This window comes from Mytilus californianus, unplaced genomic scaffold (genome assembly GCF_021869535.1).
Source record: "Mytilus californianus isolate M0D057914Y unplaced genomic scaffold, xbMytCali1.0.p SCAF_5, whole genome shotgun sequence".
Classification (NCBI taxonomy): domain Eukaryota; kingdom Metazoa; phylum Mollusca; class Bivalvia; order Mytilida; family Mytilidae; genus Mytilus; species Mytilus californianus.
In genome coordinates, this window is record NW_026262701.1 from 113,655,486 (window position 1) to 113,727,574 (window position 72,089).

A 72,089-nucleotide genomic window follows, 5' to 3' on the forward strand; every position below is an offset into this window, starting at 1 on the left:
TAGAGTGCATAAACCAATGTGTCTTCGGACGACGACGACGCCAACATCATACCAATATACGACCGCAAAATTTGTTTGCGGTTGTATAAAAATTACTTGATATTTAGTAGAAAAAAAAATTTTGCAATTTTTCCATTTCTAAAGGGGCATAACTCTAGAATGGTTAAAGTGATGCCACCAAAATTCAAACCTGATCTGTGTTTTGTGGTAATAAGCATTGTGTATAAGTTTCATAACATTTGGTTGAGGCAAACTAAAGTAAGAGAACGGAAACGAAAAATTCAGCAATTTTTCCATTTGTAAAGGGTCATAACGCTAGAACGGTAAAAGTGACACCACCAAAATTCAAAATTGATCTGATTTTGTGGTAATAAGCATTGTGTATAAGTTTCATAACATTTGATTGAGGCAAACTCAAGTTAGAGAACGGAAACGATAAATTCAGCAATTTTCCATTTGTAATGGGCATAACTCTAGAACGGTAAAAGTGATGCCACCAAAATTCAAACTTGATCTGTGTTTCGTGGTAATAAGCATTGTGTATAAGTTTCATAACATTTGGTCGAGGCAAACTAAAGTTAGAGAACGGAAACCAATTTTGGGACGTACGTACGTACAGACGGACAAGGGTAAAACTTAATGCCCCCTCCGCTACGGCGGGGGCATAAAAAAAAACACACCTAGATAGATTTATCAATTAACGGTATAAAACAGTACTGTATTGTTAGTTGAATCATTTGTTACCAATATTTCCCATGATATAATATGTATTCTGTCAAATGGAAAATTTTTTGTTACAGTTTTTTCCCTCATTAATTTCCATTTAAGATAAAACCAATAAAATATACCTTTGTGTAAATGTGATCTTTACAAAAGATCAGGATCAGGAAAAAGAAAAAATGAAAATTAGTCCTTGCAAACCGGTGTTACAGTATTAGAGCAAAATGTATATATGGATTACTCTTTCCTCTGTAAAAGTAGCTTGTAATTTTTTATTAGATCCTATCCTATAATCTATTCAATAATTTTCATTCAATCATACAGATCAAGAATATACTAAACAATTCCTTTAAAATATGAATCATATTTTATGAAAAATATAAAAAGCAAACTAAAAAGTGGTAACCATGGTAACAGATTAACTGACACTAATACAATGTAAATGTTTTATTGTTTTATGTCTGATAACCATAATAAGTTGACAATTTACATGTAATGTGCATGATGTGTCATGTGTTAACAATTGGCTTTTAGGGCAGATCCAGAAAAATATTATAAAGGAGTCTTCAAAGGCCTTTTTTTCCAGAAGCCCCACCATCCATAAAAAAAGTATATTCTAGAAGCAAACACCCTCAACATTTATATACATGTGCCTTCAAAGTCCCGACCATAACTTTTACCGGAACAGCCCCAACCTTGCTTAAAATGACTGATGACCACAAATATTATACATAATATATTTCAATTTTTTCTTACAAACAAACATAAATGAGACAGTGAAAACAATATATATATCCATCAAGTACATAATGTATACAGTATTAAAATGATTAAAATAAATAAAGTTCAGTACTAGAGGAAAGATTTGTGTGATTATAAGTAGGGGTTCTGTCTCATTTGTATCTATATTTCATCAATAATGTCAGAAGTCCATTACTAGAAAATAGTAATGGACTTTTAATAACACCAGACATTAGCAACAACTTTAAGACTGAAAAAAATCTATACACAGAAAATTCTGAACATTAAAATAACAAACTTGTTATCAAGATTTAAATCTATTTTGAGGGTAACTTACTTGTGGAATAATCGAGGTATTCATATCTCTGTACAACAATGTAGAACAAAAAAGAAGATCCCTTACTTATTATGATCACATTAAATTATAAGCATGCACATAAAAGCTTTTACTGCTTTGGAAAAGCATAATTATCTAAATAGCTTTTCCTATTTGTCAAAATACAAATTTTTAATAACTTAATAAATCTTTAGAGGCCATTGCATAATGTTTCTATATTTTTTTCGCATTCATTTTTATTTCCTTTTGGACCCAATGAGAAAAAAAAACAGTCATTTCTTTTCTGTATGATAACATGTTCTTTCTCTTTATTTCTACAAAATATTCAACCAGGTAATTTTGGTGATATTCTGCTGATTAAAATAAAAGAATTTACATGAATTTCATTGGGAAAATCATTGAAACTGATATTAGCATGAGGCAGATGTCAATATTGCTCGACACATAACTGTTACAATATCTGTTGCAGTTTATATCTGAAAATAATCTCTTATATATTGTGAATGATTCTTCAATGGAATAAAAGACTGTGATTCCCTATGGTATGCCTCTGGGTATAATGAATGACATAGCATCAGCTGAATCTCCCCATGAAACACGATTTAACTGGAATATTACGATCCATACTGTTATTATAGCTGTCCATATCACAGTTCCTATCATTGATCTTATCACATCTGTAAAAATATCAAACATTTAATTGTAATTCATGTATTGATGCATGGTCCGTATAGCTTGTACCCCCTCAGTCTATCTGGAATGTGTCAGTTATTACTAATTTTTCATTGTTTGTACATCTATTTTTTTTAAGGGTCCAATGTTGGTGGCTTGCATGGTCAGCTGTAATGCCCAGTATTTTTGTTATCATTGTTGTTTTTGTTTTACTCAATGGTAGTGGTTCAAACAAAACATCAAAGTTACTGAAAATGATAAGTTTACACAAAACTGTAACTTGGTTAAGACTCTTATAATAACAACACTTTAGGGATTTCTGCAGTAAAATGAGTAATTTAATGAGATCAATATGTTTAGTTATTATCAGTAATCATGGTGATAAAAACAATACAGAAAATCGTGCTTTTAAAAGTACAAAAGTATCTTTACTCTATTCTTTTTTTGTCATTATTTGTATGCTCTCAACCAATGTTGTGCATCAACCAATATTGTGTATCAACCAATGTTGTGTATAAAAGAAAACAATGTTTGAAATTTTACAGCTTAATTTCTGTAAAAACAGTACTGGTAAATAATTGCTTTGACTAAAACCATAGATTCTGAATTATACATCATAGTATAGTCACTTTCAATGTTGATAGAGTGCATATGTTCTTACATGATCTGATTTGTTTCTGTTCAGTGTACTCCTCCTTTAAGAAAGCCTCCTTGAAGAACCATATAGAGTTTATAAACCACAGAAATGGAAGGCATGCAAATCCACCTGTAAACAGAAAAGAAGTTTAAAATCAATTATAAATGGAAAAGTGTACTGAAATCCAAATGAGGCATGCGAGGCTGTACATGTAATTAAGTGTAAACAGTTACATTTTCACAAGACAATTTAAGCTCATAATTGCAAATACAGAGCAGGTCTTTATTGCTAAAATATCCCTTAATAAATATTGAATGTGTCCATGGGACACAGATGATGACCCTGCTTGCATATAATGTTATAAAGGGACATAACTCAAGAACGGTAAAAGTGATGCTAACCAAATTTGTACCTGATCTGAGTTTTGTGATAATAAGCATTGTGTATAAGTTTAATAACATTTGGTTGAGGCAAACTTAAGTAAGAGAACGGAAACCAAAAATTCAGCAATTTTTCCATTTGTCAAGGGGAATAACTCTAGAACGGTAACAGTGACACCACCAAAATTCAAACTTGATCTGTGTTTTGTGGTAATAAGCATTGTGTATAAGTTTCATAACATTTGGTTGAGGCAATCTAAAGTTAGAGAACGGAAACGCAAAATTCAGCAATTTTTCCATTTCTGAAGGGCATAACTCTAGAACGGTACAAGTGACGCCACCAAAATTCAAATTTGATCTGTGTTTTGTGGTAATAAGCATTGTGTATAGGTTTCATAACATTTGGTTGAGGCAAACTAAATTTAGAGAACGGAAATGAAAAATTCAGCAATTTTTCCATTTGTAAAGGGGCATAACTCTTTAAGGGTAAAAGTGATTCCACCAAAATTAAAACTTGATCTCTGTTTTGTGGTAATAAGCATTGTGTATAAGTTTCATAACATTTTTGATGCAAACTAAAGTTAGAGAAGGAAACCAATTTTGAAATGTACGCACGGACAAGGGTAAAACTTAATGCCCCCTCCGCTAAGGCAGGGGCATAACTAAATGCTGTAAAAGATTATTCCAATGAGAAATATATGCAATCAAATTTTTGAAAATGAGGCTGTCAAAAGTAAAACTGAACATGATTTCAATACATCCCACATATGATTCCTTAACAACCCATGCAAATATTTGCATGTGTGTGTATTTAAATGACTAAGGCTTCAACATGTTCAAGGTCAGACCATTTCAGCCACAAGTATTAAGACTAAGCTATATGTAAGTTTATGGGTGAAATTTGCTTAATGATGAATATGATTTTACAGTTGATTACATATATTACAAATAAATTTAATAATTTACTTTTCTACCTTTGTGATGAATGGTATATATGAAGTTAGAAAAAAAGCTTATTCTCTTGTTAAATAAATAGTCTAGAGGCCCTAAGAGTCTAACACAGTTAGATGAAGCAGATGAGACAGTGAACAATTTTGAGTCACTGAAGTAGACTCAACATGCTCAAAGGGAGCTAATGTGAAATTAATTAAGGGATATAACTAGAAATAGGCCGAGTTAAATCCAGTATTGTGAATCCTGTTGATCTGATCATACATTGTATCTGTGCAAATCTATCCAAATAATGTTTAACTTTTTCTCTTTTGTAAAGCATGAAATGATGTTTTCATGAAGCCCTTTGATGTTACTCATTTTTTATTTCTGTATTTCTCTTTCTATTTACCTTTGTTGAATAAAACTATTCTCTACCAAAAGCTATAGTTATTTTTTTTAATTCCAGCTTTTGAAGGAAACACACAAAGCTATATATCAGTTCCAACTTGACCGATGAAAGATAAAAGGTGTAAAACAGTAGACTAAGTAATTGGATATATGCTCTGGTAATGTCAGCCAACTTAAAATAAACATTTTACATTAAACATTTTTAAATTCATACCTAAGTAATACTTTCTGCAGAGATCTAACTTATTTTCATTGGTCACTTTTCTCAAGTCCATGTTCCTGAAAAAAAAAAAATTCTATTTTAAATTAGGAGTACTGTGTTATTTTTTACATTTACATATATTCAGTGTTCTCCCCAGGATTTTTTGATAGCGCTGTGGTAAGTGCGTGAAACTAGATTGATCCACCTTATTCGTTTGCAACGTGATGTAACATTTGTACTATCATGTGATGCATGTTGGTTATATAGTATTAATTAGACAAAAACCTGGGTTTTTTTTATACATGTATGCATTTACAGAAAAGGAAATAAGTAACATTTACATTGTATTTAGCATTGAAAATTAAAATGCCAAATAATTGTGAAGTATGCTGATTTGATAACCAACCTCATCCCCCCCCCCCCCCCCCCTGTTTATTTAATAATTAGTATTTTATTTTCTGACACATATATAACATGTATAAAGGAAAACTTTTAATAACAACGATGTTTTTTCTAACTTTTATTTTAAAAGGATAGCATACATCATTCAAATTTCAATCAGTATGATGATCAGCATGTACAATGGGTAAACTATTATATATGGTACATGTAAAAATTAAAGTATTAGATACTATGTAACATGATGTAATTTACATATTGCACTTCAAACTTCATATTCATTATCCACAAATGTAGGAAAATTAAGAATAAAATGCTCCGCAGGGCGCAGCTTGATACGACCGCAGAGGTCGAACCCTGAACAGTTGGGGCAAGTATGGACACAACATTCAAGCTTGATACAGCTCTGAATTTGGATTGTGATTAAATATTTGACACAGCATAGGTTTCTGACACAGAATGAATGTGGTCTAAGAACTTAAAAATTTTAAATTGGACATTCACCTATTATGGTCCAATATCCAAAATCTAAATACATGGTTAGATTCAGCATATCAAAGAACCCCATATATTCAATTTTTGTTGAAATCAAACAAAGTTTAATTTTGGACCCCGATTTGGACCAACTTGAAAACTGGGCCCATAATCAAAAATCTAAATACATGTTTAGATTCAGCAATTTTTGTTAAAATCAAACTAAGTTTAATTTTGGACCCTTTGGACCTTAATGTAGACCAATTTGAAAACGGAACCAAAAATTAAGAATCTAAATACACGGTTAGATTCGGCATATCAAAGAACCCCAATAATTCAATTTTTGATGAAATCAAACAAAGTTAAATTTTGGACCCTTTGGACCTCAATGTGGACCAATTTAAAAACGGGGCCCAAAATCCAAAAAACTTAATACACGGTAGATTCAGCATATTAAAGAACCCCAAGAATTCAAGAATAAAACCCCATTGAAATTGATCAAGAAATAAGCAATTTATACGTAGTATCTTCTTTTGCACAATACTGTGCAATTGAATATTTCTTGCTATTGCACAATACTGTAAAATTGACAATTTCTTGCTATTGCGCAATATTGTGCTATTGGATATTTCTTGCTATTGCGCAATACTGTGCAATGAAGATTTCTTGCTATTGCGCAATACTGTGCAATTGAAGATTTCTTGCTATTGTGCAATACTGTGCAATTGAAAATTTCTTGCTATTGCACAATACTTATTATATAATAATTTACACATCCTGTTTGGTGTGTATCTCCTACCATATCATTATTATTTGCTTTTAAATATAAATCAGAAATAACCAACTTAAAATGGAAAATTTTAAAAGAAAAAAAAAAGGAAAAAAAGAAAAAAAAAAGAAAAAAAAAAATCCCCCCCCCCAAATTTTTTGAACCCCTTATGATTCATCACCCCCAAAATCAATCCCAGCCTTCCCTTTGTGGTATGGTACCTTGCAGTACAATTTCAGAGGAATCCATACACTTGAACACAAGTTATTGTCTGGAAACTAGAAAAAATGTTTATTTTTGGCCCCTTTTTGGCCCCCAATTCCTAAACGTTTCGGGCAATTACCCCCTAACTCAATTCCAGCTTTCCCTTTGAGATATGGAACCTTGTAGTACAATTTCAGAAATATCCAAACACTTACACACAAGTTATTGTCATGAAACTAGAAAAATGCTTGTTTTTTGCCCCTTTTTTGGCCCCTAATTCCTAAAATTTTGAGGCAATTACCCCCAAAATCAATTACAGCCTTCCTTTTGTGATATGGAACCTTGTGGTACAATGTCAGAGAGATTCATACACTTACACACAAGTTATTGTCTGGAAGTTACAAAAATGCTTATTTTGGCCCCTTTTTGGCCCCTAATTCCTTAACTGTTGGTACCATAACCCCCAAAATCAATCCCAACCTTCCTTTCGTGGTATTGAATCTTATCGTAAAATTTCATGGAGATCCTTTCACTTAAACTAAAGTTAGAGTGCGAAAACCAATGTGTCTTCGGACGACGCCAGACGACGACGACGCCAACGTCATACCAATATACGACGAAATTTTTTTTAATTTTTGCGGTCGTATAAAAAGAGAACACGTAAAATAAAATTCTATTTTAAAAATCAGTAATAAACAAGACAAATAAAATGTATATATTATGTATTAAGTGTTGAACTATTTTTTGTTTTGGCTTATTAAAAAATAAATAAAAGAAGAATGTGTCTGCGGACACAAATGCCTCTGCTCAAGCTTTGCAATTTTCTAAGTTAAAAAGGGGGATAACTCTAGAATGGTAAATGACTTACTGCCCAAATTCAAACTCTGTTTGCGAGTTTTGGTTCTTAGCATTGTGTATGAGTTTCATAGAATTTGGATGAGGAAAACCTATGTTAGCAAGCGGAAACGAAAATGGGACTGATGGAAGGAGTATAAGTTATAACATGATAACATACATGTCATTCATGGGGACTAAATGTGCACCACTTATTGCGGACCTGTTTCTGTATTGTTATGAGTTACAATTTATGACTAAAATCAGCAAAGACCCATCGAAACAACATCTGATGCAAAAATATTATAACACTTTTAGATATTTGGATGATATATTGGTTCTCAATAATGACGACTTCAGTATGTACACTAAAGAGATTTGTCCTGCTGAACTGACTTTAAATAAAGCTAATAATAACAATGAACGCTGCCCTTTCCTGGATCTTGATATCTATATCTTTAACGGGAAGCTTAATACCAAAATTTATGATAAAAAAGATGATTTTTCATTTCCTATTGTTAATTATCCATTTTTAGATGGTGATGCTCCGTTGTCACCATCTTATGGTGTTTATATATCTCAACTTGTTTGATTCGCTCGTGTATGTAACAACCTATTTGATTTTAACGAAAGAAACTTCTGTATTACTGAAAAATTATCACACCAGGGTTTTCGATATCACAAACTAGTCAAAACATTTACTAAATTTTATCATCGGTACAAGGACATCATTTGTAAATATAAATTAACATGCAGACATCCTATACATGTTATACGTTCAGGTATTTCGATTTCACATCCAATCTTTTATGGTAATATTCTATACAAAGCACAAAAATGTAAACATTCACCTCAAAAGCTAACCAAACCTTTAAACAGACTTATTCAGAAAGGATATAGTTACGATACTGTTGTCAGGTCATTAAAAATGTCATATATTTTGGTATTAATATTGATTCACTCATAGGGTCTTTGCATTGGAAATAAACACATTTATTCTAAAACCAGTTGTTGGCATGATACAGGTTATGTTCTTCTCATATATTTTATGATGGTACGATACTAAACCCCTAACGGGAGGGATTGTGCTTGATTTTCATATGATGAAGACATAATCTTTCAATCAGTTTAATTGAGGTCTGGAGCTGGCATGTCAGTAACTGCTAGTAGTCCTTTGTTGGTATCCAACGAACAATAATGAATCCACAGTATTCAACCCACCAAATAAATAAACACTTAACAGGTTAAACACATGGAGCCAGCACACAACCCACCAAATAAATAAACACTTAACAGGTTAAAAACACGAACCAGGACATAACCCACCAAATAAATAAACACTTAACAGGTTAAACACATGGAGCCAGGACACAACCCACCAAATAAACACACACTTAACAGGTTAAACACATGGAGCCAGGACACAACCCACCAAATAAATAAACACTTAACAGGTTAAACACATGAACCAGGACACAACCCACCAAATAAATAAACACTTAACAGGTTAAACACACGAACCAGGACACAACCCACCAAATAAATAAACACTTAACAGGTTAAACACATGAACCTGGGGACACAACCCACCAAATAAATAATCACTTAACAGATTAAACACATGAGCCAGGTCACAAACCACCAACTAAATAATCATTTAACAGGTTAAACACATGAGCCAGGACACAACCCACCAAATGGGGATTACAAATGTAGTTCACCAAAAGATGAACTATCCCTCAAATGAGGCTGAGATTTAACAGTGGTGAACAGAAAGCGGCCAATTGGAAATAAAAAACTAGCATTTTTAAATTTCAGACCCACATTTCCAGAACATACATGGAAATTGCAGAAAAATAGCAAAATTGAATGTGGGCATTTTTTTAACCCTTTCACACTGAATGTATCCTTTTGGCACCCTCATGTGCATGCTGAAAATATCCTTTTGGCACACCGGTGTAGATGCCGAATGTATCATTAAAGGATACATAAGTTTCTATTTTTAGACTGTCACAATGCAAACAGAAATAAACTGCTTCGCTGAGTGCAGCTGGATACGCCCACAGAGGTCCAACCCTGAACAGTTGGGCAAAAATCCACACAATATTCAAGCTTGATACAGGTCTGAATTTGGATTGTAATTAAATTTTTGATATATTATAGGTTTCTGAATAAATGTAGTCAAAGAACTTGAAATTGGTTACCGGTATATGAATTGAATTTATATTCAATCAAAGATTTCTTGCTGTTGTGCAATACACTGTGCTGTTGCGCAATACTTAGTAAATCTGTTGTCAGACTATAAACAAATAAAGTTCAATTTCTTCTCAATGTCATATTTGAAATTTATGAAAATCAATAGGGAGATTACATCAATAGCTAAAAACTGGAAAATCCCCCCTTTTTTAATGAATAAAACCCCATAACTCAGAAATGTAAAATCTAAAATTTATAAAATTCTAAAGGGAGCTTACATCAACAGATATAAACAATTCACCAAAGTTTCATGAGAACTGCTGAAAACATTTTTTAGTTATTGTCTGAAAACTGGAAAATCCCCCTTTTTTTATGAATAAAACCCTGTAACTCGGAAACGTTAAATCTAAAATTTATAAAAATCCAAAAGGGAGCTCATGTCAATAGATATAAACAATTCACCAAAATTTCTTGCAAGTTGGTGAAAGCATTCTTGAGTTATTGTCGGAAAACTGGAAAATCCCCCCTTTTTTAATGAATAAAACCTCAAAACTCGGAAACGGTAAATCTGAAATTCATAAAAAACGAAAGCGAGCTCACGTCAATAGATATATAAACAATTCACCAAAGTTTCATGCATATTGGTTAAAGCTTTTTTGAGTTAATGTCCGACATGTTGACGACGGACGGACAGACGGTCAACGGTATACCATAATACGTCCCGTAAATGGGAGTATAAAAATAACGTTCTCACGAATTTCTTGACCCAGTTGATCCATAAATAGAATAATAAACATTAAATGCATTCCATGTATTCGTATTGGGCGTAAATACGTTGTCAAACATAATGTTTTTCAAAGAAAATTGAGAGAAAATACTCGTGACTTAATTAACAGTCGTTACAAAATGGTGGAATTGAAAACAATCGCTGTCATGAATTTTATATCGAGTTAAAACATTTAGAAAAACTTAACCTGCGGTCATGAAAGCAGTTCAACTAACTCACAGGTACAAAAGTAATATATGTACGTTTGTTTTGGAGTTGTGAGAGGGATATTTGTTAAGCATGAAAATATTATCGACTGTGTATATCTATTGATATTGTGAAATGACAATTCACAAAATGCAACAGATGATCACACACCTTCTGAAATTCCTAGACTGATAATCATGATAATTGGCAACAAATCATGTGCTGGAGATTTACAACCTGTCCCTGTTTATAATAAGACAGAAGCCAGATGTATCCAGCATACATTCATGTAGCTCCCACATACTTTGCATTTTGTATCTTCCAATAGCTCAAACCTTTAATGTTCTGCATGACACCAAAGATTTGACGTCACTTTGACATCACAATTTCAGTTAATTATAAAAAATGCTGATACATGTATTTAAAATATTTCAACACTAACATTGTCACTAATGAATTTTCATCAGTAATATTTAAATAGACCAAAAATAAGTATAGTTGATGTTTTCACATTTTTATTTAAATTCTAATGACACCATAAGATATAATACATTTTTGATTGGCTACTACAAACTGCATTTTTACATCTTGTGCAAGTGATTGATTGTGTCAAAGAATACACATCACTAACAGTTGGATTGTTTTTTCTTGTTTTAAAACTGGTACATGTACATGATGTACATGATGTACAGGTAAATTGTTTTATTTTTCCAACAACTTTTAAACTGTTTCAAAACAGGGGAAATAATATGACTTAACTGCTAATGTATCCAGCATATATACAAATAAATGGAGAATGTGTCCATGGGACACAGATGATGCCCCCCTTGCATATAAAGTTATAAAGGGAAATAACTCAAAATGGTAAAAGTGACACCACTCAAATTCAAACTTGATCTGTGTTTTGTGGTAATCTGTTGAAGCATTGTGTATCAGTTTCATAACAATTGGTTGAGGCTAACTAAAGTTAGAGAACAGAAACCAATTTCGGGACGTACGGATGGACGTACAGGCGAACAAGGGTAAAACTTAATGCCCCCTCCGCTTCGTTGGGGGCATAAAAAGGCAACATACATCTAGCAGAAAACTACACGCATGTTCATTAATATCAATCTGAAACACGTAGAAAAAACAAAGTTCTAACCAACCTGAACCACGGTTTTAGATCAGACTACTCTTACAAAACTTAGCTACTAGTAACAATTGACCACCTTACTCCAATCATTCCACAAAGGAAAACAAATATATACATGGCAATACTGGACTTCTCAAAGGCACAAAACCTCAAAAAAAACTTCTCCACAAGCTTCATCAATATGATAAATTTACATAAATTACCTCCCTGATACAGTAAAATCATCAGTCCAACTATTTGGAGACGACTGCTTAATTAACAGGGAATCAACTGCCAAAAAGACCACTTCAATCTCAAATTAGACCTTGAATTTGCTTGAAACTTTGAAGGATGGGCCAAAGACAAGGGTTTAAAATTTAATGCCAAAAAATGCTATATTATCATCTATGAACAAAACATCAAGTAAATTTTACCATCTCAGTGGACATATAATAGAAGAGGTAAACGAGTCAATATTTGATAAAGTGCCCATTTTGGTACTCAACAGCAAAGTGTAAAATAAAATTGATATTAGTAGAGTTTTTACCAGAACTTAAATTGAAATGCCAAAAGTGTACTATTGTTAGATAAAATAAACATTTCTGACTAGAAAATTGACCAGGATCACATTTACAATACAAAAAAATGTATGCTTTTTCTTGCCTAAAATGATCTGGATTTACCTCCATTTTGTTACATGGTACTAGCCCAAGAATTGTCTGGAGTGTGAAACATCTCATAAAGAATTCACTTGGCATCTGGAAAGTCCGTTTATCTGCAGTCTGTCTCATTAAGTTCTAAATGTTCATGGTGAACTTGAGTTCACACCTTGACTGTTAAACAATAGTCAATTTGCAACAAGAAGCGTTATTGGGTAAAGATACCAAATAACAATGAATTTGCATACATTTTCATCATAAGCTGACAAATTTGGACAGAATTATTCAGTTCAGACACACTAAAGGACAGCAAATTTCATTTTGCCCGAAACCTGAGACAGAATTTGTTTGGTCGGGTGTAACAGAAAGACAGACCTTTTGTTCAGCTCCTTTTTGTGTTCATTAAATATAGGCTTGGCAGAGGTTTATTGCTTTTAACTTAAACATGTTAAAGAAAGGTATTGGAATTTAATTTCATCATACTATTCTGTCTACACTGGAGGTGTCTGTCTTTTGTTTGTCCCAACAAAGTTCCTGTCTGTCTTTTGTTTGTCCCGACACAGATTATGTCGGTCTTCAAATTTATTTTCTTTTTTGCAACTTGTACGCTTGTTCCTATCATTTGGAAAATTGAATTTTCATTTCCAATATTTGAAACCTACCAATTGATCTATTGAGGAATATGAAACAAACTCTGGTTTTGTCGCCTTGCCACAATTAGTCTGTCCTTGTTCTTCCAACCATTTCACTGTTTTTTCTTATTGAAAAAAATCTGTTGTTTTATTGTTTATACTACTTAAGATGTGTATAGGATTTTAGATTCAGAAACTCCACTTGACACCACATTTCGAACCAACGTAAGTTTTTGTCTTGCTTATTATTCACAAAATATTCTGTCCTTGTTTGTCCCAAACCTTATGCAACCACTACATGCACAATATAATTTAGAGGAAAATATTTATTTATCTTTTCTTACATGTCTTAGTTAAAAATGAAGAGATGAACATGATGAAGGTCTTTACTTGTCAGAAATTATGTTTTGAACACAAATGGGTGATATTTAAAAATTGATTGGCATGTACAAAATGTACAAAATGTAACACATCCATGGGCAGCATATCAAATAAGGACTCAAACACCAACCCATACCTTGGACTATATCTGATGACCTTAAATGGAGAACACATGTCAAGCACATAGCAAACCCTGCCAACCAAAAAAAGCAAGTTCAAACTCTTGGTTTCCTTAGGCATGTGTTAGGTGCTTAAATTGCAATTTCCAACTCTTTAAAAAAATAATTGATCAGCACTGACTTTTAACATGTTTAACTTGTCTGTGACATTGCTGATATAAATCTATGATATAAGTTTCATAAAAATCTGGTAAGAATTGTACACATGAGAGCCATAACCTGACTGGAGGGACAGACGGACACCCAGTTTTTCTATGTCCCCTGCAATGCGTCCTGCAGAGGACAAAACTGATGCAAGAACTAGAGTGATCACCATTAGAGGACAGACAAAAACAACAAATGCTAATATTTTTAGTCTCTTCTGTCCACATAATCTTAATATAAAGAAGTCAAATTAAACCTTAAAAGTTTCAGGACTGTGTTACATCAAACATCATGGACAGACAATCCAATTTAAATACAAAATCAGTCAAAATCCAACATTCAGCAACTGACCAAAACAAGAACTCATTCTTCATCAGAACTACAGTGTGAGTGCTGACTGAAACAACCTTCAAGACAGACAAGTGAAAGCAAAGTCAGCAAAAATCCAGTTAAGTTTTAAATTTTCTAAAACTTACAATGCATTTGAATTTTATTTATCTAAGGCATGCTATGCCTTAAACTTTTCCAGATGCCAGGTTTGTCTGTACTCAGAGTAAATTTTGAGGTGAAAACGCAGCCATTTTAGCCAAAGGGTCCACATGAACCTTAATGCTACTTGTGCTTCATTTTTTAAATTGAGCACCCTGCTGGGGTAGAATCCCTAGCCTATTAATTGGATGTGACAATCTGCCGTTGCGATTTTAACTTGGTGGTGGGTGAATCCGGGTCCGTTCACCCAAAATCATGTTCGCTCCCATTCACGTTCCCCCCTTTCACATTTGTACCCTACATGTTCGCACCCCGGGTTCGATCGCACCCTTTTTATTGGTTTTGTGTTAAATAATTTTTCAATCGTTTTTTGGTTAGTGTAATGCTATAAAAAAAAATGTTGTTCATTGTTTCAAAATGAAGTAGCTAGTGACTTTCTAAAAATGATTTTTGATTTGAATACTTTTTTAATCGTGTTTTGTTGTATTGCAATGAATAAGATTTATTTTTCATTGTTTCAAAATAAAGTGACATTTTTTGTGTGAATTTTTTTTTTAATCCTGTTTTGGTTAGTGTTTTGCTATATATATATTTGTTTCATTGTTTAAAAATAAAGTGACATTCTAAAAATTTAAACAGGTTTCCTTTAGTGTTTTATTTTGAGGAAATGAATAATTAGTTATTGTATTGCTATAAATATTTTTTTCATTGTTTCAAGATAAAGCTCGTTAATACAACAATCACGATTTTTAAACATATAACAATAACACCAAGTTAAGCTGTGTAAACACCATATTAAGATTGAAATAAACAATTAATTTCCCCATAGGCAACAATGATAGCCTTTTTCGAGATACAGACTTTAGAAAGTTGATTTTTTAACGAAACCTTGCTAGAATTAAAGAAAAGTTATTAGGACAGTAATTTTTGGTCCAAAAAATATAGGTTTGCGTTGCTTTTCTTGTCTCATCCTAGCGTTTAAAAGACATCTCAGTTCCGTTAAGGCTAAGGAAAATAATTTATTTGGCCTTTGGTATAATGCATAATGCATGAAGTCTCTAATAACAAAAAATAACGGGCGCACATATCAACCAATCAGGATTAGCTATACTCTTAATTCTGAATACCATGTTATGCTCATAGTCATAAAATGGCTGCGCCCATAAAATCTAATGGTGTATTGTAACCTATACGGTATTTAATACTTTCTAGAATCATGCAATTCATAGTTCATTAGATGCACTAATATATATGCCACACAAAAATCATCTTCAAAACGTTCTGGCATTACTCTCTGAATTTTCACAATTTTTTATCATAGGTGACCCCAGTCATAAAATGTGAAAAAAAAATTCTGATATTTTTAGTAAATGCGGTACTGCTAAAAAGGGCCTGAAGATAATGTCCACTTTCTCCAATGATTCTTTATATGTCATCAAGTACTGATTATATTGATACCAAAACCGATCCAATATGTAACTACTACGGTGAATTTTGAACAACAGTTTTAAATGAAACCATTTTCGTATAAAAGTACATTTTTGAAACAGACTATAGCATTTCAAAATATGAAAAATGTGTAAATATTTGTGTTTAAACATCGAAAACTATTCGTTAACTACAAAATGTCATGCCTATTCTAATTCTTATAGTCTGCCATTCGAGTGAACATTTCAATGTTCGAAGGGGATCATTTCTGTACATTTTCACTGAATTTGGTAATTTCGATAACAGCACTTGGATCGAGATTGTCATGTTTAAAAATCGATTTGTATATTGAAACTCTAGACGTGTACATGCTTTTTTCATAAAAATCAGCAGAAGTTCAGAAAATGGCATATTCTCTCCACAGTAAATAAGAAGTCAAAACCCACCCTTGTTTCTAAGGTAAAACGCAATACAAATATGAAACAGACTATAGCTTAAAAACTAGTTAATCAATAATTCATTTGTCACCAAAAAATACGGTTTCACATCAAATATCAAATAAAATTACTGTTTTTGACACTTTTTGAGCACTATGATAAAGAAATGTCGACGCTGTATAGGTTGAAATAAACAATTAATTTCCCCATAGGCGACAATGATAGCCTTTTTCGAGATACAGACTTAAGAAAGTTTATTTTTTTAACGAAACCTTGCTAGAATTAAAGAAAAGTTATTAGGACAGTATTTTTTGGTGAATAAAAAAAAGGGTGTGACTGTGAACGTGTACATTTGTAGAGTGCAAACAGACCCAGGGGCGAACATGTGGGGTGCAATGTGTATGGTGTGAATGTGTATTGGGCGTGAATGGACCCAATACCGTGGTGGGTACACCAGGCAGTGTTGATATCCTTTATACCAGTATCTTGAAAAATTGAGTTTATACTGGTTTGTGCACAGAATTTTTTTCACTGTAAATTGTTTCCTGCACATGCACACAGTTGCCTACAGTAATAGTTGCTAAACCGTATTACACTATAAAAGAAGTGGTACTCCAGATCCTGGAGGGAAGAATAGAGAAGAAGAAGGTGGGCTACACAGGTTTGTAACAATTTGCAAATTGTAACAAACCACTGTCGGTGGGCATTAAAAAATAGGACAGGTAATGTTAACGGAAACACCGTCACGGGTATTTTTTAAGGCTTAAGTAGTATTTCAAAGATACGTAAATTCATACCTGTTCCCAAATTTCTAATAATTATGATGGATCTAAACGTCTATAACATAGTATAACTCAATATTATTTTTACTCTTTGCATACGATCATTACTTCCGGATGCCATATGTGCACTACGTCACCATTTATTGGGTACTATGATATAACTAAGAACCGAATGCTTATGGCAACGGAAGATCGCATTGTATTTTGACGAACCCATTTTTATACGCCCGTTTACGGGACGTATTATGATATACCGTTATCCGTCCGTCCGTCCGTCCGTCGTCAACATGTCGGACAATAACTCAAAAACGCTTTAACTAATTTGCATTAAACTTTGGTAAATTGTTTATAACTATTGACGTGAGCTCCCTTTCGATTTTTATAAATTTTAGATTTTACGTTTCCGAGTTATGTGGTGTTGTTCATTAAAAAAGGAGATTTTCCAGTTTTCTGACAATAACTCAAAGGTGCTTTGAGCAGTTTTCATGGAACTTTGAGCAGTTTTCATGGAACTTTGGTGACTGTCGGTTTATATCTAACCTCCCTGTATTTTTTTTATATAAATTTCTGACTCACGCCGGGTATGACATTGAGTAGTTATGGAACTTTATTCTTTGAAAAAGCGACGGGCGTATCATGCGCTCATGGCGCAGCTCTTTATTCTTTTTGTTTCCTCTCTGTGTTTGTTTGATTCATTGTTTATTCAAGTTTGTTTGTTTTGCTTTTTATGTAATCATTTTATTTGTTTCAATAATCTTTGATTAATTATTTTAAGGTGGATCATTAATTGGTACATATTTCCTCAGATAGAATTTTCTTATACTTTTCCAGAATGTAGGTTTTTCCATGCTATTTTCAAAAATACAATAAAAGTATGGGTCACCGTGCTTTTTTTCAAGCTACAAGTCTTGCAAAATTGCCCAAATTTGCATGGACTGTTCACCATGTTCACGGAAAAACATTTTTTTGCGAATAAAAAGAAATCTATGAGATCGATTTTTGAAATAAAACACGAGAAGCTAGGTAGTAAAATATGCTTTAAGAAAAATAAAAAAATGGTGTCACCGACCTTTTTTTGCTACAAGTAAAAATTGAAAATTTCTAAATATATTCCTTTATAAAAAAATTTACTATTTGAGTTATCTCCCCTTAGATGGCAAAGTTAACAATTTGGTTCGAACAAACACAAATATTTGGTATTTGATAAATCAGTTTAAATAATGTAGTAAATCACTTATTTTCCTTCATTCCAATAAACAATATAACCCTTTTTGCCAATCTGTCTCAAAATTTGTAGGTTTAAGTAACGAAATAGACCTATTGTGAACTGCTATTTTTCAACACAAGATGACGGTATATACTAGTAGTTAATTATTATCTACCTTAAAAACATTGACCTGGGCCCACATGTACTTCAACGGTTTCTCAGAGATTGTTTTAATCAATATACCTTTACATTAAGGTATATAGTAAAAAAACTTCAGAGACAAGTGCCTGTGCCTGGCCCAACGGTATAAACTTGAGTGTTTTTAAATCATAATGATCCGTGAATGGTAGACACACTTATTATAATAGAATAATTAAAAAAAGGATGTTCTCGTACATGATATAAGTGTAAAAACGTCTATTGGTTTATGAGATTTGAACAGCGGTAAATTGTAGCCTCTTCTTTAAAACCATGACTATCGGGCACATGCATAAATTTTGTATCATGCAATGGTAAAGAGCCACCATGCCCTATTTCTTTCCATAAAGAGACATGAGTAGCTATAAGAAGATATGGTATGAGTGCCAATGAGACAACTCTCCATCTAAGTCACAATTTTGTAAAAGTAAACCATTATAGGTCAAAGTACGGCCATCAACACGGAACCTTGGCTCACACCGAACAGCAAGCTATAAAGGGCCCCAAAAATGACTAGTGTAAAACCATTCAAGCAAGAAAACCAACGGTATAATCTATATAAAAAACGAGAAACACTTATGAACCACATGAGGCCTATAATTACGACCTCATAAACACATGTCTGTGCCTTCATTTATCAATCAATCATCAAATTTAGCAAAGGATTGATTATCGTGCGCATAGGCGCTTGGTGAATCCCTTTTTCTTTTATTTTTTTTTAACCATTTTCTTATTTTACACAGTGGAAAGTACAAAGAAGGGCGCGGCAAAATATCTAAACCGACTACTGTTATTGTAAGAGCAAGATGACCTTTTTTAAATAAGTGAAGATAAGTTTTAAAAATTAAAGAATATTTACTTAAAACCCCTCCGCCTTGGGAGAACCACAGAAAAAGAAACAAATCCTGACAGTGATGTTCCGTGTCATGAGAAAACCACAACATAATGAAAAAAATAATGACAGTGATGTTACGTGTCATGAAAAAACCACAGAACAAAATGAAAAAAATCATGACAGTTTTGTTCCGTGTTATGAGAAAACCACAGAACAGAATGAAACAATTCATGACAGTGATGTTCCGTGTCATGAGAACACCACAGAACAGAATGAAACCAATCATGACAGTGATGTCCCGTGTCATGAGAAAACCACAGAACAGAATGGAACAAATCATGACAGTGATGTTCCGTGTCATTCCGAGTGTTGTTGTAGTATCAAGAAATTGAAACGAAACTTCACAGATGTATTACACTGTGAATTAAGGTCCATCTCAAATTAGTGTTTCTTTGGTGCCGATGGGAATTTCAAAATGGCCAACAGCGGAGTTCAACATTACATGGAGAATTTTTTCTTATTTTTAAAGATCAGATGAAGTGAAATGAATTATAAAACCAATCATACAGCAATATTTCCTTGAAGATACTTATAAATTACCAAGTGTTGTTACTTTCATTAGGGCTTCATGGAGTGAAAAAGGAGTCCAATTGTCGAATTTTCAAAGATAATTTTCTCTAGTACATCTTTAGTGATTGGAACCTAATTTGCCAGATATATTTTTCAGAAGATCCTTAAGAAGTGTTGTTACTTTGACAATGTTTGTGCTGCTTGAAAATCAAAAAAGGCCTCCATTCAAGGATTAACCCACCATTAATTTTCTTCGGGAAATGTCTGTACCAAGAAGGAATATGACAGTTGTTTTTCACCTGTTCCGTTGATTGATAGCGTTTGATTTTGTCAGTTTTTATCAATCTAATTTAAATATAGATCTCCGATTTCGTTATCTTCTTATATATACGAGCACGAGTTGATGTAGATATGAATTTTAATGAGATTGAGTTTTTGTGGAATTCCGCTTTTTGAATTTGCGTTGGAGTTCGGTATTTTTGTTATACTTTTAAGCAGCAGTGATTTACATTTTCTTGTTGAAGTAATGGGTCACCATGTTGGCAACCGTATTGTGCAGGTTTTTTTTATTGTGTTCTTTAAGTTTACGACATATGGTTCAGGAAAGCAGAGGGGAGATTTGTGCGCATTTAAACAAGTTCGACATCACCATGTTCACTTGTTGTTCCTGTACCAAGTTTGGCTATTTTGACTATTTGCAGGCTACTTCTTGTTGTTTGAATGTCTGTTATTCGGATGAGATTGATATATACCTCATTTGTGTAGCCAATTACTCCTTCATTAGGCAACCAAGATACCTGAAACGTCACAGAAAGATTGCACACAATGTCATGTGGAAGTTGTGCACCTGCTATTATGGAATTGTTTTATGGATTTTTTCACATATTTCCAGAGTAAGAAACCAAAAATTAGGAGAAGTGATATGATTGCCAATGAGACAATTAACCACAAAAGTTCAAATGAAGTGGATGTAGGCAATTATAGGCAACCGTACGGCCTTCAACAATGAGAAAAAACCAATACAGTATAAACAATTCAATTGAGAAAACTAACGGACTAATTCATAACAAAGCAATTTACAAAAAAAAACAAATATGACAGACAAACACTAAACTACAGACTCCTGACTTGGGACAGGATCATAAAGAATGTGGCGGGGTTTAACATGTTTGTGAGCGCTAAACCCTCACCCTAACCTGGGACAGCGGCGTTACAGTACAACATAAGAACAAACTGTAAAAATCAGCTGCATTTGGCTCAACACAAAAGATCGGTACGAGGCACAAAAACAACTAACATAAAAACAATAGACAAAAACACCGAAACAAGAGTACTCGTAGTTAATGAAAGTTAGTTCAAAGCCAATTAAAACTAATAAATACATCAGGTTCTCTCAAGCTAAAGTATTAATTAGTCCTTTTTTTATTGAAAAAATTACAAAAACGTCACAGAATAATGGCACATATATGTTGAGTGTATGCAGCTGCTATAATGGAATTATTTGCGGATTTTTTTTTTCTATTTTCCAGAGTAAGGAACTTTGTCATTTTGAGCACAATTTACAAAAGACAGTACCAATTTCGTGTAATCCACTCCTTCTACATTTTTTTCAATCCAGATCTCTGAAAATTTACAGAATGATGGTACCCATATTGAAGTAGTCCACCTGCTATTATGTTATTATTTTTGAATAATTTTTTTCCCATTTTGGCAAAATCGTGAATTTAGTGATTTTTCAGCAAATCAAAAGAAGGTAACACTTTTTGTTTTGAATCAAGATCTTTGAAACTTCACAGAGAGTTTGCAAACCTATTGAGGTTGTACACATTACATTATGGAGTTGAAAAAGATTTTCCCTCATATTTTTATTTCAAATTTTCATACGTATAAATATTCAGCTTAGACCATTCTCAAATGCTATCTCCGCAACCCATCCATATTTGAGTTATTCGTCCATTTTTTTTTATTTTTTATTTTCTTATAAATACAATTCCAATATAGAAATTATGATGAAGACTAACAAATATTTTGGATTTTGGTCCTATATTGGCCTTAGATACATAATGGCATAGGGATCGCCAAACTAAATACTGAGGTCAATTAGGTTATTATTTTTTTCTAAGGAACATAATGTTAAAATATATGTTTGCACAATATGTCCAAAGTCCTAAAACACCAATGAAAATGGCCCTTTTCATTGAAGTTGGTAGAAAGTTAAGTTTAAGCTTATTTTTACGTCATAAAAAAGAATGCGGATACGTAAATAGTAAAATAAGAAGATGTGGTATGATTACCAGCGAAACAACTCTTCACCAGAGACCAAATGATATAGAAGTTTAAAGTTTAGTCATTGTAATGACTGTGATTCAATATGATAATGGACATTGAATCCTAATTTGATTTTTTTTCCAGAAATAAAGGCCATATCGAGATCTTATCTCTTAAATTACATTGTTCTGTAATTTTGTTGCCAAAATATGATAGCTAAATTTAATACAAAAATGAAATAAATGTTCCATTCTCAATTTTACTGTAAACGTTCATTTAAATGTGACTGAAGATGATGATATCAAATTAAGGCAACCCTTTCTGTGTTTTTGCTGCGGTAAATTAGAAAGGCGTAAATGTTGCAATTCTACAAAACGTACACGGTTACAAATAGAAATACATTTCTTTTGTAAAACAGTGTTCAAAAACAACTGGAACTTTTCTCCCCTCCATTCCGTTAGGATGCGTTGAATCGGAACTCTTGGTCTCAAAGTACTTTGAAACGTAATGAGTCATATCGTTTAAAACACATGTTATATCTATGCAGTTTATCTTACTACACTCTATAATTTTTATTTGTTTCGTTATTGCTGCGTTTAAAGAATATAACATCCATCCACCAACGCGTTCTCTTCCAAAAGAATTTTTCTCTGCAGAAAAAAGAAAGAAAATCAATTGAAACACCTAAATATTTAAGATATGATATATGTAACTGTTATATATTCGAATTCCCTCGATGTTTTTATTAATGTATTTATACATCCTTTGTACATCATTTTGTTTGTCTGTTGAATATTTTACGTTTCACGTTGAAGTTAGATGTTTGGTCGTCTGCTGGGTCCAATCACAACGCGATAAAAACCTAACAAAAGGCAAGGAGTTCGTTGTTAAAAAAAATAACATACTGAAATGTTAACATGGTTAATGACTTTCGAGTATTTTTTCTCTCTTAAGATTTTTTGTGAATGAGTCTAACATTCGTGCCTATTGAACAACTTCTTGAATAATTTGTGGCAGATGTACAAATGTAGGTTAACGAATACTTATTTACCATGTTTACCTTTAAGAAATATATTCACCAGTTCTATGATTGAAATACTTATTTGAGCACCGTCTGAATACATAAAGATGGATATTGGTCATAAAAATCTTCACAACAACATGTCTTGCGTCATACACTTGTTCCATACATATCGTTTAGATGTTATGCTGGACATATTGTGATAACGAATGGTTAAAAGATCTGTTTATTTAAACCAAGATGTCGTTAAATGAAATTGGATACCCTGCATTTATCATGCTTTTCTATAACATGCCATCAAATCGCTGAAAGACCCCCTCCTAAATTATTGAAAACTATCATTCTGCATTGACAATAATATCTTGGTGTAAATTAGATACACCTATTCGGGCTAACGCCCTCAAGTTGTATCTAATACTTATTGACATAAATGATACAATAATACCTGAAGCTGTTGAATAAACGACGAGGCAATCATCTGCACACGGTGGATCTACAATACGTATGATCTCTTTTGGCTTATTTTTATTGTAACCAAACATCTTTTTCGTCATGTTCAGCGCTTTTTTGAAACTGAATTCCGCTGTGTCCTGGTCTTTCGACATGTTTCCAACCGTATCATTGTCGGTAGGTTTACTTGCACTCGACGACAGAGAATTTGACGATGTAGTTTTGTTTGTTTGATTTAAAGAATTCTTTACGATATTCAGAACTAAAATTTCATGCCCATGTTCACTGCAGACCTCGTCCGGAATCATCTTTGACCGACATGCCTACAAAGGAAAGCTAGCTGTTCAGCTTATTAAACTGAATGTTTTATTATTAGAATTATTAGCCAAATCCATTGCAGAATCATACTTCATGCTACTAGCAATTAATGCACGGACTGAAAGAGCACACATGTTAAACGGTCTAGAAACACATTTTTTTTTATCTTGTAGAGCGAAACGGCGTGAAATAGCAGACTTTTAATGAAAAAGCAAATAAGACAGGAATTATATGCACTTGTGCATGTTTAATTTAAATGAAGAAAAGTTATGAGATTTTATCTTATTATAACGTCTATTTTTACAAATACAGAATATTTGTTTGATTGATTTTTCCATTGGCATTATAGGGGAGATAATTCAAATGATTCTTAAATTCTCATAAAAGACTATGTTTGAACTTTCATTTTTTTTTAAATTAATTAATTTTTGAACTTTGAAAGGTAGAACAAAAATGTCCTACATTATGGAATACATCATAACTATGGCAGTGGCATAGAATTAGTCTTACAAAGTTAACGCAACTATTTCAATTTGTACTTCAACATCTCTGTTTGCTAAATCTAATGTTTGCTGAACTATACTCATGCAAAAGGCGCGGCATCATCTCTGCAAAGTTTCTTTTAATTTTCTATAAGCATTTTATAATATCTATCTTTTCATAGTATATTTTAAACATGCGCGTTGCTACAAATATGTCAAAACGCCCGGGCGTACACATGAATTGAGGAGAAAAACATAATTCAATCTAGATAAATTAAATGAACTGGTTTAACGCACACGAGTCTGGTAATTCTTTCTTCAATGACGTTTAATTAAAGATAAAAGTGACAAAATTTACTTTTTAATCAAATGGTTTCATATTATATATTTGTCTATTTTCTGTCAAAGTCTGAATCTATTGTGATTTCTACTCAGTTTCCTATTGTCTAAAACAATTCATTATCTACTGAGATACGATGTGTGATTTGCAATTTAGTCTAGCCTGCGATATTTATGTCGCCAAAACGAGACAAAGCGATCCTAGATTTCGTCGGCGTCGGCGTTCGTTTAGGTTCAGTCTGTGGCTGAAGTTTTTTTAATAAATCAATAACTTTGTCAAACTTTCATGGAATTTTATGGAAGTTGGACAAAAGCTTTTTATGGCCAAATTAATGACAGTATTCAGAGCAAAATATTTAAGATATTTCTTTTTATTTTACTGATAAATGGACTTAGCTTTAACCGATAATATTTAGATACTGTCTAAGGTTACATTTTTTCAGACATCAATAACTTTGTCAAACATTCACACGTTTTTTTTTATGATCAAAAGTCACTATCCAGAGTATAATGAAAAATATTTTTAATGTTTCCGTATTTTACTGATAAAAGGACACTGTTGTTTTGTAGATACAGTCCGAGGTTAAAGTTTGTTTCAGAATTTTACTGACTTATTTGTTTTGCAATTAACAGATGGTCTGGGATTAACTTTTTTGGCATGATAAATTTGTAAACCTTCAACGATTTTTTATGAAACTTGGAAATTGGCTAATCTTCAAGTTAAAGAAAAAGCATCTAAGAAAAATTTTTTTTTTCTTAAATCCTGTATTTGACTGATAAATTGGTTTACATTTTACAGTCAACATTACACTTTTACACTGATATCAGCAATCCCAGATGAGACACAGGGTTCCACGGAACTCTGCGAATTTTTATGTTACACTGTGCATCTATGAAAATCAATTATTTCATGTGTCCATTAACGCAGTTTGCGCATAAAAAAATGCGAGAATTAAGATGAAGTCAAAGTAATTAATAGAACGACCACATTGAAATGGAGACTTGCTTTTTTACTATCTCTTCAATTTTGGTTTTTTTGTCGTTTTATTGTTTTACCCTACATCTTCATTTTAACATATTTTACGGTAACTGGTTTGGACATTTTTCTCTTAAACCAATGATCGTTAGATTCTAAATTAACACAGTGACAATAAATAAATTAGACATAAAAATAAACAAAAAAGTTATGTTGCTATTGATGAGTTTTTAATGACAGAAATGGTATCTCTTTCTCGATAACGCGTGAGCTTCCGGGGGCTTTGCCCCCCTCGAACCTCCAACCAGGAGGTCCTCTGTCCTTTACCCACTGAGGACTGATGGATGGATGGATGGCTGCTTAACATCCAGCTGCAAATTACTATGCATATTCAGGACGAGAACATGTTAATGTAATATGAATGTTAATAAAATTGAGAACGGAAATGGGGAATGTGTCAAAGAGACAACAACCCGTCCAAAGAGCAGAAAACAGCCCAAGTCCACCAATGGGTCTTCAACACAGCGATAAAATCCAGTACCCGGAGGCGGGCTTCAGCTGGCCTGTAAACAACAATGTGTACTAGTTTACTAAAACCCCTGCTTTGTACAAAAAAATGTACTAGACCGACACGCTGTGCCGAATTTTTAACATGCTAGTTCACAAGGTAACAGTCTGCAGAAAGACATGTCACCTTACCCAGACACATTATTCACACTCCGAGCCGACCAGTCTTTGCTCTTACTCCTTAATGCCGCGTGCTTAGCGGAGAAGCAGCACATGCCAATTTTAAAGTCTTTGGTTTGAACCCACGACCTTTTGCGCTCGAGGCGAACACGCTACCACGAGACCACCGAGGCGGTCCCATAATTTGACAATTGTCTTGGGATACAATAGTTTGCAAAAAACAGTTCCGCATTGAGGATGTATTTATGTGTAAAAGTTGTGAAGCATAAATTTTTATCCGGTAATAAAACATTTGAAAAAAAAGCAATATGATATAAAATTATAATTTAAATTTAAGACTTCATTTCTGATGCAAAGTGAATTTTAGTTTGACGACTCCATGAATAGCTAACATTACAACGTAATTGTAAATGGTTAATGCAACCATCTCTCCTATGTAATTCGAAAAACAACTTTACTTTGTGGTTTGATATCCGCATTAATGAATTAACACAGAAGACAACAATAGTTTGCAAAAAACAGTTCCGCATTGAGGATGTATTTATGTGTAAAAGTTGTGAAGCATAAATTTTTATCCGGTAATAAAACATTTGAAAAAAAAGCAATATGATATAAAATTATAATTTAAATTTAAGACTTCATTTCTGATGCAAAGTGAATTTTAGTTTGACGACTCCATGAATAGCTAACATTACAACGTAATTGTAAATGGTTAATGCAACCATCTCTCCTATGTAATTCGAAAAACAACTTTACTTTGTGGTTTGATATCCGCATTAATGAATTAACACAGAAGACAACACAAAAATTAAGTTACATAATGGTAAGAAGTATATAAAAAAGAGAGATGTGGTATGATTGCCAATGGGAACTATCAACCAGAGTTCAAATGAAGTAAATGTAAGCAATTATAGCCAACCGTACGGCCTTCTCAACAATGAGAAAAACCCATACCGTATTGTCTGCTATAAAAGCCCCCACCCCGACAATAAAACTCACGGCCGAATTTATAACCAAAAAAATTTACAAAAAAACACATATGACAGACACGAACCAATGACAACCCCTGAAATACAAGCTCCAGAGTTGGGACAAGGCACATATAGAACGTGCCATGGTTAACCAAGTTTGTGAGCGCTCAACCCTCCCCCTAACCTGGGACAGTGGTGTAACAGTAAAACATAAAAACAAGCTATAAAAATCACTTGCAATTGGCTGAACTCAAAAAATCGGTACGAGGAAAAAAGTATAACAAAAATACAGAACTCCAAGGTAAACCCAAAGGTAATTCCAAGGTAAATTATAAACAGGAGGAAGTTCATAAAAACTGACAAAATCAAACGTTATCAATTAACGGAACGAGTGAATATATTCACACAAATGCGGAGAAGTTGATTCTACATGCAGACTTGTTACTACCATACCATATCATTCTATCAATTTTTAACCATTCAAAATTACGAACCTGAATAAAAAACATCTTAGGCTTATCTTGTAATTCCACGACTCCAGCGACTTTTTCAATTATACTTTTCGTTGTCACCGTATCTTCATCAACCCCATATAAACAATGGTCTCTGTAATACACTCTAGTAGGCGGCAGGGAATTCACAGGTCTTGGGTTTTCGTTACCATGGCTTCCAATAATAAACGCAAAACAATCTGAATTTCGATGGAATTGTGTCTGTTCGCAGGCTATGAAACAAGCATACATTTTGTTTCTTTAGGATTATTTTCTAGCAGAAATTTAGGGAATTATAAATTATATTCAACTTCGTCGTACATAAAACTGTGAATCTTTGAAAGTATCATTGTTTGTTGAGTTTTTATACAAATGGAATAATCTGAGAGCTGTGAACAGATTTGGATGATTAAAATCGTACAGTACACTATCATCATGGATGATTAGCTCTACAATAATAATACTTGTGTTTCCGCTAGCATGTTGTAAAAAGAAGGGTCGGTAGGAAGGTAAATACTTTTTTTCAAAATTGTTTTGACTAGTTTAAACATGGGAAACAGACTAGACTGACTCTTTTCAAAAATGACAAAACAATTTTTAAGAGAGATAGCGTTAGCGGAAACATATGAGTCTTATTACTGATTTAAAACATACAGAGTGCAGACACATCTGTTTTACAGTATGCGCTTGTGATTTGAAACATTCTATATTAGTAATGGCGCTTATGATTTAGAACCTTATTGTGAACTTGTTAATTGATGAAAGTCGTATGACGACCTAAGGATCTTTGGCTGATTTATATCTTTGGGTTTCCGTCTCATTGACGTTCAACCAACATCTTCATTCAATCATACTGGAAAACAGTAGAAGGTTTAGTACTGAAGAAATATACTCTAAATGTTGATGTGTCTGACAGGAACGCGGTTATTGTTTGCTACAACGTATATCTTGAAGACTATCAGAGATTTTCATAATTTCTCGGCATTCAGGACTTCACTTATGTTTTGGTCTGTAAAATAAATGTGCTGATGGCAGCTTTGTGGTAGTTGCAAATAAGTTTCCGCACTTTGTTTAGACCCCAGACGATTAAAAACTTGACATATGATTTTTCTTGGTTGTAATTGATGACTTTGTGTATAAAATCTCTGGGTTTGTTTATATATGCATCTAATGGTTGACCAATAGACTATTATTATTACGTCGTTTTGGTTTTTATTGAACATTAGATTGATACATTATTGACGTTCATCCTAATTGTCTGATGATCATACTTGACATATGATTACTCTTGGTTGTAATTGATGACTGTGTATAAAATCTCTGGGTTTGTTTATATATGTATCTAATGGTTGACCAATAGACTATTATTATTACGTCGTTTTGGTTTTTATTGAACATTAGATTGCTACATTATTGACGTTCATCCTAATTGTCTGATGATCATACTTGACATATGATTACTCTTGGTTGTAATTGATGACTTTGTGTATAAAATCTCTGGGTTTGTTTATATATGCATCTAATGGTTGACCAATAGACTATTATTATAACGTCGTTTTGGTTTTTATTGAACATTAGATTGATACATTATTGACGTTCATCCTAATTGTCTGATGATCATACCACTTTTTAACCAGGAGTCATACACATATCATCTTCTTATACCGGCTATCACTTCGGCAAATATAATAGAAATGCGTTCCCGGTTACTATTGAAAACATTATTTTTCTATCGTGTACTGGATATTTTTGTTTTTCAGTCCGATTTCCTCTGAAAACAACGTATACAGCAGATTTTGAAGCGTGTTACCTATTGCATATGCAGTACCTTTAGACGGTGTTATCAGTACATGTACAATCTATTTTAATGAATTAGGGATAGATGAGCTGTTAATTTGAAGGACCTTTTGGTTTCAGAATTTTCAATGATCATAGAAGTCTTACCTATATCTACAACCCAATTAATCTGTTGTGCAGTCAAATCCTTAAAGGTTACAACTGTAAAGCGAAGATGCTTTCCAAATGTTTCTTGCATCCTTTTTAGTTCATCGTCACAATACGGGCGAGGTTGTGATCTTTTGAAGGATTCATTGCTGATTATAATGGCTAATCCTCTGTAATTTTTGTCACATTCATATTCGTGTTGGTGAGAAGACACCGATTGTTTGAATTTCTCAGATGCTGATTTCAAAATGCTGAAAAATATACAAATGAATTATATCATATACTTTTTGAAAACAGAAATCCTACCCTTTAATTCTAATTCTTTTTGACAATCTATAAAGTTATAGATAAGACCATTAGAATTATAGAAATATATAAATGTCACAATTATGATATCGGCAACATTAGAGAGATTTGAAACTGATCTTTTTTTTTTTTTTTTGCAGTATAATTTGTTCCTATAGCTGTGGAATATCTGATCAAACAAACGAACTAAACCCATTTGTCTGAACTTGTTTGTTTTAGCGCTTTGATCTCACTGATCATGCCTCAACCAATCTCTTATTGTCTTTGATTATACTTGATCCTTCAATTATCGATAAAATAAAAATTCAATTAAGACAGGTTTATGTTTCTTTTTGTTGGAAACTTTGTTGGAAACTTTAAAATAGTAAAATAGACTAACCAATCAAAATGACCATTGAATTAATTCCATTCTTCTTGATAAATTCCACAGAAAACTTGTGACAATATATGCAATATGTTGATCAAAAGCTAATATTATTTATTCATACCTGCCAGCAGCTATACTATTTGTGACCTATTTTTCTTAGTGGTGATTTACTTTCCATAGTGCAAGTAAAATGTCGATCTACAGAGATAAAAATCTCTGACCAGAATGTTATGGTTGAGATACAATTTCTGTGAACATACTTATGATATACAAGTTAAAAGAAGAGGCGGAAGATACCAAAGGCATATTCAAACTCTTAAATCGAAAACAAACTGATAATGCTATGACAAAAAAGCGAATAACGACGAGAAGACAAACAACAGTACACAAAACACAACATAGAAAACTAAAGACTGAGTAACACGAACCAAAAAACTGGGGGAGATCTCAGGTGCTCAAGAAGGGTAAGCAGGTCCTGCTCCACATGTTGCACCCTTCCTGTTGATTATGAAGTACAAACCCGGTGATAAGTCTAATTCGGTAGGTCACATTCAATGAAAAGAGGACAGGTATGCAGTTATGACAATGAAATTGTCCGTCGTCCTCTGTGAAACAGATATTCCATAACCGTTACGGTCAACCACCTCGTTATGGTGTCCGTAAAATTTTTGAAGGGATGATTTCAACTTCACCACTAGTAACTCTTGGTTCAATAGCTTCCTTGTATGCAGCAATCCTCTAACAAGGAAATTGTGATCGGAAATGCAAACTTTTGAGTATCGTATCGTATCAACTGGGAGATATATACTAGTTCTCCATATCCAGGCGCTGCTGGAATGATGCTACGTAGAAATGGAAATAAAATTGAGAATGGAAATGGGGAATATGTCAAAGAGACAACAACCCGACCAACGAGCAGACAACAACCGAAGACCACCAATGGGTCTTCAACGCAGCGAGAAAATCCCGCACCCGGAGGTGGTCCTCAGCTGGCCCCTAAATAAAATTGTGTACTAGTTCAGTGAAAATGGACGTCACACTAAACTACAAAACATATAAATGAACTAAAATTAAAAAAACATACAAGACTAACAAAAGCCAGAGGCTCCTGACTTGGGACAGGCGCAAAAATGCGACGGGGTTAAACATGGATCACAATTGGGAAGCTGAAATCATCTTTTTTGTTGTGAAGTTTTGTTCCAAACAGACCCTTATTGTCAATTTCTAAATGTAAGTCAAGATATGAAGCAGACTTAACTGTACCTCATGCGCGTAGCTACAATTACGTCAAAACGACCAGGCTTACACACGAATTGAGGAGAAAAAATTAATTCAATCTAGATAAATTAAATGAACTGGTTTAAAGCACACGAATCTGGTAATTCTTTCTTCAATGACGTTTAATTAAAGATAAAAGTGACAAAATTTACTTTTTAATCAAATGGTATCATATTATATATTTGTTTATTTTCTGTCAAAGTCTGAATCTACTGTGATTTCTACTCAGTTTCCTATTGTCTAAAACAATTCATTATCTGCTTAGATACGATGTGTGATTTGCAATTTTAATTAGTCTAGCCTGCGATATTTATGTGGCGAAAACGAGACAGAGGGATCCTAGATTCCGTCGGCGTCGGCGTTCGTTTAGGTTCAGTCTGTGGCTGAAGTTTTTTTTTAATAAATCAATAACTTTGTCAATCTTTCATGGAATTTTACGGAAGTTGGACAGAAGCTTTAATTTTTATGACCAAATTAATGACAGTATTCAGAGAAAGATTTTTAAGATATTTCTTTTTATTTTACTGATAAATGGACTTTGCTTTTTTTAACCGATAATATTTAGAAACAGTCTAAGGTTACATTTTTTCAGACATCAATAACTTTGTCAAACCTTCACACGTTTTTTTTTTATGATCAAAATTCACTATCCAGAGTATAATGAAAAATATTTTTAATGTTTCCGTATTTTTCTGATAAAAGGACTCTGTTGTTTTGTAGATACAGTCCGAGGTTAAAGTTTGTTACACAAAAAAAATGTTTTTTTTTTTTTCATTTTTCAGAATTTTACTGACTTATTTGTTTTGCAATTAACAGATGGTCTAGGATTATTTTTTTTGACATGATAAATTTGTAAACCTTCAAAGATTTTTTTATGAAACTTGGAAATAAGCTAATCTTCAAGTTAAAGAAAAGGCATTTAAAAAATGATTTTTTTTCTTAAATCCTGTAATGACTGATAAATTGATTCACATTTTACAGTCAACAACATTACACTTTTACACTGACATCAGCAATCCCAGGTTAGACAAGATTTCCACGGAACTCTTTACGAACTTTTATGTTACACTATGGATCTATGAAAATCAATTATTGCATGTGTCCATTACCAAAGTTTGCGCATAAAATGTCGAGAGTTAAGATGAAGATAAAGTAATTAATAGAACGACCACATTGAAATGGAGACTTGCTTTTTTACTATCTCTTAAGTTTTGGATTTTTTTGTCGTTTTATTGTTTTACCCTACATCTCCATTTTAACAAATTTTACGGTAACTGGTTTGGAAATTTTTCTTTTAAACCAATGATCGTTAGATTCTAAATTAACACAGTGACAATAAATAAATTAGACATAAAAATAAACAAATCGGACTCTAAGTTATGTTGCTATTGATGAGTTTTTTAATGACAGATATGGTATCTCTTTCTCGATAACGCGTGAGCTTCCGGGGGCTTTGCCCCCCTTGAACCTCCAACCAGGAAGTCCTCTGTCCTTGACCCACTGAGGACCCACAGGCCCCCGCCGAGGTTCGGGCGTACACTTAAAAATGGCCTAGCACCGCCACTGTATCTGTTGTGTCCTTTATATCAAGTTCGATGGGTAAATGCGTTCAACGTAGTCACCAAACTTTGAAATATTTAGTGAGAGGACATCATCTATAAAGCGGAACGTGAAGTTATAGGATAATGCTAGCTTCTTTTCATTCTTCCTAAAAAGAACCTTTCCATAAGCCGCAGTATCATAGATCAATCTCAGCTATAGTTTTTGTGTTTTCTTTTTTTAATCTGTAGAGAAAACGATAGTTTTATATTTTTTACCAAAAGTATTTACTTAGATTTTTTTTTTATTTTCGGATACTTTTATTTGAGTTACAGTTCCAGTTGCATTATCATGAATATTATATCTAAATGTGACCTAACAGGGAATTGGCTCCGTTCGGAGGGTCACGAATAAAGTATTGCGAAAGGAAAATGTAACATTATATAACTTGTGACAAGTTCTAGCTTTCTAAAAACCTTTGGAGTGCTTCGTAGTATCATACTTTTAAGCAAGATGTTGTCTATGTGATTGTTTATGTATGAAATATTTTGTGCATATACTCATAAGTGTGGTATTATAAGCCCGTCATAGATGGGAACTTTAATATGTCCATGAAAACTTCCTACAATTAATCAAAAATAAAAAAATAAACGAACATCAGGATTGATAGAAAGAAGTTTCCTCTTGATTGTAAAATTCTTTGGTGGCTTCATTCCAGAGGTACCGTTTGATTATGAAAATCTATGATTTGTCATTCCACTGTTATAGGAAACTTGACGGATGTCATGCACTAGATCAAGTATGATAGGATCAATTTAACCTATTTTACACTTTTTTTTGTATAGGCGCGCTTTGGAATTGTAAAATCTATGGTTTATCGTTCGAGTTGTGGGACTTTTAACATTCATTTTTTACGCATATGGATAAATTCTATATGTGTTTTATCAATATGAATTTGACTGGACGTTGCATTAGCAATTAAGTAAAGGCGAAATTATGCATTGATCGGGTATCGGAACGGATCTTGAATACCCTTGTTATAATTTTGTCCGTATTCAATATCTTCTCCTGTCCGGGACATGTTCCCAATTCGCTATCTCTTTCTTGCCAATAGAATCTTTCCCTCAATGAGAACCGATATTTGTTACGTAATAATTTCAAAATGGCGTGAATATCGTATGAAACTAATAGCACCGTGATGCGAAGCAATAATCTAACAAATTGTTCATTCGACGAAGGAGGTTATTTGGATCTCTTTGACTAAACTGACATGTATGCGATACCGTTAATTCTGACTGAGTTTTTTTAATCTCTGCAAGGAATCAAATTGTTTCTGTCAGGTACAAACAAATTAGTTTGTACTCTCGACTTTGTCATCACCAAAAGTACACAGGGGAAGGAAATTCATGAATTAATGTTTAAAATTAACTATGTTCCGAGGGTTACACCTAAAATGTTGACGTTAAATATTTGTGTGTTGGTTTTTTCCTAATTTTTTTTACCTGGAAAATTTTTTTTCCAAATCTTCTTTGCTTCGGGTTCTTCCTGAAATGCAAAACATTCCTTGCATTACAACAAGTAAAATTACATACTAATCGCATTTTATTATTCTGAATATCCTAATTTAGGCAAGAGCCAAACAAGTGGTAAAACGATGTTTAGTTTTTATATCAAACGTATTTGTTAACTTCAATAACTATTTTACATGTATATTTTTTTAAATGTGATTTCATTGAAGAGGCTGATATATGTTTTAACTCCGCCATATGTTAATACGCTTTAACAACTTCACGAGCCTCGTCAATTGTTATCTTTTATCAAAATATATTTTTTTGATCCCATGTGGAAATTGGTGTTTATGGCAGAGTTTTATATTGAGGGCTTGAAATATAGTATATACAATATGTTGAAGGCCATATGTTAATTGATCTTTAAGTGTATTTTTTTCACTCGAGGGATTGCTGTCTCGTTGATATAACTGCATATATATATTTTTTTCTATTTTCTTTTTATCATTGTATTCTAACAACTTGCTCCTTGAGAGACCCCCAATTTCTTAAAACATGCTCGACTGTCTGGTGATAATAAATCTTCTTCAGTGGGTATAGTAAGTTGAATATATTATGTTGTTTAACCGAATGACCCCAGTTTCTATACTCACTTCACCTCTAGGAGAGTGTTTGAAGGGTAGATTTCTGATTCGTTTGACTTTCATATCATGCATATATAAAATGTCTATGCACATCATAATTTTGTATATAACTTACCGCCTCGGTGGTCTCGTGGTATCGAGAACGGGAGGTCGTGGGATCGAACCCCGGCCGGGTCAAACCAACGACATTAAAATTGGTATTTGCTGCTTCTCCGCTTAAGCACGCGGCATTAAGGAGTAAGAGCAAAGACTGGTCGGCTCGGAGTCAGAATGATGTGTCCGGGTAAGGTGACATGTCTTCCTGCGGACTGTTACCTTGTGAACTTGCACGTTAAAAATCTGGCTCAATGTGTTGGTGTAGTAAAAAGCAGGGTTAATATACATATTACATTAACATGTTCTCGTCCTGAATATGCATATTAATTTCCCGCTGGACGTTAAGCAGCCATCCATCATCATCATCTGTATATAACAATGTTCAGTACGAATTCATGAAACATCCAATTTGATTTGTGTCGATATAATACTTTAGGGTTTGCTATACATTTGTATGTCAGGATAAAAATACGAACTCCGAGACGGAGAGTTGACTTTAACGGGTACTCTCTTTTTAAAGACTTTCATACAATGAAAGTTAAAGGCAAAGCGCCTTTGAAACTAGTTTAAACTACCGCTTTCTTATTGAAACTGCACGTTCATAATCAGGAATTTATTTTTTATCAGAAGGGTTACATCAAAAAGCTAATTCAAATAAATGTGACCTTTAGAGGGAAATAAATTTTAGTTGTTCTTTCTTTCGGTATACGTGGGTAAAACGTAACAGTAAAAATTACCCTACCTTGTACCTTTCCTATGTATGTGTGTGTCGCCATTTCAAGGAAGAAAAAGTTAGAATTCACAATATATTACAAATACATTCCTTCATACCTAGCGGAAAATATCTCAAGTAATTGTTTCCGTTTATCGATTATTTGTATTCATAGCATAACGGCATACGGTGTGATTTTTACTTTTTTTTTAAATAAAATTCTGGGCTGATATGCATAAAACTATTTAAGTTAAGATTAATACCGAACGGACGGATTTTTCTATATGTCCTATAATAAATTAGTACTACGATTGGATATCTTAACTTAAGTGGTTTAATGCATATCAGCCCAGATGAATAATCAGTCGCAAAAAGAATACATGATTGTGGCCGTGAAAAACGCAACTTTTTAACAGTATATTGTTCTTTGTTAACGAACTATGTATGCTTAGGAGACTTTCTAATATGTTTAAGTTTTAATTATTTTAGTGTATGGATAAAAAGGCATTATATATAGGGGTATACGCCAGTGAGACCTTGATACAACGTCCTTGAATTTAATTTGTTACACAGCAACATAGATAGGCTAATTAGCCACTTAGACTTTAATTTATACACCAGGCTTGGAATTGACATCAGGGGCGGATCCAGTCATTTTTAAAAGGGGGTTCCCAACCCAGGATGAAAAGGAGGGGGGGGGGGGGGTTCCAACTATATGTCCCCATTCAAATGCATTAATCGTCCAAAAAAGGGGATTCCAACCCCCGGAACTCCCCCCCCCCCTGATCCGCCACTGAACATCGTCTTTCAGATGATAAAGAAAAGCCAAAGAAACTGATAGATGCTGTTCAAACTTTTATTAGCATTAACAAAGTTATATCCTGCTTGCAAAGAAACGATCTTTCAAATACCTCCGTACTCAATCATTAACTTAAATAAAAGTAGAGTCATATAAACTTTCAAGTCTTAAACATCAAGGAACACGATTTATTAACCAAAATTTACGATATAAATAGTAAAATCAGACAAATTACATGGTCAATAAATACTCTATCCCAAATTACATGGTCAATAAATACTCTATCCCTAATTACATGTTCAATAAATACTCTATCCCAAATTACATGGTCAATAAATACTCTATCCCAAATTACATGGTCAATAGATACTCTATCCCAAATTTTGCAGTTACTATTAGTCATCAGAACAGCATTAAAACATCCAAGTCCAAGAACGCACAGTTGCCTCTTAACTTGGATATAGGCATGATTCACCTTATTACAAAGCTTGGAAGAGTTTGGTGAAAGAAGGTAGCGGTGTAGTTTCAGAAAGACTGTTGAGGGTAGTTACAAGTCAACGATGAGAGTTTTCACGAGTTTCTCACTGTATCTGACTCATACATATTTTCTTTGCTTAAAGTGACTTATCTTGGTTGTATAATGTATTCTGTGAACTTTAGTGAAAGAGCTTTCGAACGATTGGAGTATTAAAGTCGTAACAGCTCTGTTGCTCTTTCCAACGATTGGGTTATTAACGTCGTAATAGCTCTGTTAAGCTTTCCAACGATTGGAGTATTAACGTCGTAACTGCTCTGTTGAGCTTTCCAACGACTTGCAAATTAGCGTCGTAACAGCTCTGTTGCTCGATTTCAAACCTGTTTATATGACTCTTAATAACCAATGGATAGTAGTATATCAGTAGTCAGTAGGATAACATGGAATCACATTTACACTATCGTATACTATAAATATTAAAAAAATCAAACTGAAAAAGGAATACAATTTCATAGAACTGTACGAGTGGGAGCTTTAATGATAACAGTGAAGCTAGATGGTATTACATTTGATCTTATTTCCTATGCATGTGAGATATATTCAATCTGCAAATAGCTTTTACAATGTTAAAAAAATGTGTCTGTTGATAAACATGGCGATACTTCTCAAAGAACATATACAACCAGAGAGAACGAGACTGTCAACTTTACAATGTACCTTTACATGACAAATTGGTCAGTGTTAGTGCATGTTAATTATGCCACTAATTTCATTAACAAAGAACTAACAAATATATGAAATCGCAAGTCAAACCGCAGTAATTGGTGAACTATTGATATAAGGGAAACAATTTAAATTCTAGCCAATTAAACTATATGTTTTCCAGCACTCGAGTAAACATCATATGATGAAGACATAATCTTTCAATCAGTTTGATTGAGTTCTGGAGCTGGCATGTAACTGCTAGTAGTCCTTTGTTAATTCATGTATCATTGTCATTTTGCTTAGCTTCTTTTGTTACCTATTCTGACATCGGAGTCGGACTTCTTTTTAACTGAGTTTTACTGTGCGTATTGCTGTGGTTTGTTTATTCTGCATTGGCTAGAGGTATAGGGGAGGGTTGAGATCTCACAAAACGTGTTTAACCCCGCCGCATTTTTGCGCCTGTCCCAAGTCAGGAGCCTCTGGCCTTTGTTAGTCTTGTATGTTTTTTTTTATTTAATATAAAAAAGAAGATGTGGTATGATTGCTAATGAGACAACTCTCCACAAGAGACCAAATGACACAGAAATTAACAACTATAGGTTACCGTACGGCATTCAACAATGAGCAAAGCCCATACCGCACAGTCAGCTATAAAAGGCCCCGAAATGACAATGTAAAACAATTCAAACGAGAAAACTAACGGCCTAATTTATGTACAAAAAATGAACGAATAACAAATATGTAACACATAAACAAACGACAACCACTGAATTACAGGCTCCTGACTTGGGACAGGCACATACATACAGAATGTGGCGGGGTTAAACATGTTAGCGGGATCCCAACCCTCCCCTAACCTGGAACAGTGGTGTAACAGTACAACATAAGAACGAACTATACAAATCAGTTGAAAGAGGCTTAACTCATCAGATGGATAAAAATACAAATACTACAAATACAAGTGGACGTGGCGGGGTACTTGCACATCCAAACAACAAAAAGACACTAAGTACAGATCTGAGAGTTCATCATATGTTTTGAAGTTTAGTGTGTCGTCTATTTTCATTGAACTAGTACACATTTTTGTTTAGGGGCCAGCTGAAGCCCTCCTCTGGGTGCGGGATTTTCTAGCTGTGTTGAAGACCCATTGGTGGCCTTCGGCTGTTTTTTGCCTCTTTGGTCGGGTTGTTGTCTCTTTGACACACTCCCCATTTCCATTCTCAATTTTATCATAATGTTCACGATCACATGGACACAAGTTTAGTTGAGAAATGACACAAGTGTAAAAGCAGTTGTCGAAGTAGAGATTTGTATTGCAAAAACAAACATTAGGTGCATTTTAAGTGTGAAAAACTCTCTGAATTTGGTTTAAAACAACTTAATAAAAACAGTGTAACTCTATATATAAATGCTAACATTGCAGTTTTTGTATGTATAAATGGAAATGTTTTTGTTTTATGATTTTGTATTGAATTTTGTTTGTACTGTGAAGTTTATGACTTTCAACTGAACTCAACTCATATAGATCATGTAGATAGGGCTACCATCAGCCACTCTCACTGTAAAAAAAAAGACCAACACTGACGAAAGTTGGGTAGAAATATTTTTCTTTCTTTAAACTGTATCTTGTTTTTAATATATATCTCTTGTCGGTATCGTTGCATATTTTTTTACAAAGACGTGTATATTTTTTATCCTTTTGGTGTAGCCTCACACCCTCTTTTATATTATCTTTCATAAATCCCGTATTTCCTTATCTGAAAATGGACACAGTTTGTGTTGGGATTGACTTTTCTATCTTCAACGTATAAATAACTGCAAACTTAAGTCTTCAAATAATCTTACTGGAAACTTGACGATACATGGCGATACTGCAAACATAAATACTATTGATTCCAATTAATGTCTAAATAATTAATCTATGCTGTTATAAAAATATAGCTCTTTGTGTAAACAGTGTTCAAACACTATTGTAGCTTTACGTTTTGGGTTAACGGTTCCTTCAGGAAACTTTGTCTGAAAAGTCTCTGAATTTGAAACTTCTCTAGCCATTAAGATTACAACATCCAATATATCGATTCGATTTGTTTTCTTTTGAAAGCTAAGTTGCTCTTTCACCGCTTTATGCAGAGAAATGAGCATCCAACCACCGTGATCTTCTCTACCGTACGATTCTTTTTCTGAAATATTTCATGGTAAAATTAATGATCCATTAAAACACTAAGATAGGTAAATATCATTTAAAAGCCGAAGCATGAGTATTGCTATTTTGTTCTGTCAAATGATAATATACAGGTTAATCCAGTTGATATAATGATACAATGATATTGTGTAAACTAATATATACAAATATATAATATATTTTTTTCAAAAACAGAGGCATGAAAACTCTAGCAATATAAATACATCTTGACCACGTTACAAAATGCTGTTTAAATACAATTGAACAATTTAATGTCAGTTTACCTAATACAGAGTACAAAAATTTACTTGCCCCAAGTCAGCAACAAATTTTTATCAATCCATCCATTCATTAATATCAAAGGGTCATCCAAGGTTTTGGCAGTAACTGTGGACATCTAAATATTTATTGTAAATTTTATAAATTTGCAATTTCATATTTTTAATTACCAAATGCATTCATCATATTTTTCAAGCAGAAACGGAAGGATTTAATGTTATTATTTACATAAACATAGCTGATAAATCAATTATATTTTTTGATCTGTTGAACTATGTATGTTACCTGAAGCTGATGAATAAACCACTAAAACATCATCAGCACACGGTGGGTATAGAACACGCATCATATCCTTGGGTTTATCTGTGTTCCAACCAATCATTTCACCCAGTTTATGGAGGATCTTTGCTTCTGCAATGTCCTCTTTTTGAGACAGGTTTCCAGTTGTAACACTGGCACAAGATTTGATTTTTGTCGGAAACAAAGAGTTTGAGAGTCTATTTACTTTGTCTGCATGATCTGAAACACTGTTGGAACTATTTTCTTGTACAGCAATATGAATGGGTATTGCATGTCCTTGGTCGATACAAGATTTATTCGCTGTTTTATCCATCTTTATCCGACACGCCTACAAAATACCAACATTTATGCATAGTCAAGAAATGCGAATACTGCTGTTAAAGTACTACACCTTTCTATTTTTAGAACTATAGACACAATGAATTAGCCTGTGAGATCAGGCTAAAATTTTAACGGAAGATGTCTTTATATTTTTTGTTTGATAATCAACGGGTTTGGTTGTCTGCAATATTTTTCAAAAAATGTCTTCAAGATAACGATGAAAATACCAACCTGGATGAAGAGCATCTTAGGTTTATCTTGCAAGGCTTCAGTATCTGTGATTGTTTCTATTATATTTTGTGTTGTCACTGTATCTTCATCAACCCCATATATACAATGATCTCTGTAATACATCCCAGATGGCGGTGTTTTCACAGTTCTTGGTTTTTCATTACCATGGCTTGCAAGAACACATGCAAAGCAATCCGATTGTTGATGAAATTCAGTTAGTTCGCAGGCTGATAAAAACAAACAAATAAATAATGTAGAGATTTAATTTTTCCTCTCTTCCTTGTACACATTGTTAGTTTTTAACTTGTTAGTTGTATAAAGAAAGTATGCATATTAGCTTTTATCTTTTCTATTGCTAGTCATTCATCATTATCTCCTTTTTCGTCCGCATTATTTTTTAATATATAAAGTTTTATATTCTTATTTCAGACACCATAATGTCTGGTCTACAACAATCCATTTACCGAGAATGAGCGGTTAATATTGCAATATTATCGAGGATGAGCGGTTAATACTGCTATATTATCGAGAATTAGCGGTTAATACTGCAATATTATCGAGAATGAGCGGTTAATACTGCGATATTACTATCTTTATTTGAAGTGTTGTGGATATAATTTGAAGATTCATTCTTGAATTTTCGAATTTTGTATTTTAAGGATATCTAAATTTTGATGGAAACCCAGCATGAAAAAACTTTAAACCAGAAACAAACAAAACAACATTTTCACAGCATCATTATTCTTTGAGTTATAACATTTTTATGAAAGTCTTAAAGTTAAATGAACATATGATAGAGAATTTCAATGTGCCTGCAAAGTTCAAATTGTCTTACTTACCTATTCTCACAACCCAATTTATTTGTTTTGCTGTCAAATCTTTGAAAGTTAAAACTGTGAACTGTAGACACTTCCCAAATGTTTCTTGCATCAATTTTATTTCGTCATCACAGTAAATCCGTTGGCGAGATATTTTAAAATTTTCGTTGCTTATTATTAAAGCTAAGCCCCTGTAACTTTTGCTGCATTCATATTCATTTTCATCAGATGGTATCGTAGGTTTTGATTTGGAAGATGCTGATTTAAGGACGCTAAAATATAATTTTGTGCTTTTAATGAAGATATAATAAGTTAATATTATATGACGATTTTTAATGTAAGCGATTCGTGTTTCTAGATCCACCTTCAAAAGGTATATACGACACTAAAAGTTTGTGAAGTAAAAAAAAAGACATAAAATGTTAAACCAGGTTTAATCCACCATTTTCTACATAAGGAAGTCGAAAATGACAGTTTTTTTCCATTCGTTTGATGTGTTTGAGCTTTTGATTTTGCCATTTGATAAGGGACTTTCCGATTTGAATTTTCTCTGGAGTTCGGTATTTCTGTTATTTTACCTGTTAAGCATCAAAAAATTCAAAACCAAAAAAACAGCTCAAATCAATTTTGTCCTTTAGTTGCAGTGTAATAATATAATTCATACACTGAAATTCTACAGTCAAATTAATCAAGAAACAATGACAAGACAACGCAGAAGCTAGGCGGGTGTACCTCAAAATATTGAAAAATATTTATGTCTCTATCAAAAGATGAAGTCATTGATTTAAATGATAGAACCAGGTATTTTTTATTGGTCAACGTCTAGTTGCAAATTTTAAATTATGGTCATAAGAGGTAAAGACGAGAATTGTTTTTTTAATGATTCATTCTGTTAAGTGACGTTTTGAGAAATTACCTCAAGAAATAGAAGAACGTATTGGGGAGGACACATATATTTGATTCATAAAAGACAGCTTACTGAAGAAGAGCTATTGCAAAACTTCATTGTTAACTATCAGACACTATGATACTCACTTAAAACGTCGTTTCAAATCTGATGGCCCGAGAAACTTGAATGAATTACATCAATAAATTGAGACAAAAAAAATCAACTGTACTGCATATAATTTTAACTCTGATGTTTTAAAATGTGTTATCATTACAAATAATTTCTTGATTTACTTGGGATTTTGTTCAAAATTTGAAATGTTAATCTATAATGAATAGTATGATACATGCTTTCAAAATTACACCACATTTGGAGATTCCTTATATCATTTCCTTGAAAACCCATCCTTGTATTGGAACATTCGCTGATTGGGACATTAAAAACTGTTGCCATTGAAAACACTTTGTTAATGCATTTGCATTGGGCTAAACAATGGTAGTAACTTATTAAAAAGAAAAACAACTTAATATACAAAGTCAGACAAAACGGAAAAGTTTTTTTTTCAGATAAAAATGGCTCGCCCTTAGCTTAGATATATCTCTTTAATGACGTACGTTTTGATATTTTGTTTGTGTATAGATTTCAGAAGATGTTATTTGGTAATAAGTGGCATTCCCCTTGTTTACCCTAAAAGTCATCAAAGACGCCAAGCCGATAATTCAGTTCGCCAGATGCTCGATTCGTCTACAAGGTGCATCGGGTCATTATATTGAATGCTCAAATTGTACTGTGGGCTGTGGGTTATCGACATTTTCATTTTAATTACGACTCTTCAGTATAATTATCATTATTAATATTAAAAGAATTCAAGTAATATAAAGAACAGAAAAAAATAAGATATAAATAATGAAATAAAGATTAGCACTTAAAGTGATATTCCTTTCTGATTATTTTTTTTTTTCAAATGAAAGAAGTGATTTTGTGTCATGAAATGACCATATCCTTTTTTGAATTTGTATAAATGATCTCAGTTAAATATGACGAATGTTTGTGTTAGCTTCTAAAAATGATATATTTACCTGGCAAAAATTTCTCTCACATCTCTCTCACTTTTAACTGAAATAAAGGAATTACTTTGTAAAATATTACATGGTAATCAAAGTAAATATGCATCACCACATACATTTTTCAGGGAATTTCTCCGACGTGAAACCTTGTTAATTGGAGTCTTGGGTTATATGTAAATCCACACATTTTAAATTCTGTTATTACTGCATTAATTACATGTACTTCAGATATGGGGCATCACAAACACAATGGAACCAAACAAAAAGGCACCCCGAGCTCATTATACGGCCTTGTGGTATTTCTTTAACTGAAGTGCTCGTTTTGTATTTGTCGGAGATATATGTAAGTTAAGTACTTGAAGCTTGTTTTCAGTTACTGCGAGCATCCTTCATTTTTTGCTTGTTATTTAAAGTACCATTATCACAATGTTGAGTACTTTTTCCTATACTGACTGTTATTGAGTGTTCTTTACAGTCATATGAATAAACTTATCATAGATACCAGGCGTAAAAGTTTGTACTCCAGTCGTGCGTTTCGTCTACAAAAGACTCACTAGTGACGCTCGAATTAAAAAAAAGTTTAAAGGGCCAAATTGTTGAAGAGCATTGAGGGCCCAAAATTCGATAGGTTTTGCAAAATACAGCTTAGTTAATAAAACGAGTAACTTGTAACTTAAACGTTGAGGAAATTATTGACCCAATGCATCCATATATACTAAACCATGGAAGTATTATATTGTCAATATAATACTTCCATGACTAAACTCAGTCTTAATTCGCAACAAATATTTCATTCAGTGATTGTTAATCGAAAACATTGACTGCTTACTTTCGGGTTTTGTTGCCGATCGTGGCCTCAATAAACAATCAACAAAAAATCGTAGAGCGCGTGAAAAATAAGTGAGATCATTATTATGATAGAGCGATGTTTATTTTTCTTACTTTATATTTTCCAAGCGTTTCCATTTGCTAATTATATTTTGTCACAACAGCTGTTAAAAGAAATTGGTGTATAAAATGTTTCTTTTAGAATCAATTAATACTATCTACCTTCCAGTGCATGTTTGTTTACCTTTTCTTTCATCGCGGTTTTTTTTTCTTGCAATTGCGCTGTACGGTTGTCGAAGTTCTAACGAGAAGTCTCGTGGTTAAGGTCACTGTATACAGCAAAGCTATCGGCGATTTAGATTACGAGAAGACCATAATATAATAGCAGTACATTTTAAAAGATTTTCATAAGATAAAATAAGGAGTATATTTTACAAGAAAGTTCAAGAACACGTGTTTCATAGTACTGTATAACTTAGCCATTCAAGTATATAAAACGTATTCAACTTTATTTTTAATTTGAAGTATCAAATAACTTTAATGTACGTTTTGTTGAACTACTGATCGTGAATATAAAGAGAGAGATTTGAGATCTGTGATGTAAATAACGATTTGATCTAACGATATCTGTTAGAAACCACGCCAGTAGTAATGTTGTCGAAATGTCATATCTAACTGTTTGTCATTAAAAAAAACAAATTGGGTGTTGATGAACGATCTAAGATTGTTTCTATTTAATTTATTCGCAATTTTTTTATAGATTCGGTATTTATTAAGAGCTTGACATTTTGTATAGTCCTGTCTTCTGATGAAGACTATGTGTTTATTTGTTATTTTTTTAAGTTGGGTCGCTGTCTCTTTGACGTATACCCCACATCTCTTTTCATTTAAAAAAACGAGACAAACATTTGATACAAGTTAAAGTACAAGTTAAAGTATATATTGATGAGTTGCCCTGGAAACTGGAAATGTGATCTCTATAATTGAGTATAAATACACACTGCAACTGCTGTGATGTTATGAAGCTATGATTCATGCTGAACAAGAATACACGAGTAAACAAAATACAACATTATAGCTTTTATAATAATTTTTCATGGTTATTGTAAAGAAACGTCCATTTTTTACAGATTGATGCAAATTTATTTACATAGTTTAACAGTATTATTTTAGATTGAAGTGAACATCAGATTTTCTGTTAACATTATTGATCGACCTATATTCAGCATCATTAACAATAATGATTGTATAAAATCTAGGGAAATGTAAAATATGTTATAATACCTACCTTCCTTCCCTGTGTACACTTTTAACGCCATAACAGAGGAAAACAATACTTCACGGTATGATGGTTATGAATTCAATACACACCGGAAGATATTTTTGAAAATGTCCATATATTGGATCATTTGTATAGTTTACTGCAGGCTAAAATAAGCCCGTTGTCATTATAATTATAGTGTACAATTACATTTTTGATATTATCAAATATTTATTTACCAAATGAATTTACGTAATTGCTTGTTATCTAATGTGCAAGCAGTGCATGCTAACAAAAACAAATGACAGGCGTTTATATTTAGGATTCACACCAAAACCGTTATGACATTTAAATAAAGCAGAAGGATCAAGTTACAATTCTTCCATTCAAACATATATAATATGAATAGACTACAGATATATGTATATACATACATGTATATGTATTTGTGTGGAAATTTTTAATGAGTAAAATACAATGTGTAAGTGGTGTATATGTCATTGTTGTTGTTGAAATGTTTATTGGACCGGCCAGATTGAAGATAAATTATACCGGATACCGTCATAATTAAGTTGTCACTGGCGGCATTGCATGTATACTCGTCTGTGAATGAGCGAAGAGAGCGAGTAATATTTCAATATCTGTAGTTAACACTAAAAAATTTTCAGTTTGATTGATTAATGGTTGTTTTTTAACGTGCAGTGGCAAATATGTCATGCATGTTAAGAATGGAAACAATCTTACAATACATCGAATAGGTTTGTTCTGCAAAGTCGATCGATCAGGATAAATAGAGGACATTTCAACTGTTTCTATAAAAATGAGGTTGTGTTGGAGAGGGACAGATTTGCTACTGGAAACCGTCGCACCCTCATGCAGTTGTTCCAAGGGTTCTGAAACGCGCAGAGAGCGTCGCGCTCTCCCTACACTACGGATCCGATTTAACGTCCACACCCCGACCTGACGATCCTGCGTACTTTAACATCCCGCACAACCAAACTGGGTCAAAGGTCTAGCTTGCAGTCATATTCACAATAGTGGCCATTCATACGTTTTTACCTCAGGTTTTTACTGGTCAGAAAATGTTATATCCTCTTCCCTATGCTTCTGACATGCATAATCTGACTCGCAAACATACTGTATACCCAGTCTGTTTGTAATATTGCTGTGTGAAATCTTTGATGAAATACACCAACCCAAATAAGCGTGTTATAAGTGTAATACGCTTACTTTTCGGTACGTTCTGTGTGAAATATTATATTACTATTTAATTAACCTGTATATTGTACCACATTTAAAAACTTTATTTGTAACAGTTATACTGTTATACTGTTATTGTTAGATATAAATATTTAAACAGGTTATCAATTTTTTGGTACATTATTTTATGTGATATGATACATGTATATGATGAAAACACCTGAACATGCATATGATGCATTAATGATTAAATCGATAATTGTTTGTCAAGTACGATTAGCATAATATTTATTTATTCAGTTGTTTATAAAATTATCTTTTCATCTTTTCATCTGTTCTGTTTCTGTTTTTGTTTTGTTTTAGATTTATTTTTAGATAAATCAATTAACTGTTAAAGAGTGCAAATGTACGTACGTTCAATTCAAACATATTGCAACAGTACGATACCAGACGAATCAATAATATAATGGAAATAGATAGGCAAATCTCACCATCGTTGATTCATAACTATGAATGACTGGAGATTTGGAGGTGTATATACATCAATGAGACATCATCCCAACAACACAAATACAAGAGAAATCAAGAGGTTAGTATACAATTTCCCAAAATAAACAGATGGCTATAGGAGGCTATAGGATGTCAAGCTAAAAATCGATCATAGTCTATGTAGAACCTTTTTATGGGATGGTTGGTTTGTCTGCAGTCAACAAATCAATAATTCCATGATATATCTTTGAATCCCTTAAAATTTAAAGGACTCACAGCTTATCTCGTGTTGCGTCATTGTAGCAAAAAGAAAAACAATCGTTATATATTATATGAAAAGTATAAAGGAAATTGTATATGATATTGTTGTGTAATGCTTCCTGTATAAGTAATATAAGATAATGTATCATTTATCATAAAATTAAGTGTAAATAATATCTATACATTTATACATTTATACCTGAGTCAATTTTACTTCCGTAAAGGTAAAATGAAAACCGTTACATTCACTTGCTCGGATGGTATGTGCTTTGATCTTACTTCTGTTTTAAGACTTATGATTAAGTCGAAACGAAATGTTGTTGAACTCCCCAAATTCAAGTCAAAGTTTCCTTTCAAATATCCTTAAAGCTGTTTCTTTTCGTAATAGAGCCTATGCATCAATGGCGATGACAAAGAAAATGTAATGTAGAATTTTTAAAAAGTGTAACCTTATGCGTTAAAAAGGAGTTCATTGATTTATCTACTGTTTATTTGCTTTACTACGTAAAAGGTAACTTTTCATGGAAGCTTCGTTATCTCCGCGAAATTTGTGATTTTTAGAAATTTTTAATTCGACTTTCTATCTCGCTTTTAAAGACTTGTCAATACCAATGTTATCTTTTCTATGACATAAAATGCAAATAAATGAAGATGTTAGATAGACTTCAATGAAGATGTTAGATAGACTTGGGTGAAGATGTTTGATAGACTTCAATGAAGATGTTAGATAGACTTCAATGAAGATGTTAGATAGACTTCAATGAAAATGTTAGATAGACTTGGATAAAGATGTAAGATAGACTTGGATGAAGATGTTAGATAGACTTCAATGAAGAAGTTAGATAGACTTGGATGAAGATGTTTAGGTAGACTTGGATGAAAATGTTTGATAGACTTCGATGAAGATGTTAGATAGACTTCGATGAGGATGTTAGATAGACTACTATGAAGGTGTTTGATAGACTTCAATGAAGATGTTAGATAGACTTCAATGAAGATATAAGATAGACTTGGATGAAGATGTTTAGATAGTCTTGGATGAAGATGTAAGATAGACTTCAATGAAGATGTTAGATAGACTTCAATGAAGATGTTAGATAGACTTGGATGAAGATATTATATAGACTTCGATGAAGATGTTAGATAGACTTCGATGAAGATGTTAGATAGACTTCAATGAAGATGTTAGATAGACTTCAATGAAGATGTTAGATAGACTTTGATAAAGATGTTAGATAAACTTCAATGAAGGTGTTAGATAGATTTCAATGAAGATGTAAGATAGACTTCAATGAAGATGTTAGATAGACTTTAATGAAGATGTCAGATAGACTTCAATGAAGATGTTAGATAGACTTCAATGAAGATGTTAGATAGACTTCAAAGAAGCTGTTAGATAGACTTCAATGAGATGTTAGATAGATTTCAATGAAGATGTTAGATAGACTTCAATGAAGACGTTAGATAGACTTGGATGAAAATGTTAGATAGACCTCAATGAAGATGTTAGATGGACTTGAATGAAGATGTTAGATAGACTTCAATGAAGATGTTAGATAGACTTCAATGCAGATGTTAGATAGACTTCAATGAAGATGTTAGATAGACTTCGATAAAGATGTTAGATAGACTTCAATGAAGATGTTTAGATAGACTTCAATGAAGATGTTAAAATAGACTTCAATGAAGATGTTAGATAGACTTTAATGAAGATGTTAGACTCAATGAAGACGTTAGATAGACTTGGATGAAGATGTTAGATAGACTTCAATGAAGATGTTAGATGGACTTCAATGAAGATGTTAGATAGACTTCAATGAAGATGTTAGATAGACTTTAATGAAGATGTTAGATAGACTTCGATAAAGATGTTAGATAGACTTCAATGAAGATGTTAGATAGACTTCAATGAAGATGTTTAGATAGACTTCAATGAAGATGTTAGATAGACTTTAATGAAGATGTTAGATAGACTGCAATGCAGAGGTTAGATAGACTTCAATGAGGATGTTAGATAGACTTCAATGAAGGTGTTAGATAGACTGTAATGAAGATGTTAGATAGACTTCAATGAAGATGTTAGATAGACTTCAATGAAGATGTTTGATAGACTTCCATGAAGATGTTAGATAGACTTCAATGGAGATGTTTGATATACTTCATTGAAGATGTTAGATAGACTTCGATGAAGATGTTAAATAGACTTCAATGAAGATGTTAGATAGACTTCAATGAAGATGTTTAGATAGACTTCAATGAAGATGTTAGATAGACTTTAATGAAGATGTTAGATAGACTTCAATGCAGAGGTTAGATAGACTTCAATGAAGATGTTAGATAGACTTCAATGAAGATGTTAGATAGACTTCAATGAAGTTGTTAGATAGACTTCAATGAAGGAAAAGACTGACATCATACACAAAGCAAGCTCAAGCCTCATGATGTTTTTTATGGTCTTTAGCAAATAGACAAGTGCCAAAACAATATGTCTCGCTCTAAACCGTCCCGGTTCTAGACAAGTGCCAAAACAATATGTCTTGCTCTAAACCGTCCCGCAGCTCCTACTCAGACTTTGTAAAACGTCACCAGTGTCTGAGCAGAAAGTTGATGAACCAGGGGTATGTCAAGAACGTCTCGTCCTTTTTCTAAAAAAGTTCATAGGAAGGTACCAAGACCTTGTTGATAAATATTCCGTATCAACTTCACAAATAATACATGATGGTCTTGATGTATAGATTCTGCGTACTGACGTTGCCTATCATCTTAATAACGTGTTATATTGTTCTTTTATTTGTCTTTGTTCTATTATTAATATTACTTTTACTGTTTGGTCTGTTTTCTGTGATATCCATTTGACGTGGCTCGGTACTTATACATCCCGTCAATGTGTTTGTATTATCTTTCATTTTTGTGGTGTTTTTTGTACGTGTGACTTTATGTGTTTCTTTTGTCATTCTTTGAATGACAAAATTATTTTATATTTCTTCCTGTGTGACGTTTACATTTTCTGGCGTCAAACACACGACTCTACACTAAGAGTAGATGTGAATGCAGTCGCAGGACTTTAAATATTTCAATCCCATATGGGTTGATTTAAAATACATATATAAGTTAGCAATGAATGTGGTTGTTAAATTTGATAGATGCTTTTTGTGCTTCTTTGTTAAATGTTTGTTTGTTTTGAGATTGCGACACAGTGATGACTGCTGTACCCATATTTTGACAATGTTACCTATTATGTCTGTTTTGTTCACGCATCGTTGTAAATATAATGGAATTTGATGCGACTGTCATACAAGTGAGAGGTTTAGCGCTATAAAACCAGGTTCAATCCACCATTTTCTACAATTGATAATGCCTGTACCAAGTCAGGAATATGACAGTTGTTGTCCATTCGTTTGATGTGTTTTATCATTTGATTTTGCCATTTGATTAGGGACTTTCCGTTTTGAATTTTCCTCGGAGTTCAGTATTTTTGTGATTTTACTTTTTTACACAAAGCAAGCTCAAGCCTCATGATGTTTTATATGGTCTTTAGCAAATAGACAAGTGCCAAAACTATATGTCTTGCTCTAAAGCGTCCCGGTTCTAGACAAGTGCCAAAACAATATGTCTCGCTCTTAACCGTCATGGTTCTAGACAAGTGTCAAAACAATATGTCTCGCTTTAAACCATCTATAGTCTAGACAAGGTAGTGAATAAATTTAACAGAGATAACAAAAAGATGCAATCAATATCAAATTCCTTAAATGACTTAAACAAAAACTTGATTCCAAACGTGACAATGTGGCAAGATTAATATTTTATCCTCTTTATCCGGCCCTTTTAATAAAAAATATAATTTTCCATTGCATAGATTCGAATGTTTTATAGATGCCATCATGACCCTTACATGTCCGATTTGCTATCTTCTACAAAATGACAAATTTCTTTCTATTTGAAGTAAACTCTTTTCATTAATATCGAAAGATTAATGCATTAACTATAATACAGAACTCCACTCCAAGGTTAATTCAAAAAGGAACCACAAAACCTGACAAAATCAAACGCTTGACTATATCAACCGACGAAACGACTAGAAAACAACTGCCATTTTCCTGACTTTGTACAAGCTTTTTCCGAAAAAAGGTAGAGAGTTTTCTGATGAACGTGATATTATGTTAATGATTATCGAGGTGTTATAACAACTAACATACAATCTTAATGGTAAACATGCTCTTGTGCACATTTGTACAAGGTTTTTAAGACAGTTGTTTTACAATAACACAATGTAGAACTTCGATACATGCGGGAATTAACTAGTATCTTCTTAATATCCAGTGGCAAATTTATCATGTTAATTAAGGACCATTCAATCAAATTTCTTGGCACCTTTATTACGAATAAATTGAGAACTTCAAGTCGGGTCAATAAGAATGCAAGTAACTTAAGATATCTAGAGTTTAACACACGGTCTTCAATTTAGATGAGTGTATATTGACTTGCACAGATCGGTGGCCAGGTGGTCTAAGTAGTCGAACCACTGTATCACTAGCCTGTCAACACTGAGGTTGGGAGTTCAAATCCCATTCGTGCCAGGTGTGCTCGACTCCTATCTTAATTGACTAGCATTGTCAGTTTTTCTACCGAAGGTCGGTGGTTCTCTCCGGTCAATCCGGTTTCCTCCACCAATAAAATCTGACCGCCACAAAAAACAAAATAGAGCTGAAAGTGGAGTTAAACACCAATCAATCAGTCAACCAAACTTGCATAGACACATAACATAAAAAGAATAAAAAGAGTACATTAATGTTCTAGTGTTCATATTGTACAGCTATTTACTGTTACAGAATTAGCTATTTACCGTATCATCATGGTGATACGGTCTGATTAGTCAGAGGCTGGACGTCTGGAATGTGGTTAATCTGTTAACGGTATCTCATTGGTTATAAATAACATTAAATGGCTGCATCTCAGCTGCTTCCGGGCTGCTTCTGGGGGAACTGAAGGATATCTTAACGTCTGATTGGCTATTATTGAGTTGTATGCGTTATATGTCAACGCGTCCGTAAGTGGGTCGGATAAAAATCATGATAGTAGGTCATCGGTAGAAACTATAATGAAGTGTTCAATTGCTATCATAATTTAAACCAAATTTAGTTCACGAAGCCCTGTCAATTTGAGCAAATAATATCATTCTGTGATGATGAAATTTATGTTATCTTGAAATTTTGTTGCAATTTTGGTACAAAGGTGTGTATTTATGGATTATTAATGTTCTTTCAAAAACAAAACAATAATACACCTAATCTTCACTTTATAGTGCGTATTGAAACATATTTTGCTATAGTTCTTCATAAACTATAATTTTAAATAGTAAATATACAAAACGTGTGCTCTATGATTAAAAATGTTATCCTCGTATTTTCATTGCTTGAACATATTGATTAGAAAATATTCAAATCACGGAATTTACCGTATTGATACGAAGATGACCTTTCGTTTCCCCGCGCATTCACCGCTTCATTGATTTCTGATGTAAACAAAACAGACAATTGCCGATAAACAGCTGATTAGAAGAAAAGAAAACAAACAAGGTGATTAAATGGTTGCGTGTGTGCAAGGAAGCAAACACCAAGCATCACGGTTTAGTTATGGGCAAGGGTTTCAGTGCACTATAGTTTGTTTTTAATGACCCCTCTACCTGGACGTCTACGACGATAGATGAAATTAAAAAAGGCAGCAATGAGCAATTTGAATTAATATGCCTGAAAACCCAAGATACTTGCAACACAGCGAGGTCCCAAATGATGTTCGCATGTGGGGTAGATAGTTTAATGTACTCGTACATGATGATTTATTCTTTGGAGTCGTTGTACACCCCAGGCGGATCCAAAAGTGGGGGGGGGGGGGGGGCTGGGGCCGCCCCTCCCCTTGGTTGATTATATAGGCCCCCGCTTTATGAAAAGTTCTGGATATGCCACTGTACGCAGTGGCGCTCAGCAGTCATTGTTAATTGATATATCAACAACACTGATAACTGCATTTGACAAATGTTTGATATAGATAAATCCAATTCTAATTTGTTCACATTACAATGTACAATGTATCAGGTCTTACAAATTATAAGTATATTTCGGCGTGATGATAATTACTATTTGCTTTGATTCACATGCTCGAGATAATAAAGGTTTCCCATTTTCAGATGGTGCTGCTATTTTGCTAACCTTTTCAAATCTGAATGAGCTGATACTATATGTATAATCATCAATATACAATGGTGCTGAGTTTAATCTATCGGCTGTATTTGTATAAGTATTTGTAATATGTAATATTGGCAGATGGAACTGACTATGTAAAGGCTCTAGTTTATGACTTGGATGTGTTAACAATGATGGTGGTTGATAAGGAAATCCAGATCCAGGATGTTAATCCAAAACCGAACAGGTATTTTACGTATATATATTAGAATTCATCCTCCTGAACATAGTACCCATATATAAAAACCATACACCTAATCACTTTATGGAATTCTGTCCCAGCTGACATGAGAATCTGTCCCGCTTCAACCATTGACATCATACTACTATCACTTTTCAATTGTGGCGTCAGATATTTTGTATTATGACGTCAAAATTTTACGTGAACCTTTGCAATTGTGATGGCCAGTAATTGCAAACAAATAGCAATAAGTAGGATTCAAAGCAATCTTTAATAAATCAACTCTAATGAAATATTCTTATATATATATAGATGATCACATGACATCATGAACATAGACGTCGCTTTACTAGTGCCGAAAATAATTTTTTCAAATGCATCTATTGAAAATAAATTATTGCATGCCTTTCATAATTTCTGCTTTGGACATAACTGAATAACAATGCCGAATATAATGGAGGCATACATAAAGGTAAATTTCTTTATTTTTCACATAGCATCTGACAGCATTGAATGATACGATATGAATCAGCAGATTTATCGTTGATTTAGAAGTACAACGAGAAGTTATATATTTTACTTAGTTGGGTTGGTAACATAACATTTATCTTGTCATTATAATATAAAAAAAGAAGATGTGGTATGATTGCCAATGAGACAACTCTCCAAAAAAGACCAAAATGACACAGAAATAAACAACTATAGGTCACCTTATGGCCTTCAACAATGAGCAAAGTCCATACTGCATAGTCAGCTATAAAAGGCCCCGAAATAACAATGTAAAACAATTCAAACGAGAAAACCAACTGCATAATCTATGTTTGCTCATCATTCATCATGAAAACGATCAAATTACAAACCATTTTAGGAAAGCACTGTGTAAGCAGACATTTCAGGAAGCAACAAGTCTGTAGGCTGACTGTATATTATCTGAACAAGTTCATTTCTTGTCAACTTCATAATTATTTCAAACATTTTAATAGATGTCATCCAAATTTGGTCTATTTCTTTTAGCTTAATATTCTTGCTTTTTCAAAGTCATGTTCATTTATTTTTCAACTGCGCCCAGAAATATGCGGTTACCTTTAATTTCAGAAAAGGACTTAGGGAAAGGCGATCTTGGTCTCCCTTTTAAAACCTACATTTAATGTTAATGCAGACATATTACTTGTTCCAAACCAAACCTTGTCAAGTTTCGGGCCTCCGAGTACCCCTTCTTTCTATAATTCATCCTTCATCTACTTTTGAATTTGTTGCTTATTTGTTATTTGGTCTATGAATATCTGTCTATATATTGACAAAAAAGTCAATGAAACCACATCTTGATGGTCCCACAAAAATGTTGATAATGTGTACATTTCATTTTTTTTTCTAGCTCCTCTCATACAAATGTATGATAGCAGTACCTTTTTGGTCACTATTCTGTGTTGCGTCTAAATATTAATTGTAACACTTTAAAGTGACTGGACAGGTAAAACAAATACTTCTCAAGAAACAGAAAAAGAAGACTACTTGGAACAGCACCAGACTATGTATGAATAAAAACTCAGATCGGAATAGCATGGATGATATATTTATACATTTTGTACATCATTGTGAATAAGCAAGGAAAGCTATTAATAATGGTGCATTTTTTTTAAAGTTTATTGTTTTTTCTTTATTCATATTCTGTTCGAATTTTCACACAATCTGTCAAAAAGGCAAAACTAACTTTACTGAAACTCAAACAATATGAGAAATGTTTCATTCACCAAAACACTCTTGCGATTCTGCAAAAAAAAAATCATGCATGATTTTGTGAATGAAAGGGGAAAGACACAGCGCACCTGAGCATGTCAATTGCTAACTGACCCAATAATTTATATATCACGACCAGTCAACTGATACTGACATTATCAGAGAGTACACATCAAAGGAAAAATGCACAAATTACCGATAAATTGTTAAATATGATATCATAGAATTAAATATGTTTAATTACAAACAAATGTGTTCTCAATCTTGTCGATAGATATAACAGAATGTCATATCAGTACCAAAGACAACTCTCCATCCAAGTCACAACTTGTAAAAGTAAACCATTATAGGTTGAAGTACGGTCTTCAACATGAAGCCTTGGTTCACACCAAACAGTAAGTTATATAGTCCATATCAATCATGAAAATAAACATAAACAAACAAAACAACTATCGCTTACTAATAATCCTGACTATATGTATTACATGAACTTGTTGCCATCAAAAATGAAAATATAAATATTCCAACTAACAAAAGCATATGCTTACACATGCAACCAAATATAAAGCACTAAATGATAATACCAATATGTATATATATATGGTTTCAACAGTTTGTAATAGCTAAAGTAACGATACAAACACTTTTTTGTTTGTTTTGTGGAATATGATTGTTTACTCTTTATGACAATGCAAGTAGTTTTAACATGCATACTGTGTCTTGACAGTTATGTAATAGTTAGCAAGGTTATAATCAAGTTGATAAGAAAAACGTATTATTTACTTTTGAGGATTACTGCTAGACAAAATGGACTACCAGTGGCAGATCTAGAAATTTTCATAAGAGGAGGCCAGCTCCAGTCATGCTTCAGTGATTCACTATATGTATATGATCAACCAAAGTCTTCCCACGAAAGGGGGGGGGGCCCTGAAAAACTCTCTAAATCCGCCTCTGACTACTAGAGTTGGCCGTTCGAATATGAGAATATTACAGCTAAAATACGGCAAGCTTTTTAGAAAAGCTATTACTTGTTAGTGTTTATCCTTGATTGTGCATTTGTCTATTTTGGATCGTATCCATCATATATACACTGTCCTTAGGGTTATGTTCTAAGCTTCGCCTTATTTAAACACAGAAATCGGTTGTCTTCTACAAAATTTATACCAAAGCTCAGGGAGCTACTATTTGATTTTTATGGGGGGGGGCTAAGATGAAATTAAGAAAAAAAGGCAGGACGGAAGTTTTGAGTTAAAAAAAAAAGGCAGGATGAGACACTTTGCCAAAAAAAGGCAGGATGACAATTTATGTAAAAAAAAAGGTCAGGATAAACTGATAATTAAAAAGGCAGGACGTGCGAATAGAGTGAAAAATAAAAATGCAGGACAAATTTTTTAAAAGAGTAAGTACCAATGAAATGTATAATTCTGTTCCACCAGATGGTTTTGTTCGTTTGTTTCCCTATCAATGAAATTATTGTAAATTCCTTCTTAGCTCCATTTGTCCAAGGTTTTTGACTTTCATATCTTTTTACTATCATGACGATACATCTCATATATAGGAACGGAGTATATTTTATGGTTAACAGATGACAACACTGGTTATTAAATTGTATTAAAAGACAGAACAATGCATTGTTCGTAGTGAGAACATCTTATCTTTCTAGTCATCCACTGTTTCCGTGTTATCAATAGAAGAGATTATTTTAGTTGCTTTTCTCAAATTTATTTTTATGTGTTATGTATACATTCGACAATATATTTGTACAGTTTGTTGGATGGATATTTCACCAGACAGTCGGGGTTCTAATTGGTATACTTTTTGTGCACCATTGATGGCCAACTTTTGTACTCGTATGAATCAGAATTCAAACAGAACCTTCTCCAAGATAAAAATAAAGAAGAAGAACGTTGCAATGCAAATTTCTTTAATTTCACTTTCACTTTCAGATAAATTCATATCACTTAATAACCTACATTTTAATAGGCGCTTACATCTCATATATCCCAGTGAACTAGAGATCAAGGATACTACCGAAACTAAAAGATCTACTTATCTTGATCTTTTCCTCGATATTGGCACATACGGATGCTTTCAAACTGGAATCTTTGACAAACGTGACTATTTCAACTTTCCAATCTTCAACAGTAGTAACCTTCCCTATGACCCATCATAGGAAGTTTACCTATGTTAGTTTATATGTTATGCCCGTGTATGTTCACACTATACATACTTCATTAACATGACCAAAAAACTACCCCAACAGAACCGACACTTCATAAACTTTATGGTCAGCATCATGACAGATAAGATGTGTCGATGTCTCAACTCACTATCGGTATGTTTTCGGGGTCCTAGCCTTTTTGGAAACCCAGTATAGTCGTCGGATCTGTTATATTACCGATATTGTCCTATTCATGATGGTGACATTTTGACAGAGTGAGCATGGCGTGTGATACATACATAACAAAAGACTCTGAGCATGTCGATGCCCCCGGTATCGTTTTATTTGAAGTTCATGCGATTTCCTCCGGTTTTGTTTGTTACCTATATTTTTCTCTTGGTAAACTGTTGTTGCATTAATGTATGCCTTTGTACATCATTTATTTCTAAAAAAAATACTTGTATTTCTCGTCTTGTTGGTCTTTCTGCTTGCGGTTTTATACCTTAAACTTTAATATTTATTTTCAAATACTACTTTATTTTTGTAATATTACTTCATCGTTCATGATTTATGCAATTATATATTGAGGGTTTCCGGGTAACAGCCTGCTTACTGAGATTATGATAAAACTGTACATCTTAACATCAACTATTGGCTGTATTCATGAATGTTATTCCTTCAAGAAGTTGAAAACGAAATATATCTGAAAATATTCCGGTGCGCATGTTACGATGATTCTTCAACATCATGTAAATCTTCTGGAAAGCATTTATATGTTTATTTAGATTTTTTTAATAATGATGGTACTATATGTTGATATCTGTGGCTATAACAACTTTTAACGTTTTCCTTTTACGATTAGCCATCTTTAACACAATCTTAGTAGCTTGATTACTTTTAAATAAATAGTCTTGTATACTGATTTAGCATGAAAAAAATTCGTACATTCAACATTTGCCTTGAATATGTTTTGACTGGAAATAAGATAAAATTGAGAATGGAAATGGGGAATGTGTCAAAGAGACAACAAGCCGACCATAGTACAGACAACAGGTCTATATACAACAGTAAAAAGATTGCTGACTTCCTATCTACCCTTTATTTCTAACAGGAGAAAAATTATAAATACGTTCTACCCAAGATTTACAGTATGACTATTTCAGTACAACTAAATTATTAATAAAGCATAACTATTATGTCTCAAACATTGACGTATTGTATAATATTAGCCGGAAGACAAGAGGAGTTCACTTTGAAATCAGACTGCTTTGTCTGTGTTATTGCAAGTCATGGAAACGAGCGACCTAGACCTGTTGATGACAAACAGCCACCTGGTTTGTATTTCATAGACCACGGAATAGATAATGAACCAGTCGCAACAAAACAGATTGTTAAAAAGTTCTCTGAAGTTTCATCCCTTGAAAATAAACCAAAGATTTTCTTTATTCAGGTAAGTTTTCAAGAAGATTATATTGAAAACATTAAAAGAAGTATGGGAAAAGCACTAAAAACGATATCGTCTTGTAAATTTTTTTATATGTACAATAATTTTTGTTTATATGCGTCATGATTTATTTTTAAAAAACTAAGGTTTCTTTCATACTGTTCAAGTTTTTCGATTGTTTTGTTTTTAACTGACAGTGTTGTGTAAACTATCATATAATATGTTCATTCGTTTATCGAAAAGGCTAGAAAAGTTCTTATGGAGACTACTAAAGATCTGGCAACAATACCTATTTATTCTATAACATACAAAAACAATATGAAAAATAACAACAACGGACGATGTTCCTTCCTTAAAACGGGTACATTAACATGTGGTAGAAGGGGAAATCTAATTACAACCCTCCCTCTTTTCATCTAAAGTAGTGGGATAACAAAAGGTATATATAAAACGAAGTAAGGAAATCGGTTCAGAAAAAATAACGAACTCAATAATTAACGGTATAACACGTACACGACCAACAAAATTCATTCAAAAAACAAACCGCATCAAAATACAAGATAGAATTTTTTCTTAAAGAGTTTGGTATAGATCCTCTTTTCGGTGTTCTTATGTTCATTTATGAATTTAGGTATTTTGTCATTAAGGCTTGTCGTATCAACCCCCGACTGGAAAGATATCTTCTGTAGACCAAGGACATACTTTAAGTGTAGACCCCTCAAATTTCCAAGACGAACTGATTTTAAAAAATGCAGATAATATTCCGGAACCAAGTTTCTTGGATAAACTATTTGGAAGAAAAAATAATGCAAAAGACAAGACAAAGATAATACGTGTTCTTGATCCACCATGCGACGATGATTGCCTCATTGTTTATTCATCTAACTCAGGTATTTATTGATAAATGTACATAATCATATACATTTAAAGTCAAACACAAACATTTTCACATACATGGAAAATTTGCGTAGTTGCAATAAATAGATATAAATACAGTATTTAGCATGGCCAATGTGTTTTATACATGTACAATCGTTCGCAATCAAACAAACCTGTTCAGGGGCCTGTTTCTCGAAGCGCTCTTAGGACTATGACATGTCCTAAGATCATCTTAGCACGTATCTTTTACCTAAGTGCGTTTATCAACCATGTCGTAACTTAGGAAAAGTCAAAGGAATCGTCCTTACTTTAGGACACATAAGTAGGTGTCTTAAGATGGTCTTAGGATGGTCTTAACCTGAGGATATATTTTATGATGGTTAATATGTAAACAAATACGTCCGCCACCTATATATGGATCCTCTTTTTTCTAAATAGTTTTCTATTTTCATTTATTTAACGTGTTCTTGCTCGTATCCAAAACATATTGCAAAAGCAGTAATATATATATAAAACACCCCTTTATTTTCGACGTGGAAAATAAGAATATTAGAGGGCATCGTACGTATACAAAACACATAAAACAAATGTACATAGGTTAAGATATTAAAGAATATTTACCTTAAAAAAAAGTTCAGAAAAGGGGTCCATTACCAAAGCGCATGTGATCCGTAATGAAATAATTTATGTACTCCGTATTTATATGAAAGATGCATGAGATTTGCCTTTGAACTCTGTAGAGTATAAAACCATGACACTTCGAATTAAACTCACTCAAAAATACATAATGATTGTTACCGATTGTCTTTTATTAGTTTTCACTGTTACTGCTGTTTACAAATAATTTGATTAATTATTATATAAAACGTTGTTACATTTTTTGTGTTTTTGTTTTTATTTCATGAAGTTTGAATGTACCATTATTAGATAAATATTATTTCTTTTTTTTTTATGATAAAACTAATAATATTTCTAATTTTTTAATCTTGTAATTATTTAATATTGGTGAAATTCAACGCATTCTTAAACATTTAAAAGTTTTAAATTCCTATTTTTCTTTACGCTAACACTTAGGACAACGGTTAGGACATCCTTGGGGCATGTTTATCGAAGCTGTCCTATAATCTGTCCTAAGACCTATCTTAGGAATAAATTAGGATAATGTTAGGACCCACTTACGACATATCTCAGCATGCACATCGAAGCTATCTTAGGACTAGCTAGGATGTCCTAACCGCTGTCCTAAATGTAAAGTTAGGACGAAACCTATGACTAAGATACGTCCTAAGATGATCTATTTCTATGCAATCTGATTACAATTCAGATCCATCGTAACTCGCTTTCTCGTCGAAGTATGATCATAACAAAATCACAGATCTATATTTTAATTAGATTATTTTGTATTTTGACAAATTATATTCAGTACAATGCTTTAAACATACTGACACTTATGCCTTGAACATCTCTATCGCATTTTACAGATGCTGGTACCTTTTTAACCCAAGAAATACAAAACCAAGCAGCACACTATATACGTGTATGCATATATGCAAAAAAAATATCGCATATTTAATGAATGAAGAAATATCTTTTGGCGAATCTGGTACCCTGTCAGTCATCATTTTTTTTTAATCGCCCTATTTTCTTGTCGGACCATCTCTAAATCTGAATCGTTGCTTACTTTAACCAAAACCTTATAGTGTTTACCTTTCTGAAGAGAAAATGTGCAACATTTTTTAAAAAGATGTCGTGCACATAAATATTTGCGTCGCTTTGATATAATCTTCTTGGAAACCTTTTTTTTACATTTTCGACCCTTCAAAATTAATGAATTTGACGAAGGTATACTTTTGAAAAATCTTGGATAAGATCGATTATTGAAACAGATTCTATTTTTCGCTGGTTATTTAACCTTGAAGCAATTCAAGCTTATTTACTAAGGATATTTCATCAATAGGAACCAGTTTTTGTCGAGCCTGCACTAGGGATAGTGATCCTGCGGCGGCGGCGGCGGCGGCGGCGTTAGCTTACTTCTTAAAAGCTTTATATTTTAGAAGCTAGAATACCTGGATGCTTCATACTTTGTATACAGATGCCTTATGTTACGAAATTTCCGTCTGCCATATGTCCATTGTCCTTGACCTCATTTTCATGGTTCAGCGACTACTTGAAAAAAAGTAAACATTTTTTGTAATGTTAATTTCTTTCTTATGATGAGTTATAGGATAACTATATTTAGTATGTGCGTATCTTGCAAGGTCTTCATGCCCGTCAGACAATTTTCATTTGACCTCGACCTCATTTCATGGATCAGTGAACAAGGTTAAGGTTTCGTGGTCAAGTCCATATATCAGATACTATAAGCAGTAGGTCTACTATATTTGGTATATGGAATGATTGTAAGGTGTACAGGTCAAACTGATAGGTGTCATCTGACCCTGACCTCATTTTCATGGTTCAGTGGTCAAAAGTTAAGTTTTTGAATTTTGGTCTTTTTTCTAATACTATATGCAATAGGTCAACTATATTTGGTGTATGGAAATATTTTATGATGTACATGTCAGTCTCGCAGGTTTTATTTGACCTTGCCTTCATTTTCACGGTTCATTTCTCAGTGTTAATTTTTTGTGTTTTGGTCTGTTTTTCTTCAACTATAAGCAATAGATCAATTTTATTTGTTGTATGGAAGGATTGTAAGGTGTATATGTCTGTCTGGCAGGTATCATCTGACCTTGACCTCATTTTCATGGTTCATTGGTCAATGTTAAGTTTTCATGGTTAAGTTTGTTTCTTAGATACTATAAGCAATAGGTCAACTATATTTAATGCATAAATAGATTGTACGGTGTACATGTCTGTCTGGCATGGTTCATCTAACCTTGACCTCATTTTCATGGTTCATTGGTCAATGTTAAGTTTTCTTGGTTAAGACTGTTTCTTAGAAACTATAAGCAATAGGTCAACTATGTTTGGTTTATTGAATGACTGTAAGGTGTACATGTATTTCTCGTTTGGTTTATCTGACCTTGACCTCATTTTCTTGGATCATGTTAAAAAAAAGTTAAATCACAAAAATACTGAACTTCGAGGAAAATCCAAAACGGAAAGTCCCTAATCAAATGGCAAAATCAAAAGCACAAACACATCAAACGAATGGACAACAACTGTCATATTCCTGAGAAGTTAAGTTTATGTGTTACTTGTAGTAAAGCTTTATTTTTAGGACTATCAACATAAAATCAATGGTTAGTAAAGAAAGCGAACATTTCAGCGTGTGCTCTCTTGTTACAAAAAGTATGAATTTCCAAGCGCAAACTAGGGAAATCTCGATAATTGGACATTTGTTTAGTCAAACAGTGTATTGTAATAGTCTGACAGATCGTTTATCTTTTTTTTTTTCACGTTTGGACACGATCTCTATTCTGTTATTCAAATGTAGCGTGTTTGAAGAGACGTCCCCATCATTCATATACAGAATTGTTGTACATGCTATCATCCCACAGCCATACGTTCTTGGTTATGTGGATATCATTCACCCAAGAGGTTTAGAAACTCCTTCTCGAGGAACCAAAATGTCGTCCCCGTCTAAAATCAATTGAAAAGCTTGTCGGAATAACATCTTTGACACTTTGCAAATTCTTGTACTATGTGATGCAAACAAGAAAAAGGCAACAAAAAAAAAACCGACTTATAGAGTAATAATTGAATGATTATTGGTTGCTTAACGTCCAATTGAAATATTTTATGCATGTTCAGGACGAGAACAAATTTACATTAAAATACAATAGGTAGGTCCTGTAGTAGAGGCCGTCCATGATAAATGTCGGTGAACCTTTGACATCCTCTGGGGAAAAAAGTATATTGGATAGGGACAAACATTTTTCCTTGCAATATGCCATCTACGGACCCATCAAAGACTAGTTGCAAGGGTTCTTAACGTGCAGAGAGCTTTGCACTCTTTTTACTCGAAGGCATCGGATTTAACGGGTCCATTCTGACCGGACGTGGATGCGTACTTGTACATCCCACAGAGTCAAACGGACGCCCCATTTTGGAAAGGGTTTTACTACCGGTCGGAAGAAGACATAAGTGACCACATTTCTATTTCCCAGTCACTCTTGAGTAATGAACACTAATGACAAATGCATAAAACAATATGCAGATTTCTATGTACATTTAGGGACTGAATATCAAAAGTATTTAGAATAAGATCTAAACAAACGGTTAATTAAACATTCCTAAGCACTAGCGGATGTGACGTACACAGTGGTGTGATTTCCGTTAACAGTTGTGATTTTGCTAATTCAAATTATGCAGTATTCTTTCCCATAGTCTGATAAAAATAAATTTGGGAAGCTTATTGAATAGGCTTTTGTCAAAACATTTCTCGAAAAATCTTCTGTTGTAATAATACCCGATCTTAGTTAATTTCTAAAAGATATATAACACATTGTTCCTGGACATGCATAGACATGTTTAAGGTTTTCTTGCTTGAAAATAGTTAAAGTTTGTTATGGCAGGATATTTAATAATAAAATATAGTAAAATTATAGTAAAAAAGTACTACTACTAGCAGATATTTTGATGATGTACTGATAATCCCGAGACTATTAAACATGCTGAATGTATTTTTGCTTTAAAAACCAAGCTTACAATGAAGTAATGAAAAGTTAATAATGACCTTTGTTTTTTACCTTATTGTTATTTGAAAATTTCGAGTCAAATTAAAGTCCCGTGTGTATGTTGTTCAATAAAATAGTTACTCGCGATTTAAAAAAAAAAACAACTGAAATCCGCCGATACGTACACCCTCACTGACGGATATGATTTAAAAAATGTTAAATGTTATATGAATAAGTGTTCATGGTGTTGGATTATGGTTGTCATTTATATACGGAAAGATATAAAATACTTGACATTATTTGATTTATACACTTTTGAAGTCATCCTTCACACTTAGTTTATTTAATTAGTTTGTTCGAACAGTTGAAATTATTCATTAGATGACTGGTAAAATGCAGAATAACTTTTTATGTAAGCAGCTGTTATCCTCAAAATCCTTAAATACTGGTAGACGAAACAGCTGTAACAGTTACAGTTTGTTTTCCGTTACACTTCTTGCTCAAATAGTGAAATATAAATAGGTTTCATTGTGTTCTCCTTTTCAATGTAATTTGTCTTTTTATCCCATTGATAAAATGAATTGGAATAATACGCATTTTCCCCCAAAGAACTATTTAACACGGATATTGATGATATACTTGAACACATTTGAACTTATTGTGCATCTTATGAAGTTCATGAGTTTTGTTCCACAGTTGATATTGCATCATCTTCATCGTCAATTTTCCATTCATGTACGAGAACATTCGGCGAGCCGTAGTCGTGACTAGTTATTAACGTGTCCAGTTTTTCAGGAACATATTTTACTTCAAATCTTTTGTCATGTGTGAGTGTTATGTTCAAAACTTCAGCTACTATTCCGAGGTAGATATCAGCAATACATATTTGTTTCACGTGACGGAAGGTCTTTGCTAACATTTACAACATTCATAGACAGTTACATAGATCCACCACTAACGCATGGAGGCCAATGTTTGTTAGGGTAATCGTCAGTAGATACGTACCACTTAGAATATTTCTTTCTACGAACTACAGCATGTTCATACTTAAAACCAATGAACACATCCTCGTTTTCAGATTCAGTAATATTTTCAATAAGATCTAGAAGAAGTGGTATATTTACATAGTAGTCATCATCTACAAACAGAACAAACTTAGCTTGACTGCAGTCATACACAGCCCAGTCAAATCCCATAATGGTCTTCAGAGTATTGTTTTTATACTCGTCGATGAAGTCCTCTTGGACCATGTCTTCATACAAATCATATTCCATCTTAGATAATGACGTGATAAGCGGTGAATCCCCTAATAAGTACGCTATTTGTATTAAACTGTTTGTAAAGTTCCCTCAAGTTGCTCGGATAGCCAAACGATGCCCAATTTGAAAAACATTAGATTTTACTAAAATTAATAAACTTGGGTCAACATGATTACCGGTACATTTACATATTGTACTCTTCCGTAACATGAGTAAAGACTAGCTTCGTTTATGTTCATCCATTCTGAAAAAAAAGATTAAATATGCCTTCTTTAAAGATCATAAAAATAAAGTTATACCAAAAATAAATAGAAGTAGATGGGGGTATACGTCAAAGGGACAGCAACCCGATGACAAAAATAATCAGTAGACATATAGATGGAAACATTCAGTCTTCGACAATGGACAGGTGTCTATACAAAATGTTGAGCGAGAGAGACTCGGAATCTGACTGAATGAGTTCTTTCTCAACATATTTGAATTAAAAGCACATGAAATCGGCGAAAAACGTTCTTGAAGGTGCCTTAAAATTATCAAATCTCTAAATACCAATACCGATTTTTCCTATTATTCAATATATTGTTGATAAGTAAATTTCCGTTTGATTGGGATAAAATAATCATAACTTAGGGTCACCGACATCATCCTTTACCTTGAATGTCGGTAATTGAAAATGCAAATGGTACATACAAGAATGAGAATAGCACTTAATTATAGTATACCGGTATGACATGTACGTGTAACAAAAAAACAAGTACAAGCAAAACAATAAGACACTATATCGTAACAAATTTGATCATAACTGTTTAAAGACGTGTCTACTTAAGTCAGTGATAAACACATTTTTTGCTTATTTTAAAAATAACCAAATCACTATAAAAAGTAAAATTAATTGCACTAAAACCACTGCTCTTGTTGATTGATTGATTGATTGATTGGTGTTTGTTTTAGTACTGTAACGGTTTTGTTCTTTTCGTTTACTCTGCCGTTTGATTATTAAAGTTTATATCGCAAATGTACTGAGTTTTTATCCTTGAACCAAGTGTATTTCAAGTGATTATTGACATATGACATAAGTCAGCTGTTACAGGTCTAAAGTTGTCATGCTGCTAATCTTACCAGAATTTTCTTGTCAATACTTTACTTTTAGTTCAAACACATTTAGTCTTTTTATGGATTATGCCATTGTTCATAAATATGTACAGTTTCAAATCAGGCATTTGTCCTGAATCTTTTTAGTTTGACTCTGACATGAATGTACAATACAATAATTGTATTGACAAAATTCGCAAAGTGTCCTCATGAGAGCAGAATAATTACGATTAAATCATCGTTACAAGATACAGTAATAAACATGATTTAAATGATTAAGTAGATTCAAACATTCGATGTAATATACATTTAAGAAAAAACTGCAGATAACATATTGACGAATAACAGCGAAAAATCCTTATTACCATAGCAAATAGTTTATTCTGTACAATAAGAATATTGCTTTAAAATATTGCAATTAAAATAATCAAGTTAAGGTTTATCGTTCCACAGATTAAGGCCTTTCATTTAAGGATAGTCTCTACTCATGTTTTTATAAAAATAAGAGAAGACGATATTTTTTAAAGAAGATGTGGTATGATTGCCATTGAGACAACTCACCACCAGAGACCAAATGGCATAAGCCTTCAACAATGAGCAAAACCCATACCGCATAGTCAGTCATAAAAGGCCCCGAAATAATGACAAATGTAAAACAATTCAAAAGAGAAAACTAACGGGTGATTTATGTACAAAACAAAGAACGAAAAACAAATATGATATACAGCAACACTTTTGACTTTTTGTCTGATACTTGGAATCCTCTAGTTTTATATATGTAGTGCTAATACAACTTTTGCCCAACAAAGCTCTACTTTTCTTTTCTTAATTTATTACATATAATTTAAAAAGCCATTTGTGAAAATCTTATACAGTCCTTGTTTTTTTTATAGTTTTTGAGAGAAGAAAAGTTGCCAATGTTAAATGTATGAAAAATCTAGAGAGAATCATTTCCTGTCAAATTTTCAATTGAATATATATTGCATCTTGAAAACAAGGACACAGACTTGTCTTTTTTTGTACTTTTAAAGTTCCGCTATTTATATACAGTCTTTTTAAACGCTTGTTATATGGAGACGGCGTAGCGAAAAATTCCACAAACTTTTCATTTTTATTTCAATTGGTGTGACCTTTAACACCGAATTGTTCAGTACATTTATTGGTAACTTTATAAATTTGAGAGTCGTAAACTAACACAAAACCTGCTTTATCGTACTTATCTAAATCAAGACTATAATCTCTGATAATAAATACATATGTTGCCAACTATAACTTTTAAGGTGATCGTAAGGAGTGTGTGAATAGAAGTTACGTGTTTCTTTACAAATTCTTTAATATGTTGCAATACAAATAACTGCAATATTGACATAGGTCTTAACCGAAAAGCAAAGTAAACTCGCTTATCTAATATATTTCCTGATTACACGATGGAATGAGGTTCATCTTTTAAAATCATTGAATATTTTGATATCTGACATATTTTTCGGAAAGAAACTAAATGAATTTCAATTGTTTGAGCCCTTTTGTTTAGATGTCGATGCTCATAACCGTCCAATGTATTTGCTTCCCTCTTTTATGCCTGATAAAGGTTATATGCGAACAAACGAGGGTCGCATGGAAATTTTTTTGAATTGTATCACTGATTTTTATATCTTTATGTTCAGTTTCTTTAGAAAGGTGTTTCAAACGCATACAGGTTTTATTTTTGATTATCGAAATACCTGAAAAACAAATCAAACAAAATATAATTAAAAATTTACATAAAGATGCAATCAACAGGTACCTTGATTTGGTTTGGAATATCCTACTATTCATTAAGTAAGAAGAAATCAAGTTTTGCAGAGGTCAAGTTTGTAGTAGTTTAGAGACCTTTTGCAATATTGATATTAATATAAATGTTCGGAACAATGACTTGAGGCTGCCAGATTCTAACTGAAATGAAAAATAGATTCAGGGAATTTGTTTTGGACACGAACTTGTCGATGGAATAGATGTATGTAGTATAACAGGAAATAGTTTCATAAGTTCAAATTCAGGAGTCTGTAATTCAGTAGTTTTCTTTGGTTGCTGTCTGTCATATTTTTTTATCCGTTTATTGTTTTGTCATAAGTTAGGCTATTGTTTTTTTCTTTGGAATTGTATCAGATTGTGTCACTTGGGAGTCTTTTACAGCTGACCATACGGTTTGAGTGTAACTTATTGTTGCAGGCCGTATGGTGGCAAATATTGGCTTAAATCGACGTCATTTGATCTTTATGAATAGCTATCTCATTGGCAATCGTACCACATCACCTTATTGTATATTCATACTTTCATTTTAAAGTGACTTTGAATTGGGTGTTTTGATCGAAGTCGTGAAATATGGAACTGACCGGACACTTCAACAAATGGTTCACGAGAAAAGATGAAACTTTTGGGAGCTTATTCACAAAGCATCCGTTAACTAACGAACATATTCATATCTCTGTTCAGTTTCCGGTAATTTTTAGTTTCGACAGAATCATTACATACATTTTATTTACTTTTTGGATGATTTTTAAGAAATGGGAAGCTTTTGATTAACTTAAAATGATGTATATCATAAATATTTTTTATCATCTAACTAGAGAACTTAAGTAGTGGTCTATATAATAATCATGCGAAAACCAAATTTAGTGATACACTTCATGAAAGGCTACATAATTACAGTTTATGTATGTCAAACAGTTGCAATATGAATGTAGCTGTAAGGAAATGAGTAATGTTTCCGTTTACTTCTTTACATGACTGATATACAATATATTCTATAGGGTAATAATTTTCGATTTATCTCCCGCTTCCTCTCTTCTCCTAATTAAATATCAAAAACTTTTATTCGAAGTATTTCTACCCATGAATCATTTTGCATGATTTTTATATTGGCTGGTACTTAAAAATGTCTCAACTTATTCGGTATATGAACAAAAAACAAAATCTTTATTTGCATTACATTTGACAAATTTTCGCTCTCCTGTTTTCTGAGATTTCATGATAAAAATCTAAGTGTTTTACTTAAGATAATTATTTCTTGTTATGAAACTTAGTCATTTTCCGAAAAACAATCATGTGTGTTAAGTTTGAAGTTACATTTTAAATGTTACATATGAAAAATTTTACCGGGTTTTCTAGTATCTTAGATTTAATGATAAAATCTTAGTTTTTGCCTCAATGTACTATTTTCATTTCATATGTCTTCATGTAATGCTTCATTAATAACATTCATACTACAATTTCTAAGTTTTCATAGATTTGAAAAAAAATCCAATCTAATCCAAACTATAACTATTAGCTTCGTACAATTTTAGTATATACATTTGAGGACATCATGGCCACATGAATACTCAAGAAGTTTCTGTACCAGTTTTAATAATGTTCATGTTTACGCCTTTTATGCATAGATTGTCTGGACTATACCAGCCATCCATTTAAAACAAATGATTTCCCAGTGCTAAATATGAAAGCAAAATAGTTTAACAAATAAAACGTTGACACAGAGATAAGCTATGTTATTTTGTTAGTATAATGCAAATGTTTATATTAACACTGCAATACTTTGAACCAAAAATGGTTCCACTTAACCTGACCCTATTACAAACAATAACATTTAAACAATCAAACGTTTCAAAGTCAATAGACTATGGCTTTAGAGGCAGGGCCAAACATTCCCCATGGATATGAGATGTGTAAAATGAATGCTTGTTCAATTCTATACCAAATATCATCGACATATATAAGTGGTTTCCCTTAAACTTACAAACCGTTAACACAGTATTGACGGTCTCGTCTCTACTACTTCTTGAAAGCTGGGGCTACATTTACATGTTTCCGATCCTTCGACCTTCTCCAGTTTCAAGAGACATTTTAAATATTAATGTAAGGATTGGTGAAACTTGTTCCTTTGTTCTTTAAGGACTCGGCCATTGATATTATCAGGACCACAAGCTTTATGTGGATTAAATATTGACAATTATTTTGTAATACCTGCTTCATTAACTGTTATGTTTGGCATTTAAGGGGTTTC

At 32.9% G+C, this 72,089-nt stretch overlaps 3 protein-coding genes across 3 annotated transcripts; all 3 read right to left on the bottom strand.

Moving 5' to 3' along the window:
• Nucleotides 1–21,317: 21,317 nt before the first annotated feature.
• On the bottom strand, nucleotides 21,318–36,509 carry LOC127700688 (uncharacterized). Its single transcript, XM_052204286.1, has 6 exons — nucleotides 36,362–36,509; nucleotides 34,874–34,916; nucleotides 29,882–30,132; nucleotides 27,941–28,170; nucleotides 23,669–23,996; nucleotides 21,318–22,852 (listed from the first exon to the last, which is right to left on the bottom strand). Exons 1-6 carry the CDS (start codon nucleotides 36,393–36,395, stop codon nucleotides 22,587–22,589), a joined length of 1,152 nt encoding a protein of 383 aa, XP_052060246.1. The 5' UTR covers nucleotides 36,396–36,509; the 3' UTR covers nucleotides 21,318–22,586.
• Nucleotides 36,510–39,896: 3,387 nt separating this feature from the next.
• LOC127700687 (uncharacterized) lies at nucleotides 39,897–46,698 on the bottom strand. Its single transcript, XM_052204285.1, has 6 exons — nucleotides 46,514–46,698; nucleotides 44,410–44,446; nucleotides 42,463–42,713; nucleotides 41,624–41,850; nucleotides 41,057–41,399; nucleotides 39,897–40,490 (listed from the first exon to the last, which is right to left on the bottom strand). Exons 1-6 carry the CDS (start codon nucleotides 46,542–46,544, stop codon nucleotides 40,225–40,227), a joined length of 1,155 nt encoding a protein of 384 aa, XP_052060245.1. The 5' UTR covers nucleotides 46,545–46,698; the 3' UTR covers nucleotides 39,897–40,224.
• A 19,651-nt stretch (nucleotides 46,699–66,349) lies between these two features.
• LOC127702880 (beta-1,3-galactosyltransferase brn-like) lies at nucleotides 66,350–66,973 on the bottom strand. Its single transcript, XM_052207184.1, has 2 exons — nucleotides 66,642–66,973; nucleotides 66,350–66,589 (listed from the first exon to the last, which is right to left on the bottom strand). Exons 1-2 carry the CDS (start codon nucleotides 66,971–66,973, stop codon nucleotides 66,376–66,378), a joined length of 546 nt encoding a protein of 181 aa, XP_052063144.1. The 3' UTR covers nucleotides 66,350–66,375.
• Between the last annotated feature and the right edge of the window lie 5,116 nt (nucleotides 66,974–72,089).

What these genes read in the sequence shown, in the direction of transcription:
- LOC127700688 (XM_052204286.1), bottom strand. Translation starts at nt 36,395, where the DNA reads ATGGCGACACACACATACATAGGAAAGGTACAAG. An exon ending in ATACATAGGAAAGGTACAAG is followed by an intron (nt 34,917 to 36,361) that starts GTAGGGTAATTT and finishes TTTGCATTTCAG; the next exon opens with GAAGAACCCGAAGCAAAGAA. An exon ending in TAATTGGGTTGTAGATATAG is followed by an intron (nt 28,171 to 29,881) that starts GTAAGACTTCTA and finishes CTTGTTTCATAG; the next exon opens with CCTGCGAACAGACACAATTC.
- LOC127702880 (XM_052207184.1), bottom strand. Translation starts at nt 66,973, where the DNA reads ATGGAATATGATTTGTATGAAGACATGGTCCAAGAGGACTTCATCGAC. An exon ending in TGCGTTAGTGGTGGATCTAT is followed by an intron (nt 66,590 to 66,641) that starts GTAACTGTCTAT and finishes CCGTCACGTGAA; the next exon opens with ACAAATATGTATTGCTGATA.
- LOC127700687 (XM_052204285.1), bottom strand. Translation starts at nt 46,544, where the DNA reads ATGGCGTTAAAAGTGTACACAGGGAAGGAAG. An exon ending in AGTGTACACAGGGAAGGAAG is followed by an intron (nt 44,447 to 46,513) that starts GTAGGTATTATA and finishes CCTTTATTTCAG; the next exon opens with TTAAAAGTGAGAGAGATGTG. An exon ending in CTAAGATGCTCTTCATCCAG is followed by an intron (nt 41,400 to 41,623) that starts GTTGGTATTTTC and finishes GGTATTTTGTAG; the next exon opens with GCGTGTCGGATAAAGATGGA.